Source organism: Thermobia domestica, chromosome 7 (genome assembly GCF_964235325.1).
Source record: "Thermobia domestica chromosome 7, izTheDome1.hap1.1, whole genome shotgun sequence".
In the NCBI taxonomy this organism is placed as follows: Eukaryota; Metazoa; Arthropoda; class Insecta; order Zygentoma; family Lepismatidae; genus Thermobia; species Thermobia domestica.
In genome coordinates, this window is record NC_137460.1 from 97937129 (window position 1) to 98009217 (window position 72089).

A 72089-nucleotide genomic window follows, 5' to 3' on the forward strand; every position below is an offset into this window, starting at 1 on the left:
AAAAATGAGTTTAATTATTTTCCGAACGCGTTTGCGTCTTATTATTAACAGAACCGGTGAATTACTCAGGTATACGACACCACACATATTCGCATCCTTGATCATGATAAAATAGAAACAAACTCATACTTCATAATATTCACAGCCGGCACGATAAAACACTAAACCTATTGAAAGCTCACTGGTTATTAGTTACTGAGTGATTGCACTTTTTGTTTTAAAGCTTTTAGTATTAATTGCTATCCATGTAGTGTTGCTAATGTTTAGAAAAATCGATTTCTTAAAACAAATGTTGAAAGGATTACGGTGGACTCGAAATGCCGTGTAGGAGACACGTAATTTATTAACCTGCCTCCCAATTAAGATTTTTCTAAGGTTAACTGATGTACCGAACGTGCCTCATTAACTTGCTTATGTACAGGTAGTTATTACTACGTTTCTACTTAATTTTACTCCCTTTTACTTCTTTATCTCGACTTTCCAGTAACCTGGAACGACAGGGACACACACACAGAAACATCAAGGACAGTTAAATTTCAAAAGCTCTCCCACAGGAAATCGAACACGGGACTCCGTATACCCAAGTCACAGGTGATGGCCACAGGACCATCGGGGAAGACGCCAGCTCGACCACAAACTTAGCTTATGTTGTTTACGTTTTTCATGCCATCTAAAGTATAGGCTAATCTTCAATTTACATTGCCGGTTCGGATTTTCTAACGAGAATTATTATATTGCAACTTAATTTGGATTTTGAATTCAGTGGTAGAACGTACACCTCTGATGCATGTGGTCCTTGGTTCGATCCCAGTTCGCGCCAATTGAAATTTTCGGTGGACAAACACTGTATATGTGGGTTTTCTGTTTCCTCCTACATTCTCCATACCTCCATTTTTCATCATTACCGTCTCCTTTGGACAAGATGTTTTTGGGAAACAGAAAGAAACTTCTTTCCTCTTATGTCTATTTCTTACCATTCATCTTGTTTGAACTGCTTAAGTAACATAATTTTGTAACTTTTATGTCATCCATTGCCCTCACGATAATAAATTGGTAATTCTTAACAATTTATTTCATTCTCTTATTTGCAGTTTACCGCACTGATATATTTGTAACAAAATTGAGGTTTCCTTCAAGGCCTTTCTAGCTCTCAACCACCCATACGAGCTTGTTATTTGTGTTACCTACTATTGCAAATAATGTTGTGATCTACTTAGGAATCGAAACGACTTTCCTAACTGATCATCCCTATTAGCTAGAACTAACTCCTTTTCGAAATTGCATATTAATGCTCTTTTAAAATCACTATAAGTTCGTCAGTTACTCTGTATAGCTTGAAAGGAAAGAGAACACGATGATAACCAAATATGAGGTAAAATTATAAGAATACCTACCAATCGACATCTTTTAAATAGCTATCAGCTCCCAATATAACAGGAAATCTACTAGCTGGAATATCATTAGACCGGCAACTAAATTTGTGCATAGATCGTATTACACCAAATTTGAAATGTTTTATAGTTACTTTATTTACGAAAATTTACTTGCACGTGACCATTCTGGGGCACAAAATTTTTTCCTTCCCCGTTCTGCTGTTCTTCACTAATCTTGACTTTTGGAAGGTGTAACCATATCGTTCCGGCGAAGAAAAAGAAATGAGAAAAATTGGATATTAAGAAAAGCTTGTTGGACTAAGTTGAATGAAAGCAAATTTCTCTGTTAAAAAAGAAAAAAGAAGAGATGTACAATAATGTGAAAAGAATTACTCAGGCTCTAGCTTCTGCGTTTCTCGCTTGCTCGTTTAAGCCTGAAGCCTTATTGTTAGCTACGTGCCACGTTACGTTGACTACATGGGTAACGAACAGCTGAAACGGAGCTCCGGAGTTGGGGTTTCAATTCGAGTCCGTGCCACTTGGGTTCTGTGTTCAGTCAATTGTTGTTCCTTCGATTCTTTGCTTTTGATGGTGTGTGATGTTGTTGGAAAGGGCAGTGAAAATACCGAGGTAATAATAAACAGTATTAGTGAGGAATATGCTAAAATTTAATTATTTAATTAAATTTACTAGCTATGGCTTGATTTTACCGCCAATTTTGCATCTCTGTGGATCAAAGTTGGTGCGAATAAAGTGAAAAGAGGTTTGATGTAGACATTTCTATGATATTGAACGTAGTAGAACGAGAGTTATTCAAAATAATTTTCATTCTTTGCGTATGTTGGACTCTGAGCTACATTTCAATGAATTATTACTTGGTTTGAAGTTACATGCTAATAAATTTGCTTATTCTTGCTTTCGGACAAGATTAGAGTACATCCAGCGAGGAACAAGGAGATTAATGGAGGTAACAATCTAAGCGTCAAGAATACAGATGGGTCTGTGTTCAATTTTATGTTGATAGTTTGTTCAACGTATGTGTTAATTGCAAATATGGGTCGTCCTTTTTTACACGTTATTCGTTCTTAAAAAGCATTTCGATTAAGAATTTATATTATTTGCGTTGGTAATCCACTGAACGAAAGTTGCTAATCTTAAACTTAATACCTCTAAATTACTACAAATAAATCTTTTCCCTACATTACTTAAATTGGTGACTTGCCCATTTTTATATATTGGAGAATTTGTTTCGGATTTTGATTTAAGGATTTAGCTTAAAATGTATACTCGACTCCAAAAGTGCATTACCACCTGCAATTCTCCTTTTCCTGCAATAGCAGGCAACCCAAAAAGATCGGCGCTTCGGTTGGTTCCGAATTGAAAAGGCGTTGGACCAAATCTCAATTTTGTAACATATATATCAGTGTGGCAAACTGCAAATAAGAGAATAAAACAAATTGTTAAGAATGACAATTTTATTATCGTGATGGAGTTGGGTGACATCAAAAGATAAAAAATGTTCTTACTTAAGCAGTTCAAACAAGATGAATGGCAAGAAACAGATATCAGAGGAAATCATTTCTCTCCTTCGCCACCAAAAAATAATCTCATTAAAAAAGAGTTATATGATGCAAAGGTTTAATATAAAAGCCCAAATCAAAATTTTAAAAGCTGACCTCGAAAGGCAAGAACAACTGAAATGAGTGCAATTTTGCAGAGATATTGCAGACGTAAAATGAAGGAATACCGGTTTCGTATTTTAATGAAAAAACGGTTGGGTGCGGCATGGGCCCCTCCAAACATTTGATCACGAAACATCAAATGTGTTGGTAATGGACAATACGAAACAACAAACGAATACGTTTTTTTTATTTTCTGCGGAAAACGGTTTTAGAGTGCAAAAGCCCCAACCCAAAATTTTGAAATTTGACTCCCAAAAGGCAAAAAGAAGTGAACCAAAGTAAACGATATTGTAGACAGATATTGTAGACGTAAAATGACAAAGAAAGGGTTTCGTATTTTCCTTAAAAAACGGTTAGTTGAGTGACGAACCCTTCCAAACTTTGATCACAAAAAACCAAAAGTGATAGTAACAGTATGTCTGATGTTTGTAAAGGACATGGAGAATTGCGACATAATTTTGTGTATGGACAATACGCAAAAATAAACGAACACGGGTTTTTTATGTTCTGCGGAAAAAAAAATTAGAGGGCAAAATCCCCAACAACAAATTTTGAAATTTGACACCCGAAAGGCAAAAACAAGTTAACCAAAAGTGAATTAAATTGTGCAGAGATATTGTAGATGTAAAATGATGAAAAACGGGTTCAGTATACTTCTGCAAAAAAGGGCTGGGTAAGGCAAAGACCCCTCCAAACCTTTGAGCACGAAATATCGAAAGCGCTAGTAACAGTATGTGAGATGTGTGTAAAGCACTTGAAGACTTACAACGAAACTTTGTGTATGGACAATACGCAAAATATAATCATATACTGTGTTTTATTTTCTAAGGAAATAACGGTTTTAGGGGTGAAAAGCCCCTACCCAAAATTTTGAGTGTTGACGCCCGAAAGGCAGGAAGAAATGAACCAAAGTGAATGAAGTTGTGCACAGATATTGTAGACATAAAATGAGGTAATACGGGTTTAGTATATTCCTAAAAAAAAAAAAAAAAACGTTGTTTGAGGCACCGACCCCTCCAAACCTTTGATCACGAAATATCGAAAGTACTAGTAACAGCATGTCAGATGTGTGTGTAAAGGTCATGAAAAATTGCAGCATAACTCTGTGTATGGACAAAACGCCAAATACAAACGCATACAGTTATTTTATTTTCTGGGGAGAAACGGTTTTTAGGTTGCAGAAAAACTCACCAGAAAATTTTGAAAGTTGATGCTGAATGCTAAGAAGAAGTGAACCAAAGTGAATGTAATTTTGCACAGACATTGTAGACGTGAAATTATTATACGGGTTTTGCATTTTCCTTCAGAAAACGGCTGAGTGGGGCACCGAACCATCCAAACCTTTGATCACGAAATATCGAAAGTGCTAGTAACAGTATGTCAGATGTGTGTAAAGGACATGAAAAATTGCAACATAACTTTGTGTATGGACAATACGCTAAAAATAAACGAATACTGTTTTTTTATTTTCTGCGGAAAAACGGTTTTAGGGGGCTAAAGAGCCCACCTCAAAATTTTTAAACTTGACTCCCGAAAGGTAAGAAGAAGTGAACCAAAGTGAATGAAATTTTGCACAGATATTGCAGATATAAACTGAGTGAATACGAGTTTCGTATCTTGTTGTAAGAAAAGGTTAGGTGGGCCACGGACCCCTCCAAACCTTTGATCACGAAATATCAAAAGTGTTAGTAACAGTATGTCAGATGTTTGTAAAGGACATTAAAAATTTGAACGAAACTTTTTGTATGAACAATACGCAAAAAATAAACGAATACGCGTTTTTTTTTATTTTCTGTGGATAAATGGTTTTAGGGGGCGAAAGCTTCCACTCAAAAATTTGAAAGTTGACGCAAGAAAGACAAGAAGAAGTGGACCGAAATGAATCAAATGTGCAGAAGTATTGCAGAGGTAAGATGAGGGAATATGTGTTTCGTATTCTTCCTGAAAGAAAAAAACTGTTGAGTGGACCGAGGCTTTTAGGGGCGAGAGGGGTGGAACAAAGCAAATGAAATTGTATGTAGATATTGGGTGTTTCACATGTGTCGTGTCTCCATCCGATTTCTTTAAATGTTTGTGATCAAGTACAAGCACAAACAGTATAGCGTTTTTAATAGTATTTCAGGAGGCACTTTTAACCCTTAAAATGGTTTTGCGCATAAACAAAAATACGTGTCGATTTATTTCCAGTTTGCTCTTGATCTGCCAAATTTGAAGCAAAACGGATTTGAAGCAAGCGAAACTTGAGAAACACGAAAGGGCTTATGTCACATAGGGTGCATATAAAATCTACACACAATTTCATTTGCATCGGTCTTCTCCTTCCTGTGATATTACCGAAATATTTACTCCTTTTCGGAGGGGCCCTAGGCCCGAACAGTGTTTTTCCGCAAAAATTAAAACACGATTCATTTATTGTTTGGGAATATACGAAGTTTCGTTGCAATTCGAAATATTCTTTAGGAACGTCTGACATATGCTTATTTGCAATTTTGATATTTTGTAATCAACGGTTTACAAGGTCCGTGCCTCACTCAACCGCTTTTATCCAGGATAATACGAAACCCAATTATTTCATATTACGTCTACAATATCTGTGCACAATGTAATTCAATTCGGTGCAGTTCTTCTTACCTTTTGGGCCTCAAATTTAAAAATTTTGGGTGTAGCTTTTGCCCCCTTAAAATCATTTTCCGCAGAATAAGAAACCGTATTCGCTTTTTTTGGGGGGTATTGTCCCTACACAATGTGTTGTTCCAATTCTTCATGTCCTTCAAGCACTTGTGACATACTGTTATTAGCATTTTTGATATTTTACGATCAAAGTTTTGGAGGGGTCTGTGTATCATCTAAACTGTTTTTTTTTTTTCAGGACAATAAGAAGCATGTATTCCCTAATTTTATGTCTACAGTATCTATGCACAATTTCGTTCACTTCAGTTCACATCCTCTGGCCATTCGGCATCAATTTTCAAAATTTTGGGTGCGAGCCTTTGCTACTAAAACCGTTTTTCCGCAGAAAATAGAAATCCCGTATTCGTATATTTTTTCCAAAGTGTCCCTACACAATGTGTTGTTCCAATATTTCATGTCCTTCAAGCACTTCTGACATACTGTTATTAGCACTTTTGATATTTCACGATCAAAGTTTTGGAGGGGTCTGTGTCCCACCAAAACGGTTTTCTTTTTTTCAAGAAAATAAAGAACCGTATTCCCTCATTTTATATCTACAATATCTGTGCACAATTTCATTGACTTCGGTTAACTTCCTCTGGCCTTTCGGCCCTCTATTTAAAAAAGTGGGTGAGGCTTTTGCACCCTAAAACCGTTTTTCCGCAGAATATAAAAAACCGCATTCCTTTACTTTTTGCGTATTCTTCTTACACAAAGTTTCGTTGCAATTCTGCATGTCCTTTACACACATCTGATATACTGCCCCACCTAACCGTTTTTTGTTAAGGAAAATACGAAGCACGTATTCCCTAATTTTGTCTGCAATATGTGTGTAAAATTTCGTTTACTTCTGTTCAATTTCTTTGCCTTGCGGCGTCAACTTTCAAAATTTTGCGTGGGGGCGTTTGTCCCCTAAAACTGTTTTTTCGCAGAAAATAGGAACACGTATTCGTTTACTTCATGTGTAATATCTACCTCCCAAATTTTATCAAAATCGTAGTGTTACCCATCGGAAGTGTTACTTGTTAGTAACTAATATTTCTTTAAAATTTTGGAGCCGCTGTGGCTCAGTGGTAGAGAGTTCACCTCCGGTGCTTGGGGTCCCCTGTTCGATCCCAGCTCGCGCTGTGTGGACTTTGTGGTGTACAAACACCGTGCTCGTGTTTTATCTGGGTTCTTCCGTGTCCTTTCACATTTTTCATTCCACCATTTCACTCATCTCTCATCATCACCGTCTCCTCTAGCCTAACTGCCATAAACGTGGGATGTAAAACTTATAGATTTCATTTGATTTTTTTTCTTTAAAATTTTATGAACAAATAATGGGAATTAAAGATTATATAAGCGAAAAAGTGAGATCTTTTGCAAGTTTCGGCTCCTTTTAACATTGAAGGAAATGACGGCAAAGGTATTTAGATTCAAGGTAGACATGAAATTTGGAACTGAGATTTCACTATATTTCTGTCATCATTTTAATGCACACTGTAAAGTTCTTAAATGCTAATTAAGTCAGGATTTTGCATCCAAATTAAGTTGCAACAGATTAATTGTTAGAAAACCCGAATTGGTAATGCGAATTTAAGATTAGTCGATACTTTAGATAACATGGAAAAAAGTTGAAGAGTGTAACGTAAGTGTGTGGCCAATTAGGTTGCCAGGCGATGTAATAAATTGCATGTCTTCTACTCGCCAGAGTTCACCTCAACCGTTTCATTTTGTTTTATAACAAAACACTTTTATCATGAGTTACATTAGCATACAGTACATGAGTGACAATTTATATTATGATAGAATATAATGTGAATCTTAATAGAAAAAGTGCACACACTCGATAATTATTACGTAGTAAGATTTCAATAGATTCAGTGCTTGATCGTGCCGTGTATGAAGTTATGAAATAACTATCGCCCTACCCTTGACGCTCTGGTATACACTGGATAAAATGGGTTTCAATCCTACTTTATTTACACTGGATAAAGTTGGCAACTATGCTTTAGTCCCTACCTTGATCATATCCTGGTTCGGCGGCTAGGTTCCGAGACGAGACGAGACCTCTCTTGAAATGCCTCGTCTCGTCTCATATCTCAAAAATGCAAACACAGTTTTTGAAACTGTTTAAAAATTTATTAACTCGAAATAAAATATTGCCTTCGAAAGTGTACCAGCGTTTATTATTTCAAATGAGGACTATCCTAAAAACAAGGAGTACCTAAAGTTATTTTTTTAAATGATTCTTACAAACAGCTTTCATTTCCATTTTCCAATCGATTCAAGTTTTAAATATTTTATGATAGTGTTCCAGGTTCAAGTAAAATGTTAAACCATGCATCGATATCAGTGTTTCATAAGATTTCATTCCGAGGGCTGGTGGTCATATGTATGTATAAATATCCTTTATAGAAATACAAGTTATCTTAATGCCAGTTTCAACAATGACTAACCATTGTTTCATAAGTTTTCTCGTTCTGAACAAAGACACAAATGTGTCAGCCTTTTTCTGTCTGAGTTTGTAAGGATGCTGGTTTGACAATAAAATTTAATCTCTTTTTATTGTTTTATGATGTTATTCGTACTAAAGCCATTTTTGGAATCGGAAAGCCACATAGGTTGAATTTCTTAATAATTTATTTCATACACACTACACATAGAACCACTCATAGCATTTTAATTACACAGCACATAGTTCTTTGACATAGAGGGAAATCTTTTGTTATAGCAACATCCAGTATTACCAATGGGGATTTCCCTCATCCCTCTTGTAATTCGCACACCGTCAACAGATATAGAACATTGTTGAACATTTCTCGAACCACTTCATCATACTCCTGGCCTTGTGACATGGTGCATTTTCTTGTCGAAAAATGCCAGTACCGTTGAGAAAAATGGTTGTCATGAAGGGATGTACGTAGTCTGCAAGCAGTGCGCGATACGCCTCGCCCCTCATTGTGCCTTGCTCGCGCTCCACTAGACACATGGATGCTCACGTGAATGTTCCCCAGAGCATTATTATTATTATTATTATTATTATTATTATTATTATTATTATTATTAAAATCAAATATCAAGACATTAATTATTAGTTTTAATTAACTGAATTGAGCTGAAAATTAAATCTTGATTTCGAAAAATTAACTATTACGTTTATCCGTTCTGTACCTTTCTAAAGTAATAAATGCTGGAATTGGTTTCAAGGCTGTTCCTGACTGAATACTTTCTTCAAAATAATATTAAAAATTATAGAAAGATTTTCGAGACATTCGAGTGGAGTCGAGATTTTTACGAACAGTCTCGACTCGACTCGTGGCTGGACTCGAAAATTAGAGTCGAGAAGTACGTTTGTCTCGACACGTCTCGAATTTTACAAAGTGTGTCTCGACTCGAATTCCAGTCGAGGTTCGAGACATGTCGACTCGTGCGCATCCCTAAATATTCATATTTTAAATGTGCAATACTACCTCGCGAAAAATGACACCGAAGTTAATTTACCAAAGTCTACTTTCTTCTTGTTAGATTAGTGATCGTGGTTTAGGATAGATTATGCAAAGTCAGATATGGTTATGTATGTTTACAGTTTCGTTTCTTTCTCTCAAAATGTATTCCTATCTGTTCCCATTTATTATTAATAATTTATTTCTTTCATTTATTAACAACTATCTCAAAAACCCATTATTCGCATGGTGGCTGTATTTGGTAGTCAACGCCTGTAGTAGTATCACCGTTGATTTCAGCGAGTGGGAAAACTATGGATTTGACATTAATATCGGTAATTTTGGATTATTTTTACATGTCAGGGTATCCCCTCTGGTACCCCGACCCGCTAGCAAATGGGGTGAATTATGAAGTTAATGCAATCGGAGATTCACCATTGGTCTCAGAGACCGCCAAAACAAAGAATTTGACACTAATATCGGTCATTTTCTACTACTTTTGATATCCCTGTAAACGTCTCCTGGTTCGATTTAAAAGAAAAGAACGCTTTATATTGATCTGGGGCCTGGACCAAGGTATCCAAGATCAAAATTTGTTAACTCTCGGTCCTCTCGTCTGGTCTCAGGCAGCACACAGATACATATAGAGATGCGCATGAGACCAGTCGAGACAGGATTTCCCTGAAAAATTCAAGTCGAGACACGGCTCTTCCAATAGTGAAATATACATTTTTCGAGTCGAGACATCACTTTTACAGCACATTTTCGAGACCAGACAGCCACAAATCTTGTCTCGTGTGCATCCCTAGATACATAGAGACAGACAGGCACATAAACCAACTTTTTATTTTATTTATATTAGATTAGGTGTATTTCAAACAGTGTTTTTTTAGAAGTGTTTTCAGGGGGCACTGCCCGCCCGGAGTTGTGAGAGTACCCCCGGAAGAGACCAAAATAATACGTGTATAATATAATAATAAATAGATTAATATCAACAGTGTCCCCCGGAATATGAAATGTGCTCCACGGGATCATAGTTTCAGAAAGAAACACTGATTTTAAACACAACAGATAGAATCAACGGCGCCGACTTTCCAAAATGTATGTAGATGCATATCAATGGGGGGTTTTATATGTTTTCAGGGGAGTCTCGATATTTTTTTCATTGATTTCTTTTCAGTTAAATCTTTTACCAACACTGTCATAAAGGGCTGTGCTGTCATAAAGTAAAATATACAGGTAATATAAGGATAAGTTGGGGCTGTCCTAGCTCAGTCGGTAACACGGCTGACTTAAATGTAAAGAAACAGATTTAAACCCGTGATCAAGTTTAATTACTGTAATGCATATTCCCAACATATACAATCGTGATATTTAGTGTATATTTTCAAGAACTTACATGATGCACAATGAGTGCAAGAAGCAATGATATTATTAACATTTCACTAAAAAGAAAATACTACATTCATACAAATTAAAATGAAAAAAATCATCATAAAAAAAATACTTTAACCTTCCTACTACCGTGGGGTCCTATAAGACCCCAAGCTAAGTTTAACAGTGTGTAACTCGCGTAATATATTACATTAAAAATTGAAAAACATTGGATTTTCATGTTTGCTTTGGAACTTCACTTTGGTACATTGTGATATTTTTTGTGTGTATGTGAGCGCAAGTCTCTCTACTTCCTGCAACGAGTACCATTGGGGTCATATAGGACCCCAGCAATTATTAATAACTTTTGTATTTTTCGATACATGTCACTGCTTATTTGGATTGAAATTTGACACAAATCACTCTTCAATTGTTTTCTCGAATGTATGAGAAACACCATGCCATCAAAAAATCTATCTTGCGAAGACGTAGAAAAAATTTGCATGAAGAATTTTTTTTCGCCAGAAGATCCTGCCAGTGATGATATTTCATCTAGTGACGATTGTGAAATAGATGAAATTTTGAACTATAATGATATAAATGAATATCATTCAGATTCATATCTAGATTCTGAAGATGACTCTATGCTTGAAAGAAGCAAAAATTGTATCTCAACATCTTCACTTACAAGTAGGTATATTCTAATGGACTTCTACTTTGGTGCATTTGTATTTTTCTCAATCATTGTTGTCAATTGATTTTATTATTTTATGGAAATGGCAAACTATAGTGCGATATACTTTCATGTAGTATAAAAATCTAAAATAATGATTTGCTTTGTTTTGAGTTTGACGTCACTCGTTTATGCTATGTAGACTAAAGGTGACGTAGGCTAACTGAGTGTAGGGAAATCCGAACCAATATCTCCCTTCAACTATACTCCTACCGGAAATAGAACCCGGCCCTGGGTCGAAGGTAAGTGTGCTAGCCTCTCGATCCAGCGGGGTCCTGAAAATAATGAGAAATAGCTCCTAGTTGAAATCGTACCCTTGCATTATCTGCTGTATTTCTTATCCTGATCTATTAGTTTCTGAACTTTCATGAAAGACACATTTCAGAGTTGTTCTTTCATTTGATAATATGATTCCCCTTTTCGTTATTTCCTTTTTCCCATCCTTATTCAATATTGTAGAAAAAGGAATTGGAAAAGAGTCCACTGTTATTCCACCTAGACTAAAGGTGACTACGATAATGAGAATAAATGAAATGGTTGATAAAAGAAAGTGGGAGGAAACGGGGAACCCCAAGAAAACCCATGCACACTTTTTATTCACGACAAATTACACTTGGCGCGAGCTGGGATTGAACCAGGAATCTCAGGCACAAGAGATGAAGGCGCTATCATTCAGCCACCGCGGCATATTATTCAATGTTATGTTTCTGAATAATCCACTAAAATTGTTCCTCATGAGCACGATCAACTACGATGATAAACATATTTCTATCCTTGTTCTGAATTTGATCCTGATTCCTGTTAGTCATCTTATGTTATTGCAATGTTGATTTTCCCTTTCTTTTATCTTATGAATCCGCATTTTCTTTTTAAAGTCGGAGAATGGACAATAAATCTACAGTGGTAATCTACTAAGGACTTCTCAGGACTCAGTTTCCGTCTCTAAGACTCCGTTTCGCAATATTATCAACACTGGAAACAGGGCTTACACGTCATAGTATCAGGAATGTGGATACGGTTTAATCTCCTTTCGAACACTTTATGGAACCCAATATTCTTGAAACTATTTTGAACTTGACAAACAAGGAATGCTCTATTACATATGGATATAAATGAGCGTATGTTGATAAGTTGAACTTTAGTGTTTCATATTACTTCTTATACTGGATGAAGTATAAAAAGCACACAACGAATGTATTATACATTTGTGGAATAAAGAATATGACAGGCCTATTTCTAACAAATCAGTGTGGGAAAATAGATTTACACAGATATCTCGATGTTTCCGGTTCAATAACACTCAACTACGAGGGAAAAATCAGTTCGGAAAAATTATTTCCAATTAGAGACGTTTATGATGCATGTGGAAGTACGTTACAGGACGCATATATAGCGGGTAACTTACTATTGATGAACAATTAGTGTCATTTTGAGGACGCTGACTATTCCGTCATTAGCTTCAGTGCTCTCAACGTTTTCATCATTTGGTTTTCACTCAATCCTGAATGGAACAGCAGAAGTAATTGCAGATGGAGAATATTTCTTCTTGAACTAGTTAAGTCTCTAACTACACAAAACCAATTTCGGCGTTCAGAGCTCCCGTGTATATCTTCAGAAGCCAATAAATATCGAAAAGGTGGTCGTTGTCATTTCTATGAGCGTTATGTTATGCAAGACATGCAAAGATGTGAAACATATGTGTATCAGCAACACTCAGCTATTCCTTGTGTAAAATGTGATAACGACTAAAACGACAGTGTAATTTTGTACAAGTTCATTTGTGAGCAGTTTGTTTCTTGGAGATCAAAATTTCCTGAACGAAAAAAAAAACTTCGCAGGTAAACAAAAATTTAGAGAACTGTTTTAGAATCGAATTGTATGTCTAAAATAGGCAATTAGACTGGAAAATTCAGCAATACTACTAATCATCATCCAAATTATTAAGTTTCCCTATGTGCATATCTGTACTTAATTTATATAATTGCACTATGTTATCAATTTATCAACACATTATGCATATTACGTGACTAAAAAAGCTAAGTTAATAACAATGTATAAACAATCACGATAGAATGTAAAAGTGGACACAATTAAATGTTTTTATAAACAAAGAAGGAGGTGTTTCTTCAATAAATGAAATGGGGTCACCAATGACCCCAACGGTATTCAGTGTAACGAAAAAATTCCGGTAGTAGCTGGGTTAAGCTTATTGCAGAAAGAAATTGCAAGGATTTTGTTGTGGACATAAATTATAAAGTGACTAACTTAGTGTGTTCCTTGGTTGCCTTTGCACAAACAAACTTGAAACAAACAATTATGCTTTAGAGGTTAGAAATTTTAACTTTGATCTCGATGTTTTGTTTATTTTTTGATAGTGGCAAGTAAGAAATATTTATTTTATTATGTTTCTATGAACCTAAAAATCTTGCCCAGGCAAGATTATTTGTGTGAATGCTGGAGCCAGGCAGCACCTACATAGTCGGCTCGCATGAACAGAACAACCCCTAGCAAATTCTTACACAGCACATGGTTGTTTGGCATAGAACGTTGCTACTATACTAGCGAGTTACAGCTAGTTAAGCCTTTTATTAACAGCCGGAGGCAGCATTCTGTTATATCGTTGTAGTGAGTCGCGTGTTAAAATACTCCTAGTATCGCGTGTTAAAATACTCCTCGCCTTTCGAGGAATACAAGTTCCTTTAATTCATGAAGTTGATATAAAAATGTCCTTCCAAACTATGCTGCGCATAAATACTGGAAGTCTTTCTAAAACGAGCGGAACGAGCGAGCCATTTATCAAACGACTCGACTCGAAACTCGACGTCAAAAACAGTGACTCGTCTCGGAACTCGATTCGAGAAAATTACCTTTGATTCGACTCGAAACTCGACTTGAATTCGAGTAGTGTTTCAGCTCGACTCGTGCCCATCCCAAGGCATTAGAAAAAATGGCATCTTTTATTATTCTATTATAATTGCGATTTGTCCCCCTCAATCACATTTTGTTTCCCCCAAGATATCAACCGAAGTATCCCCACCGGAGATCCTCACTTTCCCCTAAAAAACCATGCTTAGTATAACGCCAAATTTCACTGATTTTGGTCAGTTCTTGTAAGTTTAATCTGCTAGCCGTATTTCAAAATGAGCGATGTAAACTGTTCAGTATTGGTCATTCTAATTCCCCACTATTTTCACCGTTGCTTAGTTTAACTATAATATTATGACTACAGTTGTTACTTGCAGCGGTATCCTCATACCCTTCAGTTTATCGTCGTACGTGAATATTTAATGTACTAATTGCGCAAAACAAATTGGGATATGGATTTATAAATGCTCTTAGGGGTCGGCCAAGAAGTAAACAAATAGCTTCTTCCATCATACTCGGACATGTCATATCCATCCTCTACGTTTCTATCGATTACCATCTTGTTTTAATTTTTGTTATATTTCATTTTAGTTTGCAAGTTTGCATAATATTTGTAATATCCAACAAATAGAACAAGTGGATATAATTGAACATAAGTAGACTATTATTGCTTGAGCATCACTGCCTTTTACAGTTTACGGAAATGAACTTTTGACACTGTACACAAAATCTGTGTTCTCTCGTGGCTACATGTTAGTGTATATACTTACGATGCGTCCGTAGTGAGCAGACACGTTAGTGAAAGTGAGTAAGAACATAAGATACGTTTTAGCATTTGCTAATACGACTGATTCTCCGTGTCATTCATTGTCTGTCTGTGTCTGTATAAGCACTTCAACTGGAGCAGGCCGTTTAAAGTTAACCCCTCACTTTCTATCTTTCTTTTCGGTATACAGTTTGATGTCCATGCCAATAATCTTGTCTGGAAAACTTCAATGTAATATTTATACTTCATTTGATAGCATAGAACATAACGAATCAAATCAGCTGTATCCTAACAGTAAAGTAATTATAAGTTCTGATTTCCTGAGCTCTATCATAGACTTGACTTAGGGATGCGCACGAGACAAGACTTGAGGCTGTCTCGTCTCGAAAATGTGCTGTAAAAGGAATATCTCGACTGGAAAAATCTATAATTCTCTATTGGAAAAGCTGTGTCTGGACTCGAATTTTGTCAAGAAAACTCTGGCTCGACCCGTCTCGTGAGTTTAACGTTCCGTTTAGCAGCGAGGTTATATAAGACGTGGACCTACTGATTAACGTGCAATCCGAATTACATGAGCTCCCGCCGGGAATCGAACCCGGGCCTCCCACGCCAAAGCTCCATCATAGAATCGATATTTGCACAAAAAATGGAGAGCGCAGCATTAGCGAGAAGTAGAAGCGCAAGCTCGAAATTTGAATTTCGAGTTTTTAAATATTGGGCTTTCGATTTAATCTTGATGCCAGAAATTTGGACCAGCAAAAATCCATTCCTCGTATGATAGGCTAATATGTAGATATTTTGAAGTAAGTCCGGTCTAACTGATAATTTTAGGGTTTTCATAACTAGAGATGCAAAAAAGCCGTCTTTTTTAATCAATGTTTTTTTCACATAAAAAGCCGGCTTTTTAGGGGAAAAAACGAGAATTTTGGAAATTTTGGCTTTTTTCATTTTCATGAGTTTTCTATCTAAATAGCTTTCTTATAGTATATTCTATAATTAGAGGTGAATTCCATGACCTAAATGCCATATTTCGCTCTAAAATTCACCATCAAGATGGATGGAACACACGTTTTACGAATTAAAGCTAACATGAAGAATGTAGTATTTGAAGGCAATTTTAGTGGCTATTTAACTTTAACTTTTGAGTTATTGACATTTTTTCTCTTGAACATTTTAGTTTGTCATCCGTGTTTCATCTCTAAGAGCTTAGAAATCTAGCTTCTAGCGCAAAAGTTTAACTTCCGTCAAATAGTACGTTTTTCAATAAATCCGTCAAACCCTACTTCCACATTTCTGTTATACTGTAGCTGTACAACGATTTAACAATAATTTTCCGTTTACAGCCTAGAATACCAATTTATACAAATAATCGATAGCGGATTTAGAAAAGTACCTTAGGAGGGAATCTCTGATTGTTTCGTTTTCTAAAATGTCCTAATTTTATTTGGGAGGAACTTGAAGTTTATGAGTACAGCCATAACTAATATTTCGTTTCGTTTATATATTTAGCGATAATCTTTCGGATACAACCTTGAAGATCATTTTATACTGAGAGTCAGTGGCGGATTTAGAAAAGTGTTCTGGGAGGGGTTTTTCTTACTAATGCTTAGTTTATCTAAATATTCGTAACTTTCATTTGACGGAACCTTAAAGTTTATGAGTAAAGGCATAACTAATAGCTATTTCGTTTGGTTTAGACATTCTGTAATTTGGGCTGAACAGGCTTCAGTCTGAAAGACCGCCCCCCTAACCTTCGCAAAACCGTCACTGCTGATAATTAGTAATAATAACGATTTAAAAACAATAAAAATGGAAGTCTGCCAACTCACAGTACACGCACTATTTCTACTTTACAGATGGAATGAAGAAAAGCTTTGTCAGAATGGTCGAATGCTGAGTTGAATCCCGGAATTCGCGATAGAAGCGCAAAAGCTCCCAGTCATGTTTGTTGTGCAGTTATATTTATCTTAACAAATATATTCCGTAGACCATTTTTTGTGGTGGTGGTGGGGTTGGGAGAGTTCCGTAATGATATGAAGGGTGTGAGCCTGGAACATGGTAACTAACAAATTTTCAATTGCCGAGTTATGCAGCACCAGATCGACAGCAGCGCGTACCGTTTCGTTTAATCCTTCATGTATAGTCTTATGTGAAAATTCAGCTTTCTGACTTTCAAATGGGTTGTGGAGCAGAAAATCTCTAATTTCTTAAAATAGTAAAATTGTGGGTCACCATGTTCTTGCCTCACACCCTTCATATGTTGAATCCTTCTTGTTAAAAATTCAGAAAACTTGAGGACTGAGTAAACCGTGATGTTGGTTATATAAAACTGTAGAATTTCAAGAATATACAAAACCAAAAGCTCTAGATGTCCAGCCTTTAAGTGTATCATATAAATCTAAGTATTTCTCTTATGTTTTATTTTAATTTTATTTTGTTCCAAAAAGAGGGTATGGAATATTTTGAAGTAAAAATACTACATAGAATTTTGCTAGCTGTTTGTATATTTTTGAAAGAAGTATTTACTTTTAGTGTTGGCTGGTTCACACTAGCTGTTTTTCTTCTTTTTTAAAAAAATATACAACTGGTTTAAACCAAAAAATAAAAAGAACGAAAATTGCGAATCGGGTTAACTTCATGGTGACGTTTGAACATACCAAACCATCTGCATTAGTTTTATTTCCTTTTTACCTTTTAATCAAGGTGTCCCATGTTCAATTCTCGGTCGAACCACATGCGTAAACCTCATGCGTAAACAAAGTAGCGGTTCGGATGTAACTTTAAGCGAAAGTCTTCTCCTTGATAGCCTCGGTATTACGTAAGGATGTTAAGCCTGAACATACGAAACCAAACCAAATTGTATATTTCTGCATGCCTGAATGTCTGTTTTATAAAGAAGCCAATGTTGCTTAAATATATTGATAGAAATTGGCAAAATTTATCGATTGCTTACCTAGCATCCAACATTAGCTTGGATTGAACTTTCAATGATATGTACGTACAAAATTTGTAATTTAATACCTCAGTTTTAGCGTTCTGAGTATGATACGTTGACCTTTAAATTTTACATAAAGCAATAACAAGATTTTTCCGTTATTTCTGTCAGTATGTAATAGAAATAAATAAAGCAAAATATCTAAACCGAAATAAACCTGGTTTAAACAAAAGAACTAGTTTAAACACCCCCCAAAACGGGTTCTTGGCATTTTCAAAAACAACCATGGTTCTTGCCAACCCTGTTTACTTTTGTATATAGGAGGTTAAACAAATCTAATTATATACACTGGTTAATCCTTTGAAATTCAGAATGTAAATATGTTGAGAAGTAAAACTGTTTGAAATTCATGGTTTATTTAATTAATTCAACAACTAATTAAATGACTTACATGCAGATAACAAATGCTTATATGTAGGACAGTGCAAGCACAGATAACAAATAGACGGACAGAATAGGGACATAGAAAAAACCTTGGGCAACCTTTCACATGATTTTCCTATTCGAGAAGGACAAATAGACATTGCAATATTATGACGACACATTTCTCATTTCCCATTGCATATTGAAGGATTGATTTGACTTTTGATTTGATTTGGCCAGTTTAGTGTCCGGCCCGTTGGTGTCCGGCTCGAGATTCGGGCCGGGCCGTATCGGGTCTAGCCGGGCACTGAATACAGATCCATCCAGGCCGGGCCGGGCCGGTCTTTGGGCCTGGGTTTGCTGGGCTCTGGAACTTTTCCTACTTTTATGCACAGCATAGTTTGGAAGTTTAAAATCTATCCTTGGTCCCATAAATATTATTAACATTAACATATCAATGATACTCTTGTGTATAATTCAAAAAGTTATCCGTGAAATTTAATCCAGATTGGAAGTAGTTGTGGAAAGGCCTCTTGCTATAACAGATTTGTGGGTGTTCAGATAAAACCAACATAATCTTTCAATTTCACAACAGGTGAGTAATGCATAGGTCATTTCTACGGTATATCAACTTCACGGATCAAAGCGGCTTGTGACTTCATGAAAAACCATTTGTTGGTTCTTCAAGGTCAATAACAGCAAAATAGCTAATACTAAGAGTACACGCGACCCATTACTTCGATAGAACAGGCAAATTCAACAGAGGTGTTTACGTATAAAAGACTAATACCCTCCGGCACTTAGTAGAATGCTTAACTGGGTGGAAGCAACACAGCAACGTTCTATGCGAAAGAACGCTGTTTGTTCCATCTGTTGTGTGTATGAAGCACGAGTTTGCTTGTGTGTGTGTCTGTGAGCGTCCTGGGATCAGACAAGATGACATAAAGTTACTAAATTTTGATCACGGATACTTTTGTCCATTCCCAAGACTAGGAAGAAGCGTTTTTTTTTTTTTAAATTCGAACGAGGGTTCTCAGGGAATGGGTACATTTACCGGGACATGTAATGATATTAGTGACACTTCCATTGGCAATGATTCAAAATCGGATACCATTGTATGCGGGCCGGGGTCACCGGGGGATGGGGGTACCGAAACACGTAAAAATAATCCAAAATGACCTATATTAGTGTCAAATCACTAGTTTTCGCGGTCGCTGAGATGAATTGTGATTCTTTCGAAGGTGTTGGCCTCTAAATACAGCTGGAGCAGCGGTGGCTCAGTGGTAGAGCGTTCACCTCTGTCGCTTGGGGTCCCGGGTTCGATCCCAGCCCCCTCGAAGTGAACTTTGTTGTGGACAAACAGCGTGTATCATAGCTCACCGACTCACTGATAATGACTGATTTAACACGTTTGATAACAGTGCGTGTTATAGCTTATTTATAAACGCAGTTGATATAGCGTGTATACCTGTAGATAAGTGGGTAGCGTGTGTAACAGTTTTTCTAAAAATTCTGTGTTCGAGTCGCACCCTAAATTGAATACATTTTCTTTCAAGGAATTAAACACTATAAATGATGTTCGCGTTCGATGCTGAAAGAGATTTATCCTATAAAGGAAGAAAAACCAAGACAGGTACAGGGGGCAGGGGTGAAAGACGCAGACTGCGTGTTAAAATTTAATTTATTCCCATGTCTTTTGCTCTTTCCTTTCCCTCTTTCCTTTTTCCCATTTTGTTTAGCTTTCTATAATTTTTCGGTTTCTGCATGATGCGTATTATCATTTTCGTTTTCTTTGCATTAATTTCTCTCTCTTAGAACTTAACGTGAATGGGATTTCTGCACATTTATCTCGTGGTTGTTTCTCTAAGTGATGCTCTCAGATAGCGATACTTTTCCCTCCAAATGGAGGAATATGCAAGGCTAGTGTTACATACGCGCACAACCCCTATGGGATTATGGTAGTGAGTAGCGCAGTTTGAGCAATACGCACGGATAAACCACGCTTACATTTATATTTATTAAAATCTCATATTAGGACTTACTCCGCAATACAAACTTTTAACAAAAGCGCCTTTTAAAATCCTCTTCTTCTTCTTCTTCTTCTTATTATTATTATTATTATTATTATTATTATTATTATTATTATTATTATTATTATTATTATTATTATTATTATTATTATTATTATAGCAATAGCTATATGAAGCAATTATCTCGGCCAACTTGGTTAATACACGCCATTCATCAACGGGTAGTTGTAGAAATGAGTCCTTTAAACAGGAGTTGTTAGCTCAATCGGTAGAGCGCTGACTCATGAATTCAAGGGTTGTGAGTTCGAAACTGGTCCGAGTCAAAATATTTCTTTCTGGTTTAATCCTTCAGATGGAAACGTTTCTCTTTTCACTTTTATCTCGTAATTCTGGATAGAGATGTTTGGATGTGAAAAAAGACTAGAATATAAGGAAAGAAAGATATATTACGTGATATCTTTTGCAATTTTCAACTATATTTTCACCTATCTAGGACGTTTCTGTAAGTTCAGAATTCTATATTTCCTATTCGCTCTCTTACATGTCATTTAACTACGTAATTCCTACACTTATTTCATAAGTCACATATACATATATTACAGATGTATCTCTTTCTCTTCTGTCTACATCATGTCTGGAGACAAATGTTTTGACAACACGTTACAGACACGATATTGTTCATGTACAAAGTTTTGTTGCAATTCTACATGTCCTTTACCCACATCTGATATACTGTTACTAGCACTTTTGATTTTTCGTGATCAAAGGTTTGGAGGGGTCGGTGCCTCACCCAACCGTTTTCTCCAGGAATACATCAATCAGGTATCCTTATTTTACGTCTGCAGTATTTGTGGAAAATTTCATCCACTTGGGTTCATTTCTTTACTGTTGCCACGAGACGAGACGGGACGAGACTCCAGGCTGTCCCGTCTCGTCTCGTGCAAATCATGTCTCGTCTCGAAGGGTGCTGTCTCGTCTCGAAGGGTGCTGTCTCGTCTCGTTTCGTCTTGTCTCGTAAAATATTGTGGCATATCATACGAACGAGAGTAAAATGTAGCAGACTGTATCATGCTTATCAAGATACAACAAAATTATTACCCAGAACCAGAGATGGAGTGGACCAGTGGGTTGGTGGGTCAGTGGGTCAAGTTTTCTCAGTGGGGCAGTGGATCGTGAGTCAACAGCATGTGAATCACTGTGACCCACCACCCACCGTGACCCACTGCGACCCACCACCCACCATGACCTACTGTGACTCACCAACCACCGTGATCCACTGCGACCCACCACCCACCATGACCCACTGTGACCCACCACCCACCGTGATCCACTGCGACCCACCACCCACCATGACCCACTGCGACCCACCACCCACCATGACCCACTGCGACCCATCGACTCAGTATGATCTACCAAACCACTCTGCTCACTGCATTACAGACAGTGTCTTCTGATGACTGGCAAATTTGTTTTCGTTTTACTTTCAAGACCTTCATTTCCGTTTTCCATTTGTTTCTGTCTATTTGCCTGAGGTAAGTATATCTAACCAAGTGAAAAAAGAACTTTAGGCACTTTTGGATATTGATATTTTTAATTGTAATAATAGCAATAGCACTTATACTACTACTTAGCTTTCGACGCGGGTTTTAGAGGAGCTAACTACTGGAAAAAATACATTTTTGTAACACTGTAATATATAAATTATTATTTAAAAAATTGAATGTAACTATGTGTGTCTGATCATCACGGTCAATTGCAATGTCAAATGAAATGACTTTTGGTATATACTTAGGTCTTAATCCAAACTGGGATGTTATATTGCTTTCATTATAATGCATAATATCCTAAGGAGATAGTGGGGATCCAAATTTTTGCGTGGAAAAAATGAGTATCTCGCACGCCGTTAAACTTACGGAGCTGAAATTCAGTGTATTGCTCTTTATTGAAAATAAACAGAATACGTCCTAGCATTTTTTTTAAATTCTCTTTTATGGAGGGGGGCACTTTCTATATTTGGAAAATTGGTAGTGAGCTGCTTTGCAGAAATGATCGAAAACGATCGATGTTATTTAACAAAAAAATCAGAAACAAAAAATACAGTGCTTGGCTACATATATCCATTGCTTTATACTATAATAATTGCTGAAGCTTATGTGTATTATATTGAGCGCTTACAGCACAGGGCAATCAACCCATAAAGTTGTGAGAAAAATAGGCATAAAATTTGTACTGTAAGCTTAATTACACGGAAATTTAAAGTTTGGACCGTACGCATAATTATATGAAAAATTTTACATTTTTTCCCCTTTACGTTGGTCTACTTACCTTGATTTGGAATTATACTATGATAATTTAATTGAAATTTATCGTAATTTGGCAGATGGGAAACATGAGTGTGGTAATTGAAGGGGAAGAAGGAGAGAAATTTCCATTCACCTCTTTCCAGGAACCTCGTTCCCTTTCGGTTTCTAGACGGGGGAGGGAACTTGGTAATGACATCAAACCTTCATGTGTAATTACAAAAATTAAATTTATAAACAAATAAGAAATCATCAGTTTATTAGGCTTTAATTGATAATTTATTCACAATATTCCCTATCGAAGTTATGAGTCGACATTGCCAACTGACATGGTCGATATGGAAAAAATGTTGTATGGTGATAGAGAGATGATACTTCTTGCTGAGTATTTCAAAACTGACGGAGAAAAATCGTTATCAGACTTAAGTCTAACAAGCAGATTGTCGATGAGGAGTTGCAGAAATCGGGTAGAAGTATTATCAATCTCCACGACAGAGTGCGAACGAGGATTTCCCCTAGTGAATTTACAGATGACTGATATTAAAAATAGACTAAGTGCTCAAACATTGTCTAACTTGTTGTTCATCAATGTTAATGGCCCACTACTAGACAAGCTGAAAGTAGACGAGTTAGTTATTTCTTGGCTGAAGGATGGACATCATTCCGCCTCGGATGATTTACCACGAAAAAGTTACCGACAGGAAATAAACCCTATTTCAGATTTATTTTCAGGTGGAAAATTACGAGTTATGGAAAATGTATACTTGTATTACTAATGGCTTATTTTAGTTACTCAACTTTGTACCTAATTTTTAGTAAGTCTCTTCTTTGCTTTAGGTAAACTACTTTGAATAAATATTCATAATAATTGTAATTATTTATATCTGTAACTTAAATTTAACGTGGTGTTTTAGTGATTACACAAATTACAATTCTGAGCATACTTTATGGAGATGCTCTTACATAGGGTACCCAAGCACCTTTATACACTATGAAAAACTTTTGTGAGAAAAATACTGTGAACTGAGAAACTATAATCTTTTCCATATTGTACAGAGGTATTTTCCTGCGAATAGAAGTTTCTTTTGGAAGGCGTTCAGAAATTGACACTTGCAAGAATACTCTCTTAGTACAAGTATATGTTAGGCACACACTAATTCCCCCCCCCCCTCCTTACCACGGACTGTTTCAATGTCCTCACTGACAAACACTTTACCATATTATATCGTAAAGGTCAGATCCACCGTTATTGTAACAGAGTGGTGCTTGAGCGATTGACTAGAAATCCAGACTCCAATTAGTAACAATTTTACAGTGTTGCTTTATTACAAGTGTAAACTTTTTAGTCAGTACAGAAGAGACCGTGCATCGTGTTCAGAGTTGATGACGATGAATTTTGGTGAGTCAGAGTAGGTTACAGTGGATAAGATTGGTTCATGGTGGGTGGTGGGTCACAGTGGGTGATGGTAGTGGCAAGTCAGAGTGGGTCACAGTGGGTCATAGTAGGTGGTGGCTCAGAGTAGGTCACAGTGGGCCATGGGTCACGGTGGGTGCTGGGCCAGTGGGTCGCGGGTCAAGTTTTCATTGACCCATGCCAACTCTGGCCAGAACACACAAGACAAGAAATGTCACGGTAGCTAAAGAAAAGAACGCCGTGAGGCATTCGCCTCTGATGCGTGTGGTAGTCGGTTCGATCTCGGTTAGTGGCATGTGAGCTTTGTGGTGAAAAAACGAGTGTGTCTGTTTTCTAGGAGTTGCCTCGTATCCTACCAATTTCTTCATTCTACTAATTTTCCCATTATCATCCATTCAGCGTGAGCTAAAGTTGCCTAAACGTCTTAAAAATAAATTGAAAAAAGCTCACAAGGCAAGGACAAATATTTTACAAGATATTTTTCTGCTGTTAGTTGTCTGATTCTCCTCGGCATTGATTTCTTTTTTTACATTCTGAAACATTGAAATTTATTTCACGAGTTTCAGTACACAAATATACAGTAAATTGCTCATAGGTACATTGAAGACGAAGATACTTGATTTAATATATTCAAGAAAGATATACCTAGATATATACTTTGATTTCATACATTCCAGCCTTTAGGTTTTGCAGTGTTAAACCAGACCAATCCAAAGACTACTTTCCAATTTAGCATGTTTAGATTTGTTGCAATTATTAAAAATAACTTGGAACAAAATAATTTTATTGAGTAATAAAAGTACGATCAGTATTAACAGAGGAAAATCACATTCACGAAGAAATTAAATGTCGACTAAAAGCAGGGAATTCGTGTTACTATTCGGTTCAAAATCTTGTGGCGAATTCTGTCGAGGAATCTGAAGCTTAAAATATAAAAACGATAATCATGCATGTTGTTCTGTATGGTTGCGAAACATGGTCGCTTACTCTGTGGAAAGAACATAGACTGAAAGTATTTGAGAACAAAATCCTGAGACGAATATTCGGACCCAAGAGGGACGGGAATAGGGAATGGCGGAAACTTCATAACGAGGAACTACATAATTTATACGGTTTATTCAACATTGTTAGGGTCGACAAGTCTAGGAGGCTTAGGTGGGCGGGTCATGTAGCTAGAATGGAAGAAAGTAGAAACGCTTTCAAAGTCTTGACTGGAAGACCAAACGACCATTAGGAAGACCTATGCGCAGATGGGAGGACAATATTAAGATGGATCTCGCAGACATTGGAATACAAAGTAGAAACTGGATGCAGTTAGCTAAGGATAGAAGTCAGTGAAGAGCTTTTGTGAACGCGGCATTGAACCTCCCTGTTCGATAGGCCATAGAGTTAGTAAGTTTTTAATAAAAGTATTTATTTGAAACTTTATGGGTTACTGCACAATAACCTCTACTTAAATTTCCATAGTACTGGAAGCTGAATGATACATCGGAGGAAAGAATGCTTGGGGGACATTCTACACCCCCATTTTACAAATCTGTCCCCATACCCGCGGGGTCTGTGCCCCAATATGGTGTTCGCACCGATTGTGTAACATACTCTTGATGGTACACCCAGATCGGAAAAAAATGATTTTTGGGTCGCCATTTTCGATTAAAGATGGCGACTTTTTAAAAAACATTTTCTTATATCGTCGTTGTCTATTCGTGATCTACAACGTACACTTTCATACCAAGCCGAGCGATCTGCGGCGATATACTATTGGCTCGAAGACCCCGGGTTGAGTCCCGGAAGAGTCATGTGTATGGATTTTAAGAGCACTTGTCTTTTCGTAGCAGTGTCAGGGGGCGAAATCGTGCGGGATAAGATTATTTCAGTCTGTAAAATTTGGGGACAATATGGTTTGGTTTCCTGTTTCTTTTTTGTTAATTATGTTCTTCAGTGTTCGAATTTTGCCCTTTCTCATGATATTTTCTGCTTTCAACAGAGTTCCATGAAAATTATACCAAATGTTTTTCACACTTATCACGTTCGAAAGGTATAATGTGCCTGTAGGAAACCGTTTTGAAGATAATTCAGGTTCTAATTAATATTATTCACTAGGAAAGGGAAATATTCCCCTCCTCTCAACATGTAAGCAGAGGGCAATTTCACACTCTGGTCAGATCCAGCATTTCCGCGGAACAAAACAAAGACCCCCTGTAAAACCTCTTCACCTTTAGTTTTATCTCTAGTAGGATACGTTTACTGAATGCAAACAACAATTTGAAGGTTTTGTTGCAAACATCTTGGCTTTCTTTGTCCTTCGCCCGGCTTCCAAACGAAGAGCTCAATTTTACAACACGACTGCTGTATATTGGAGATGCTCCTAAGCTAGCGATTGGTAAGATGGTAAAAATATGTGTGTATGTGTGTGTGTGTGCACGCGAGGAGAGAGAGAGAGAGAGAGAGAGAGAGAGAGAGGAGAAAAAATGTAGTTGTAATATGACGTGCCTTAATTGCCATTTTCGGTGCATTTAGCAAAAAGAATAAAGATCACTGTGAAGAGTGTACCCAGTTTTCAAATTGAATGGATGGTGGTGGTAGTTCGGTTTCTTGAGCTTGTAAAAATCTTCCCTGTCTTTGTTTTGTTTTCATCATTCCAGCCAGAAATGGAAAAAATAGAGAATTCCTCAGTTTACAGCAAGGGGAATTTTGACAAGACATTAAGGATGATATTTCTGGAAGCTCATGTATCACGATTGTTTCATTCAATAGAGAGAAGCACTTTTCTATGAAGGCCTTTCAAAATCTTTTCTCACAAATGGGATTTTCCTTTTGCAATCTATATGACCACTGGCAACTTCAATCTTGGCCTTTTCAGCCAGCGTTTGCATTTTCGAGACAAGAGACGAGACGAGACATTTCACGAAACGTCTCGTCTCGCCTTGTGTCTCGTCAAAAAGGGTTCCGTCTCGTCTCGTGGCAACACTACATTTCTTATTGCCTTTCGGGCGTCAATTTTTTATAAAAAAACGTATTCGTTTATTTCTTTTCTTATTGTCCATACGCAAAGTTATGTTGCAATTCTTCATGTCCTTTACACACATCTGACAACTGTTACTAGCACTTTTGATATTTTCTGATCAAATGTTTGGAGCTATCCGTGCCCACCCAACCCTTTTTTCTCGGAAAATATGAAACCCGTATCTACATTTTACGTCTGCAATATCTGCGGACAATTTCATCCACTTGATTCACTTCTTCCTTGCTTGCCGGACGTCAAAGTTAAAAATTTTGGATGTCGTATTTTGCAACCTAAAACCGCTTTTACGCAGAACATAAAAATCCGTATTCGTTTATTCTTTGCGTATTTTCCATACACAAAGTGTCCTTACAATTCTTCATATCCTTTACACACATCTGACATACTGTTACAAGCACTTTTGATTTTTCGTGATCAAAGTTTTGGAGGGGTCCGCGCCCCACCGAACCGTTTTTCCAGAAACATAGGAAACCCGTATCCTCATTTTACGTCTGCAATATCTGTGCACACTTTCATTCACTGCGGTTCACTTCTTGCCTTTCGGACGTCAACATTCAAAATTTCGGGTACGGGCTTTTTCCCCCTAAAACCGTTTCTCCGTAGAACAAAAATCCCGTATTCGTTTTTTTTTGCGTATTGTCCATATACAAAGATATGTTGCAATTCTTCATGTCTTTACACACATCTGACATACTGTTACTAGCACTTTAGGCATTTCGTGATCAAAGCTCTCGAGTGGTGCGAGGCCCACCCAACCCTTTTTCCCAGGAAAATACGAAACCCGTATTTCCTCATTTTATCTCTACAATATCTGCGCTGAATTTCATTCACTTCGGTTCACTTCATTTTGTTTTTCGGGCGTCAATTTTCAAAATTTTGGGCAGGAGCTTTTGCCCCTAAACCGTTTTTTCCACACAAAATAAAAAAAACAGTATTAGTTATTTTTTTGCGTATTTTCCATACTCAAAGTTTCGTTGCAATTCTACATGTCCTTTACACTCATGTGACATACTGTTACCAGCACTTTTGATTTTTCGTAATCAAAGGTTTTGAGGGGTCGGTGCACCACCTAACTGTTTTTGCATGAAAATACGAAACCTGCATTCCCTCATTTTATGTCTACAGTATATGTGCACAATTTCATTCATTTCGGTTCACTTCTTTTTGCCTTTTGGTCATCAATTTTCAAAATTTTGGGAGTGGGATTTTGACCACTAAAACCGTTGTTCTGCAGAACATAAAAGACCAGTATTCGTTTATTTTTTTGGCGTATTGTCCATACACAAAGCTATGTTGCAACTCTTCATGTGCTTTACACACATCGCACATAATGTTACTAGCAGTTTTGATATTCCTTGATCAAAGGTTTGGAGGGGTTCGTGCCCCACCCAACCCTTTTTTCAGGAAAATATGAAACCCGTATCCTCATTTTGTCTACAATATCTGTGCACAATTTCATTACTTCGGTTCACTTCTTGCCTTTCGAGCGTCAACTTTCGAAATTTTGGTTTGAGGATTTTGTCCCCTAAAACCAGTTTTCCGCAAAACATAGAAAACCCGTATTCTTTTATTTTTTGCGTATTGTCCATACACAAAGTCATGTTGCAATGTTTATGTCCTTTAGACGCATCTGATATACTGCGTTACTAGCACTTTTTATATTTCGTGATCAAAGTTTTGGACGGGTCATTTCCCCACCCAACCGTTTTTTTAGAAATATACAAAACCCGTATTGCCTCATTTTACGTCGACAATATGTGTGCACAATTTTATTGACTTCGATTCACTTGTATTCCCCTTTCGGGCGTCAACTTTCAAAATTTTTGGTTGGGCCTTTTGCTCCTAAAACTGTTTTCCCGGAGAAAATAAAAAACGCATTCGTTTATTTTTTCCGTATTGTCCATACATAAAGTTTCGTTGCAATTTTTCATGTCCTTTACACACATCTGACATACTGTTACTAGCACGTTTGATATTTCGTGATCAAATGTTTGAAGGGGTCCATGACCCACGCAACCGTTTTCTACGTTAAAATTCGGAACCCGTATTCCTTCGTTTTACGTCTGCAATATATCTGGAGAGTTTCATTCACTTTCGTTCAGTTGTTCCTGCCTTTCGGGTGTTAGCTTTGAAAATTTTGGGATTGGCTTTTATATTATACCTTTACATTATGTAGTTTTTCTTTTTTATAAAATTCTTCTTCCGGGATGGAAGGAGAGAAATGCTTTCCTCTGATATCTGTTTCTTGCCATTCATCTTGTTTGAACTGCTTAAGTAAGATCATTTTGTAACTTTTGATGTCATCCAATCCGTCACAATAATAAAGTTGTCATTCTTAAAAATGTGTTTTATTCTCTTATTTGCAGTTTGCCACATTGATATATTTGTTACAAAATTGAGGTTTGGTCCAACGCCTTTCGAAAAGGAGAAATGCAGGTGTTAATGCACTTTTGAAGTCGTGTATACAAATGTTTCACAATGCGTAGCACGCGAACAACAACTTATGCTAGGTTTCTCCCTTGTCATATATATGTTGAATATTAGTAGCTTAAAGAATTCCTAGTTTGTTAATTTTTGAAAAGTAAAAAACTTTATGCCCCACAATTGCTTCCACGTTTAAGGGACGAGGATATTTATTTAACCCGGGAACGGTCGACAGGTGGGCGCAGCGCTCACCCTGGTATATGTTTTCGTTTCAAAGCCGCCCTAGTGGGGTCCCAGACTTGAGGCGCCGTCTAGCTGTCTCTTGATGTGTCTTGTATCTGAGAGTCAAGTGTAACCTTTTCATTCTCTTCTGTTGGAATAGCACTCACTTTATAAATGTGACTATGCGTAACTTGTGAGCGCCACGCTCAATTGTTTACCGACGGCGTGAGTGATTTTTCCGAGACACGGACAAAACAAGGAGCAGATTCAACTACGGCTTGCGAAAACAGAAGGAAAAGGTACGATATGCTGCCTGTTAATTTGCTAATCTGTGGGAAACACTGTCAGCATAATGGGTGACATCAGTACAGTGATGAGACATGCAATAGAACAGCGTCTTATTGAAATGCCTACTCTATGTATCAAGATACATAAGTACAGGGTTTACACTAAGATATTTATATCTTTAATTTCATTAGAAATTTCCAACTCAAAATACGAATAGCATGACCATATGAAGAGCATGTACTGAAAACTCGCGCTAATTATGTAAACATTTTTTAAAGAAAATGTAATCCTTATGTTATATATGTGTTAATGATAATAATAATATAATTTTATTCAACAATGATAATCAACAAATTGTATTGTTTATGGGATAACAGAAATTGATTTCATAAAAGAAACCTTTGATAATAAAAATATATATAACTTTCAGGATAAGTGGTAATAAGAAATGGTTTTATATAATCGCATCAGAATTTGATTTGCGATTTTATTTTAATAATAATAATAATAATAATAATAATAATAATAATAATAATAATAAATCACAAAATGTCAACATTTAGAAATGTGTTGAAAATAAATCCCGTATTCAGTTATAAACAGCTTCAGAAAGGATTTTATTGTAAGTGAGCGCCGCGCCCACCTGTCGACCGCTCGCGTCACAAATCAATACTCGACCGTTCCGGGGCTGAAAATTACAAATCTTGGCTTCACTTTTCCTTTTACGATTTTTCGAGTACAGAGTGATAACTTTGACTCTCAAAGCGATGGAATTATTCTTTGAGACCAGAAATTATTACGGAAGCCTATAGGACTTGAGTCTTATTTAAATTACAGAGTTCGAAGGTAAGATTAGTTCAGAAGATTAAGGTATAATTGTATGTAGAAAATTTCATTGTAAATTTGAAAGTATTTGTTGACTGTGGAATTATTAAATAAATTACCTCACGACTGAATTTATTAATATTTCATCATTTCTCGGAGCGATTCGAAATTCGTCAGCAGAAGAAGTTCATAAATTGTAATTTTTGTAATAAAGATACTGATTGGATTTGTGTGTTATAATTTATTACATCGTTATGTTAAATTTTTGAACTTTTGCTTTCCACTGCCTTATCAATCGGTTAATTCGAAATCTCATCTCCCTTGTGGTTCTGTATGCGTAACTCCTTCTAAGGCTAGATTAGACTAATGATTTGTTCACTTTCTCAGGTTTATACGGGCGTTACAAATTGATTATCTGTGAAGTCCGCTACGTTTTCCATTACTTGAATATGCAGTCAGTTACTTATTTAATTTTTATTTAACTTGATTTTTACGTTTTTAAATTTTGATATTAACTTTGTGCATATTTCTTGGCATCAATATTACTTGTTATGAGATCAGTTTTGGGAGTACCTAATTAAAATAATTAGATTAATGAAATTAATGAAAAACTTTTAAGTTTGTGTCTACTGGTACATATTGTATATAATTTAAGGGTATTATTTGTTTGTAGTATTTGGGACGGGACCTATATTTGGGCTTTATTAGGGTAGTAGTAGTGTCCGTAGTTTGCTTGATTCTTATATTTACATTTAGAGTGTATCTTATTTATTTATGTTGTCATTTTTCTGGGCCATTTTATTATCTTTTTCGTTAGCAGTCAAAATCAGTGATCCGATTGAGTATGTGAGGATTAATATGCCATCTGATTTTTCAGAGTTGATTACGTTAGATCGAACTGGGAATTTTGAAACGGATTTTCCATCCGATTTCGGACAATCAATTATGCCATTCGCTCTGCCTATTCAAAGACGTATCTGGGTTTGCCACTTCACAATACGGAATGATAGTCTGGAGAGTCTAGGTATTTTGAATTTTCGTTCAAGTAGTTATAACGTCATTAGATTTTAATGTCAATTTTAAGACATATCGGCATTACTACCAAGAGTTTTTAAGATTAGAAATTAAACTCCAGAGGCTATTATGAATCGGAATTATCCTCCAACAGTTTAAGAAATTAATTTCAGATTTATGTAGTAGCAAAGTTTGCAACTTTGAACCTTCTAATACGGAGCATAATCTGTTGGAGAAATATAGCTTTCAAAGAACAAACAAATCTCTTGAATCTAAATTCAGAAAAGTTAAACCAACATATGGAAGTAATAATTTACTGGTGTTTGAATTATCAGTTATATTTGAAGAAACCTTGATGGATATTAGCTATTCTTTGGTAATGATTTTAATTGTGTTCATTGTGAAATGTGGAGATACTTTACTTAGAGAATTATTATTTGCCATAAATCTTTATGTTTCATGGAAAGAGTTAAAATCAAAATTGTCAAATAATTACATTACGCCATCTAATTTGCACTCATTTATTTCCGAAACAATTTATAAAAGGCAAAGGTTGTCGGCGCCAATTAATCATTACGTGAAATATATAATAATAATATTTATTAACGTTTATGTTTTGTAGGTCAGTAATCAGGCAGAATTTTTTACACTCAATGGAATGACTACAAGATCTCTTGGATATAGCAGAAACGCAGGAATTAAATTTGAGAATTCAACTCGAAAAATAAGGAAATGGATTCTGCTCGGAAGAATACAAATTTTGTTACGTCTAGTTATAATCAGAATGTATCAGATCCAGGTTTCTCTCTTGATAATCAAAATTCAAGGTTACAAATAAAATGTCTATCCACCAGTATGCATCAAAATCGCCAATTGGGCCTATTCCCTGTGAAATGGATAATACCGTTCTATCCAACCTGCTTGGTATAATTAATAATTATTTAACCGATGTTAGTGTAGACTGTAGTTTTAGTTTCAACATTGTGCGACTGGATTTAATTAAACTTTGTGGGTTAGAGAAATTTATTCGAATGAGTCAAGAAACAACCGTGAATGTGCGAATCTGATTGATTTTTTCTAAAAAAGAAAAAATAGTGTTAACCCTTAACCTCTCAGGTCACTTCGAGGGAGTAACATTCAAAATTGTTGAGCAGTTATTATGCATGTGTTTGTACGGAACTCCGTATTTGAGCTTCACAAACTCTGATATTGATTAAGCAAGGAATTGTTTATTTCTACGTGATGGAAAGACGGGAGTTAATCTGAATTATACAAAGATGGTTCAATACAGTTATCAAGTTGAGGGATTGAGGTCAAGAACTTGTGCTGGCCATAATGATGAAAGTGTAACGATTGTCATCCGAAACAACAACATAATAACTACGCTTCAGATTTTATGTCATATTTCTTCATTTATGAAAGAATGTTTCATTGTTGATGCCAAAAACAAAATTTAATCCAGATTTTGCATTCTATATTCTTATATTATTATGTGTGAGTGATTGCTGTTGATGACGAAAAATTCTTGGGTCGACATTTTTTTAAGGGCGGCAAATGTTAAACGGTATCGTTACGTCGAATGAGAAAAAGAAACAATGAAGCGAAAAATTGAATACTAATAAGCCTGTTGTAATAAGCTGTTTGAAAGCGAATCTGTCTGCAAAAAACAGAAAGAAGAATTATAATACATCTAAATATCAGAATAATTCCTTTATATGTGTGACCATAAATAAAAGGTTGATACTGCTTCTGCGTTTCTTGCTTGCGCGTTTACGAGAAGACTTGCTCGCTAACTGTGTGCTTCATCGTGCTGACTTCACGGATAAAGAGGAGTCAGAAAGGGGCTGAGGAAGTAGGCTTTCCGAATGGAGATCACGACAAATGGATTGTGTGTTAAATCAATTTTTTGTTACTGCGATCTCTTCCTTTTAGTAGTGATATGTAGTTTGCAAGTGCAGTGAAAATGAGAATAAACAGTATCACTTAGCAATATGTTAATATTTAATTATTTGATTAAACTTCCAAATTATTGTTTCTTTGAAGCAATTTAGACTTCTATGTGGATTAAAGTAGGGTAAAAGAAAGTAAAAACAGGCTTGGTGTAGTCAATTCTGTAATATTTATCATAATAGAACAATATGTAGTCAAACTATTATCTATTCTTTCATTTTTTGATTAGGAAACAAGTTTTTTTTGGAAAATATACGGATTTTGGCTTTGCTTTTCTGTTTATGATCTTTGGTGTATTTTGTGATAAGTTTGATCATGATAGCGAAGGAACTCTTCTTTGAGATGAGAAATTAATGCGGAACTTTATAGGACATGAGTTTTGCTTATATTACAGACGCCACAGGAGTTATTAAGTTGATGAGATTAATGTTTAGATCTATTTAAAGATTGTCGTTATAAATTTGAAAATATTTATTATCAGTGGAATTATTAAGCAAATTCTTCACGACGGAATGTATTTATCTTCGACCATTTGCTGGAGCTATTCGGAATTCATCAGCGCAAGAAATAATAAGTTGCAATTATTTAAATAAAGATGTTTATTAGAGAGGCTCTTAAATAGCAGAAGTACTTGTCTTATCGTGGTGGAATTTTTTATGCATTTCATTGATGGAATCTGGCCGAATATCCGCACTAGCCGCAACCGGATTACACCCTACTGAGCAGATGTTAAAGACAATCTCTATTTTTTTGATAAAGGGGATTTTCATAGAACCTAAAGCAGAAACTATACACTGTAGTGTCTGAAAATTGATTTTGCCACTCCACCGAGGGAATATGTGAATCTTTAGTCTGGGACCATGTTTCTAAATGTAACAACCTAACTTTTAAAAGCAACTCATATGGACATTTAGGTAGTGGATTTTATCATTTCTCCGTATAGTAGCGTTAAGCCTTACATTAAATGATGTTGAACAGTATGTCACACACGATGAAAGAAAACATGCTACTGATGGTACTATGCATCACGTTACCTTTTCCAATGCTCTAGATTTCGAACGCAATGACTCATATTCAGTTTTACTTCTACACTTGTATAATTATTGAACTATCCCATACTCTAGTGCACCTATTTCGAGATTCAAAAGGTGACACTTTTCAATAATTCATTTCTTTCACGAACTTAGGCGTAAATGAATCATATTAAGGATTTCAGTACCGCTTATTGTTAACCTGCATCCGTAGTCAAATTATTCTTCAGGATTACACATGAATTCTTATTGAAATTCCACATTTTTAAAAATTATAAGATGCCTTTCGTTTAAAACTCTGGGTTTCGAGAGAAGCGAAGTACTTCGTCTTGGTATTTCAATTTTTTCATGTATAGATTCACTTGTATATATTTACTAAGTTATCATCTCTCAGTATTTATAACATTAATTATTCTCTATGACTTAATTTTGCTTCATTAATTTTTCAAATGTGTATCGTTTTCCACACAGATACATGGAAACCTTATGTTCCATATCAGCTCCTCAGGGCCATGGGACAAAGCTTTTCTCACTTAAATGTATTTATCTTTATTTTGGAGTCCAAATACACGTGTAGGAAATTAGCTGGGTTACATCTGACGACAAACTGAATTCATCCACCTCTGAGGTCTTTACAGGAAATTATTTGTTAGCCAAGTCTCTCTATGTGTTTGTAAATAAGTTATTGGAAGAATTTAATCAATTATAAATTATAGTAGTAAACCTTGGCTAGGAACCATACTCACCTTCACCTTTCTTATTATTTTGCAACTACTGTTTGCAACTTTAATTTTAATTCAGCCCCTTGCAATTTAGCTTAGTTGCCTTCAGTTACTTTTAAAATTTCTTTCTGTTCATTGGTATGGTCTTTGCTCGTGTGTTACAAAATCATGCTACTTAGTGCTTCTGTAATATTAACCTATTCATTTATACATGATGTTCTGAAAACAAGCTTGGAAGATCTGCAAAACTTGAAAATCTTTCCATGTGACTGTGAGGTAAATTTCCTGTGATAACCAGAAGATTGTCGTGACATGTCATCTTGATTTAGGACATTAGTACTTGGCCATCAGGACAATTAGGATAAGCTGGTTTGGTATATGGGCATATTCCATGGTGACTTTGGGCACACGTAGCATAATCATCCGACGTTTCTATCTTACATCACACACCAGTCGGGGGACATCACTTAGATGGATTCGGATTCTTTTGGCATTCTGTGTTTCTTGCGACATATGTCGATTATAGTTGATGTTGAAAGCAGATGGAGCAAGTGTTTTTTTCCTAATAACTATGACGGAACTTGAATTCTGTGGGTCAGATAGTATTAGCAATACTCTTTTCTAGCCTGATAGTTGCGACATAACTCCCTTTGGAAAAATAAATTATTTGTTTAAAGTTATTTATGACTTTCTATATTTACATATTTTCCTTGTCTAAATTTTATTACGGTTTTAGTCACCATAACATAATGGTGGAATCCTCCCGTTTCCATCGATCGTTAACTTTCAGATTTTAACACAAAGTTCTGGCGTATTACACTTGTGTACCTTTATATAAAAAGTATTAATTTGAGTCTTTACATCTGAATAAAATCGTAATTCAAATTAAGGTAATATCACTTAACTTGAGAGTGCACACTCTGAAATAAAGAGCTTAAGGGTTGTTAAAAAGTGAATTTTACTTTTCTTTTTTTAGTTGTAACTACAAGTTCTTGTGTGCTTTTATAAGGTACGACACTATGTGAGCATTTCTGATTATACGCAGCGACTGAATTTCATGCTGTTCAGAAAATGAGTATAAGTTAGCAAGTTTATTTTCGCGAACAGTGATTAAAGGATGCAATTTATTTTTAAACAATGATTACAGGGTAAAATATAATTCAAAATCCAGTATTTATTTCTTTTGTTTGCAATAACTTACACTTATTTCTTTGTACGTAACGTATCGCGATATGATCAGGGTGGCTAATTTTTAGTCTATGCTGTAAGAAACAAAGTTTATTTGATGAGCTCCCAAGCTCAACTCTAATAAAACATTAAATTATAACATACTTATATGCGATTCGATTAGGTCAAAGGAATAATATAAGTATAAGAACAGTTTCATAATATTATTAATAAAACTTACCATGAACTTGGAATATTACTGGCGAACACTGGCATATCTCCATACTTCGTTCGTATGTACACTGAAGTGTGCACTGGTATGTCGTGTAAATAGGGCTAACGGTCAATTTTTTCTCTTCCCTGAAGTAACATTTTCTTTGCTGAGGAGTTAAGCCTCGGACATCCGGAGAACTTATAGTAGCAAGTATTTCTGTAGTATACACTCTGAAGTACCCTGCTTTATTGTAAACTATCTTTTGAAGGATGCTTTGAGGAGAATCGTATGGAGAAAGCACGAATACCTGTTAAAGGAGTCAAGTTACAGAGATATTAATAAATCGGAATTCAAAAACTTATTCTCATTTCCTTTTTCTCACAGTCTCTTTTCTCTCACACACACAAACCCACATACAACAATATAAACGTTCAATGTCAAATTAGGTGTTAAATATGGTAAATGATAATGAGGTAAAGACATTCATTTCTAGGTACCCAACCTACATACTGGTTGTTTGTAGATATCGTAGTAATTTGACTACATTACAAAACACTTACAAAGAAACTAATAATAAAGTGTTACTATAGTATTTTGTTGCGTAGGTATATAATAAGTAAACTTTTTTACTTCATCCACAGGTGAATTTCTAGTAGACAAAAATAGGAAATAGATCTATCATGCACGTTCCATCCAAATAAACCCAACGTCACTGCAAAAGACATACAGTATCATTGCATAAGTGACCAAAAGCTACTAATGACTTGTTCATTTTTAGCTCACAAGATGTTAGGGAGAGTGGCCTTCTAAGCCGTTCTAACAAGTGGATCCTTCTATTAAAACATTCAATAGGGATCCGGTATTTTCGACAGTGTTGTGCTTCATCCGTCTTCAAGATGTTAGGCTCTTTTGGGACTAAAGCTAATCCTAAGACACGTAAGTAGAGCTGTTTGCAATGATGTTTTGAAGAGGAAGGTACTTGCACGTTAATATTGTAAAAGTCTCTGGGAGTACGTAAGCTTCATGAATGCTGCGGCTGACATGTTCAAACACAAACATCACCCTGTAATACAACAGTTGTCAAATAATGCATAGCTCACAATTGACGTGAATAACTTGAGAAGAGCCGAAATTCAATGTTTCAGAACAACCAAAACTGCACAATTATAACCCCAAAGAATACTTCTCGAGTTGTATAAAATTGCAATCATGGACATCCTTTTACAGTGACGTGTCTCGGGTAATTTTGGCAACCACGTCTGACTGGATTTAAAACTGTACCTAACTCAATGTTTCCTCCAGGTAAATATTTTATTAAGTACTACCGCCGTATATTTGAACGTTTCTTTGGTTGAAATATAAAATTAGACTCTTTAGATTTTCTTGATTACCAAAGGTAGATTAGTTATGCCCTTTAATTATGAAGCTTCATTATACAGGAATAGCAACTGCATCTCGATTCTCCTCCTGGGATTCTTTTATAATACGGCTACATATTATTAGGCTCCAAAAAAGCACTGCATTAACCACTCATTATTTATGAGCAAACTCCATGGATACTTAATGTGTCAAAATCCTGAATTACTCCAGTTAAACATATTTGGTTTTTATAATTCAAGTTAATCTGTCAACAACTCGAAAACCATTGATGAAAGATAGTTATATATAATAAAATCTTTTCGGACCCCAGGGCTTTGCTGGATAAATTGTTAGGGTGTCCTCAGTGATATCTGTCATTTCCTTATTGATTATACTAACTAACTAACTAACTAACTCTATGGCCTATGGAACCCGGAGGTTCAATGCCGCGTTCACAAAAGCTGTTCACTGACTTCTATCCTTAGATATCTGCATCCAGTTTCTACTTTGTATTCCAATGTCTGCGAGATCCATCTTAATATTGTCCTCTCATCTGCGCCTAGGTCTTCCTAATGGTCGTTTTCCGATTGGTTTTCCAGTCAAGATTTTGAAAGCGTTTCTACTTTCTTACATTCTAGCTACATGACCCGCCCATCTAAGCCTAACAGTCTTGACGACTCTAACAATGTTGGGTAAACCAAATAAATTATGTAGTTCCTCGTTATGAAGTTTCCGCCATTCCCCATCCCCGTTCCTATTGGGTCCGAATATTCGTCTCAGGATCTTGTACTCAAATACTTTCAGTCTATATTCTTCCCTCAGAGTAAGCGACCATGTGTCGCAGCCATACAAAACAACATGCATTATTATCGTTTTATATATTTTAAGTTTCAAATTAATGGACAGAATTCGCGACGACAAGAGATTTTGAACCGAATAGTAACATGAATTCCCTGCTTTTAGTCGACATTTAATTTAATATGATTTTCCTCTGTTAATTAGAAATTTCAAACTATCCACTTTATCAAAAGTACAAGTGGATAGTTTAATGTTTTAACTATCCACTTGTACTATGTAACTATCCACTTTATGTACTATTTAGTGTTTTAACGCATCCATAATTTGCTGTATTCCGGTCCCGACGCACTTTCATGTATTTAGTTTTCTCTGCATTTACTTCTAAACCCATGTCCCTGCAAGTGTTTAATAAGATCTCTGCATTTCTTTCTGTTGTTCTCCTATTATCACCTATTAAATTTACATCAATAGCATAACCTGGTGAATACCGTTCAACTGTAGGCCCTGGTAGCTATCTTTGATTTTCCTTATAGCGTATTCCAGAACGAAGTTAAATAATAATGGCGACAACGCATCTCCTTGTTTCAGGACAAAAATGTTCCTACCCGGACATTACTTTGGGATTTATTTAAACATATCTTAGTTAATCTAACTAGCTTTCTCGGTATTCCAAGTTCAGTAAGAACGTTGTATAATGTTTCTCTCCTAGCCGAGTCGTACGCCTTTCTAAAATCAATAAATAGTTGATGTACCGGGGTATTGTATTCCCACTTTTTTCGAGTATTCGGGGAATGGTAAATATTTTGTCGATAGTTGATCGAATTCGTCTAAATCCGCTCTGATAATGATTTTATCTGAGTATGGGGTCAGTCTTGCTAATAAAATATTTGAAAGGATTTTATAGGATGTTGAGAGAAGAGAAATGCCTCGATAATTATTACAGTCAGTTTTGTCGTCTTTCTTGTGAATTGGAACAATGGTTGAGTCTTTCCGCTCTTGTGGCAATTCTTCCTTGTTCCAGATAAGGAGAATGAGTTTGTGTATCTTGTTCCACAATTTTTTGCTTCCAACTAACATTAACTCAGCCGGAATTTAATCTACACCCGGAGATTTGTGTTTCTTTAATTTCTTTATAGCGGTTTCTACTTCTATTTGGTTGGGTTCTGGAATATACGGTTCTGCGGTTTGTATCTCCTTTTCTCCACGCACACTAGTTTTTGGTTGCGTGTTAAGCAAATCGTCAAAGAAATCTTTCCATTTATTTAAGATACTGTCTGTGTCAGTGAGAACTGTACAGTCTGATTTCTTTAATATATAAGCACGAGGTTGGTAGCCTTTCTTAAACTTCATTATACATGTCCCGGACGATTTAATTTTTATCTTCAACGTCCATATTTCTTATCTTCAGGTTCCATATTTTTACCTTTCAGAAAATTGAGTTTCTTTGTTCTAAAAGTTTTGGAAATTTCGCGTCTGATATCTGCGAAATTTTGTTTAATTATTTCATTCGGATTTTGTAGCCAGCGTAATTTCGCCTGTTTTGTCTTCTCTGATAGTTTTATACATTCCTGGTCGAACCATGGTTTGTTCCTGCGTATTGCCGCTTGTTCCAGTTTTTCTTTCGGTGAAATGTTAATGCTATCTCTAATTTCAATCCAGGTATCCTCAACACTAGTGAACTCCATATCTTCTAAAGCCGAGAATCTATTCGAAACTTCAGTTTAGTATTTCTCTCTTACCTGGCTCTCTTCTAATTTCTTTAAATTGAATCTCTCCGTTTTTGAACAATGAATATTACCTTTATTCAACGATAACTTCTGCTGTATTATCGCTGCTACCAGATAGTGGTCAGTGTCACAATGAGCCCCTCTAAACAACCGGACATGAATTATGCTATGTTGCCTTCTTCTATCTACTATAACGTGATCTGCATTGACAAAACAATTGTTTCCTTATGCTTTGGAACGTCGTGATAAGTATTCGAGGAAATGAGGTCAACATACTAGCTTTGTTGAGTACTAATTTGTCGCAACCCTACCCCCGTGACTGTATTATACGCTCACGATAGTATAATTTTTTAATGAACTGGAATTAGTCCATTTCCAATTTTTTACTTTATTTCCCTTGACCATAGCTATAAGTTGTATTACCCAAATCTAGTCCACATTCATGTAAGGAAAGAAGCAGTGGTATGTGGCTTAAATAAGAAAGTTTGTAAGATGGCACATCTTATGAGCATTGCACGTATCATTTCCAATCATTCTATGTACACGAGCAAAAGTGCATACACACACTTACAATTTTCATATCCATCAACGTTAAACACCCAACAATACTATTAGGGTTCTTTGTTTGAGAATTACGCAATTACTTCTACATGTGCTCCTCTTTGCTTGAAATATGTCAGTGTTGCAAACAGCTAAAAATAGAAAAATATCCATACATCTGCAATGAATAAAAATCAGGTGGAACATGCCGCTTAGTATCTGCAGAGCGATTAATATCATGAGGAAGTTACAAGGAAATCTTCTCTAACATTAGATATCAATGTTGGTCAAACATTAATTTTACTTTACAGGTTACGGTATTTTGTAAAACTCTGGATGTTTTACATTATTCGTTTCCACGTTACCTTCGCTTCCGTTATTTATCAGTTTTAATATTACTACTAAACCTTTATAAAAAAAATATCAGGTTGAAGTGATTTGACTGCCATCTTAGTTTTGCGAGAATATTTTTATCAGCAAAACTATCGCAGTTTTTATCTTCTTAAACGTATTACTTTATTATGATTATTATTATTATTATTATTATTATTATTATTTCTAATTGACACATTAAAGGTAGAAATAATATTTTCTGAAGTTATATTTCTGATTTCCAGTGTGTTCGGAAAATGAAAGAGAAAAAGAAAAATGAAAAAGAATATCAGAAAAGAAAGTCACTGTAATAAAGTAAAAACATGATATGCAGTGTGTATCAGTTCAATTTGTGAAAACCATGGCATCAGTAAAAACATGTCATATATTTGAAATATGACAAATAGTCATATTTTGTGTGCATATAACATGAGTTAGTGCAATTTAATCGCCGATTAATTAACTAAGCATGTTTTATTAGAAACATTTAAGATATCAAAATAATACGAGTTCCTTCTTCAAATACGATGTAACATATCATTCACTTTCCCTTGGTATATTTTAAGTAAAGGTGAACTGTAATTTCGTAAAGAAGAATAAACAAAAATGAACTAAAACATAATCGAAATATGAATATTGATGAATGTTTCGGATAATGTTTCAATTAGAGACAACTGCACTCTCTCTTTCCTCACGGTTAACATGTGCATGATTCTTGCATCTCATTTGTAGATGGAAACCTTTGAGTAAAGAGAATACCATATATCTTGCAAGAAGAAAAAAATAAAAGTTTTAATTTATTTACACGGGATTTGAACCCACAACCCCATGATTCTAACCTAGTTCCTATAATACCTCGACTATTCTTTCACTATTTCAAGTATCTCCAAACTTGAGAGTTGTGTCATGAAATGATGGTTGCTGGGAGAAAGAATGCATTCAAAAGTATGAATTTTTAGAAAAAAGTAAATAAACACAGTTACATGTCTAACAAAGGTTTATGTGTCCAAGCCTCGATTAGGACGACCATTTTAAACAAATCTTGAGTGTGACATAATATTTCTCTTCTACGATACAAATATGTGTGTCTTTGTATGTATTCAATTAATTAAACTGAAATGTGAAAGGGGCGTCTTGTGAGGTAAAATAATACAGTTCTAACTGTCAACATGTTTTTTTGTGTGTGTGTGTGTTTAAAACTGTTCTTAAAATTGATATTATGAAAGATAGCGGACAAAAATCCTTAACCATGTAATGCAGATAGCTTAATTGCTTAGTAGTATGAGAATTAAATTTGTCATGTATGAAATTCGGTGTGGAGGAGAAACTAAATTGTGAAAAAGGGCTTAATAACAACTCAAGTTACTAATATAAACGTTGCTAAAGATTACTACCTTATATCATAATAAAATATACATAAGACGAAATATAACGTATGACTTTGTAACTATAGTCAAAGAAACCTAACGTAAACACACTAAAGAAACACAACTCATCGCGTAGTGATCGCGGTTCAGTAGTCAGGGAAGTTAACCATTAAACTGAAATTACTCGAGTCGTATCCCCAGCTGGTATTTTTTTTTAATTTAGAATTTTCTTGGCAATTTATCGGCGATAACACACATTTTTTTTTATTATCTTAACATATTTGAATACTTTGATGTTTCAATACTTAAACTATCAAATTTTCAGCAATAATAATACTTTTCCCGTAGAAAATTAAAAGCTAAGAGTTTATTATCCCTCAACTCATACGATTACAAACAGAAACATTAAATTTGGCAAGAATATTGCGTTTTTGTTTAGTGTTCTCCAGGAGAAGAAGTATTTCTCTTCTATGAAGTAAAATAATAAACAAAATCGAGACGAAAATGAATATTTTAGATTCGGGACGGCACAAGGCTAATTCAAATTATCGTCTCGCTTTCAAGATGAGAATCGAGACGAAAACAAAAGTAACTTAAATATGTCTCGTCTTGTGTCCATGCTCGAAACAGTGTATTTACATGCTTTAAGTAACAATTGCTCTGTAGACTGAATTTTTTATCTATTTTTTTACTCTGTACCTTTGAGCTTATCGAATTATGGTCTGTGCATAATTTTTGTAGTAAAGCTTTTATAATTACTTCTGCATATCCTAAAACTTAGATTAGTATATGCCTTACTGTTGAGTGATATCCAGTTATTTTTATCACATATATTTTCCTTGAAACGTACAGCTGAATACTTTCTACATGAAACTTAAGTGCATCGTCTTCGTTTAAAGTTTCGGTAGTTGCCGAGGTGCGTTCTGGAGGTCCGAACCCAATACATGAGATCGCGACTTCTCTGTTAGTTTTCCTTAATGGTAGGGAAACTTTAAAAATGGTAATACTTATGATTATTAATATTATTATTAGTAGTACTAGTATTATTAGTGTCAGCATTATTAGTATTACTAGTACTGAAGTTTGTGAATTTAATGGTTCATTTTGTACCAGAAAGGTTATGCGCCTTCTCTATGGTTACTGAGTCATAACCCACTCAGCTCTCGACTTTGTGTCTCTCGATCTATGCCAGCTTCCCACAAATGTGCATCTGTGTTGAAGTATTCTCGGGGTTCTGGTTCTTCCTACTTTCTTCATTCAACAATTGATTTCATTCGCAGCAACGAAATCTTCTTTAACTTAGCAGTCTTAATCATGAAACGTAAATCTTAAAACATAAATTTGCGTATGGCCCTTGTGAGTTCAGTAGCTATACATTCCACATAAATGTTTACCGTAAAACTTCTGTTCAACATTTAGCTACTTAAAGAAACGTAGGAATGTTTCCTGCTGGTACGGACACTTCTCTTCAATCCCGATTATATTGTAACTTTTACCTAATGTTAGGGGCGATTATACCACTTTTAATACAATCTATCTTCACACGGAATATGTATTTTTTATAGATCATCGCGTTCTTGTTTTTCTTCTTCTTCTTATTCTTCTTCTTCTTCTTCTTCTTATCATTACTGAAGATTTGAGTCCTGAATATTACATGTATTTTTCATAAGATTGAGGACATTTTTGGGCTGTTTCAATGATACAGTCCTGTTCACATAAACTTGGAAACTTGTTCAGACACTAAGACCAAACAAGTAAGCCTAGATCAGTCACAATTCCGCAGATATATAAAAAGGAAATTGCATTTTCTCTTTGTTCGTTTTATAAGCACTAGCTGCAAGAAGCACATATATTGCCAGTAGCCCTCACAGCTGGTCTGGTGGCCAGGACGTCCGACTTTCGTGAATGGGTTCACGAGTTCCTTTAACATAGGAGAACCTTTTGAATTTTAACTGACCTGGATATATATGTGTTTTTCTCCCGGACGAATTTAGCAAAGGTCAAAGAGGCCTTGTATGTGACCAAACTGAGGTTGATCAGGAACCTGAGGTATAACGTATGATCGGTTTATCTTTTTAAAAAAGAGGTAGGCAAGAGTGTTAAGCCGCTCTGTCTTCGTAAAGAAATTGTGAAATTTGAATCACTCTAGTTCAAAACTAGGTCTGAGATGTTTTATTTATTTTTTAACATGAAGATGTGATCAAGTACTTAAGGTATAATACTTTTTAGATATGTAAAGTAATGAATTTGTATTAAAATTTGTGTTTACTGTACACGTTGCCTGTTTGTTTACATTTAGTTCTAAAGAAATATTTATAAGTTTTCTCGATTTAAAATTTATAGAATAATCAGTGACACTTGGATGGGAAAAATTAGACTAAAATAGGTTCAAATAAGCATACTGAAATTACAGAAGATAGGAAAAGAGGTTTTTTCTTACACTGTCTAAGGGTGAATTGCCTTATAAGAGATACTTTTGTAGAATTAGTGCCTAAGGCATAGGCCCTATATATTCCCTTATATATTCAAGAATTGTTTGTTAAACACCTTTCGTTCTCAGACAGTACGAATCAAGTTTGTAGAAATTTGACGACATATTGTTAGTATTTGTACTGTGAACAAAACCGTTTCAAATCTAAGACGGAGAGAAATGGAATATTTTTCATATTATACATGAGAAGTATCAATAGTGTAAATTATAAGACTCACAATTACCTAAACGGGAATCTAACTAAGGAATGTTTAATTACGAAACTAATCCTCGCACCCCTAGTCTAAGACGGCTCTGTTAAGTAAGAGTAAAATAGACTCTTGTAAGTAGAAATTTACACACGTTTACGATTCAAAGGTTTTAATAAGGACTAAACTCTCTGAGTTCAGTCATGAAAAGATACTATAGTGGATAAAATTTAAAGAGACTCAAAAGAGCATACAAACACGGAAGGACGTGAAGGAGAAAGTGGTCTTGAGAGTTATTTTACATTAAACAGAAGCTGGTGCTTCAGACCAATTTTTATTTTTCTCATTTACCGAAAATATCTCCGTAACTTGCGTCTATTTTCTACTAGGTTAAACTCGTTTCACATTTCGCTTAATCTTGAAAGACAGGGGCAGGAACACAAACATTAAAAAACATTTAAAATTTCAAAGGCTCTCCCACGAAGACATAACACGAGAACCCGACTAGTGAAGTATCATATCGGTGGGGTATCTGGTTCGTTCCCAAGGCAAGAAAGCTTGAAGTGCACAACATCGTGCACGTTGGTTTTCTCGAGATACTTCCGTTACCTTCCATGTTCTCATTAAACCAATTTCTCCTTCACAATTCACTTGTTTTAACATTGTTTCGCTTAACCTGGCAGGCATAATCGTGGGAAATTAAATGCGAATAATGCATTATATTTCATTTTCTAACGGTTAACCGAAACCAAACCGAACCACTTTTCTGCTTCTCATTACCGCGTTCTCGCAAAAATATGTATATAGAAATCATAAGTGTAAATTGATATTATCTGTCCTATACCTAGTTTAATCCTATTTTTAAGTTTTAGCGATAATTGAGCGACACACTGTTGTTTTCAAGAAGTACTAATTTTGAAGAAATGATTCATATAACTCGCGTGGCATTTCAGGCATTTGATTGTACTACAAAAGGTGGTCCATTGTATACGACTTTTTGATGCATTTACGTGTACAGTATATACGAGTAGGTTATTATCTGGAAAGTAGGAAGTAGAGTTATTGTGTAACAAGTATGAAAAACATACGCACGTTTTAAAAAATAAAGAAAAGAATATTGAAATGTAAATGTAACCTACTGAACATGTGACTTTTAAAATGTTACTTTCTTCAAGATTTTCTGTGGTTTGCGCGACATTTTCCATTGTCACTTTATGTTCTTTTTCTAGCTCCTTTTGATTAAGTGTACAATATATATGTTGCTGACTTGTGCGTTTCATCTTGTACTATAACAAGAGTCCCAATTGATTTTCAACAATTGTAAATTCTTTTCTTATCTTCCAGTAGCACCACCACAAGAAAGCTATATGAATAGCCTGTTACAGTGATAGAAGATAATTATTTACACTTGATTTGAGATTTTAAAAAAACTCAATTTTTCTGCAATAATGATAAAATACATACGATATTCACTTTGTTCCCGTATATCCACGCTAAGGATATTTATCGTGCATTTTGATATTCCTTTTGGAAAAAGGGAGCGTTGACCCATATGCACATGCAATGATCATCAAAATATTCAAGCTGTGACTTTTTAAACTAATCTGATGCTCATTTTATTTCTAGAGAAAGTTGGCAATTCTTATTTAAAAAAATCATATCCTTTGCTTCCTGTGTCCCCCTAATGTGGTGCGTTACTTAAATACCATCCAAATTTGCAACTCTCATGCCTTCTTAGAAGAACAGCAAAAAATTTCACATGAATTCATCGAAAATATACATTCTTCCGGTATGTTCCTGCTAACAATGTTTATCGTAAATTTTTCATGTGATTTTTATAAAAAATGCTGCACCCTTAGATTAGTGACTGGCGCATCGAAAGAGCATGAGAGTATTAATTCCTTTGACTTTTGTGATTAATCTGGCACTCACTCTCATTCCCCCCCCCCCCCCCAAATGGAGTTTTTACAAAGATTAAAATAATGTGCTCCGTTAGAACGAATAATAAAACTATTTACTCTTAATCGATATTCTATAACCCTGATCCTTAGATTTATTTTGAGCCACAGAAATAAACAAAATTAATATGCTACCAAAATGTCGTTTATTATAACTTTTATGTTCGTCGAGATCTCTCTGATGTTATTTAAGTTATATTATGGCTTATAGTAGCTCTGTTTCTAAGTCGACGTTCAACCTGTCGTCATGGTTGCCAAAACAAACAAAATAGATACACGAAAACCTTGGTTCTTATAATATGATTGTTTTTGGTATTCTTCTTTTTCTATCATAGAAATAACTGACTAGAACATTTTAAAGAAATATCACATATTGCCCAGAAAAAGTTTAAAAGAATACAACATATCGGAAGAATACGACTTACGGATTTTTTTTATTTGTCTTACAATTAAAACAAAAGGATCCTGGCCCGTTAGTATTTACATATTAATTATTTGTAATCTCCGGACATCCCTCGTATATAAAAACATTTCATAATTCAATTCATATATCATATTTATTTTAAATATCAATATTAAAAAGTAAATTTTATAATTAACTATATATATTTTCATATATTATAATGTCGATAAGGAATGTCAGAAGTCCGATCTATAAACTTATTTTAAGTCCGTTCCGGGCCATAAAATATTTGTTAACTAAATTTAAATAACTACATTGGGCATGATGAAGAAGATTTTGAAAAAGATGTGTGAGATATTCATATAATTGTTCTTCGAACTTAAAAGGATCGGAAAAAGATATAGTTAAACAAAATATAGATTAAGATTGAAATATCGATAATAATCAGAACATAACACAATAATTAACCTCCCATTAAAATCACAAAAGTACGAACTGATCAATTTGTCGATTCATTAAATTATCTTTACAAAACATCAACAAGACACTAATAACAAACGAAATCATAACGATATTTCAAGCGAAACAAAGCAAAATAAATCGAGTATCGTTTTCTCGGACGCCGTAACTTTAGCTTCAATTACATGACCAACGAATTCATTCAAATTACATTGAAAGTCATAAACAGGAATACAGTATTCCGTGTTATTTACTTCTACAATTCTTCGTTTATTTACTTTGAGAATTTTTGCCATCTATGAGATTTCTACGAATTCCAATTCGAACGAAATTAGATCTAATGCTTACATGCTTCTTAAGTGTACTTAATCGTACTACACTAGGATTAGGTTTAGTTACACGATCACTATTACTGTTTCTACTAATGTTAGGTTCGGTTATCTTACCGGTAAAATTAAGTTCAGTTCTCATTCGTTTTACTAGTGACGAGATGTCGTGTCTGTACCTATTCTTTCTACAATATTCACAGTAATTTTCCCTACCACAGTTTCCGTTTCTACTGAAATTAGGTTCGGTTACATTTACCGCTACACGTGAATTTAACATAACCTTGTACAATGGGATCACACTTTAATCTCACATGAATATGGAATTTGGTTTCGATTAAGGTTGGTTTGGTTCAGGTCATTATTGTATTTCACCATTGATGCAGTTTCAAAATTTTGCAATGTCCCATTGGATGATTGAAATCAACACACTTCATCACGTTCTCTATAAGCATCATTTGATTGTCTACTAACATAATTTTGGTATTTTCGTTGAACGAACAATTACACAGATTGAACTCAATCGGCCAATCACTACAAACATTGATGGGAACACACGTTTTCTTTCTGAATTTCACGAATATTGGATTCTACTTTTTTCCTGCTACATGAACCTATTACGTATCATTAAACGATTCTATTACTATTACTTCATCTTCAGTATTAATATCATGTTGAATATATCATGAATATAAGCAGTCAATGCGCTCACGAGACGAAAATGATCATAACTTTTCGCACATTGATATAGACCAAAATATTCGTTACACACAGCATCAGCAAGACAATTAAAATCATTTGAACGAAGAGAGAAGTTGGGATAATCTAAATTAACCAATACCGTTTCTATAGAAGGTTCAGTTTCACTTAAAGCATTCATGTTGACTTAAGATGTAACTTCTTCGGGAACTGACATATCTTCCGTAACTCCTTACTTTGGCTATTATGTTCATATATTACAGTTTCGATAGTTTCAACTGAATCCTGTATTATAGTAAACCTCTTTAACATTTCTTCCACCTTATGATCATACTGTTCAAATTTCCACTAATTTGCCGATTCATCTGATAAAATTGCTGCTGTACTTGATCCAATTTACTGTAATTTCGCTGTTGTAATTGCTCCAATTTGCTGTCAAGTTGCTGTGATAGTTTGTCGTCAATTTTCTGCTGAAGTTGATCCAATTTATCATCATTTCGCTGTTCTAACTGCTCCAATTTTTCATCATTTCGCTGTTGTAATTCTTCTAGCTTATTATCAATTTGCTTCGACAATTGTTTGGAAGATCAACTATATTTTCCGCTGAATTTATTCCGGTTTCTCTGTTATTGATTACTTCATTTTCGGTACCACTCATCATAATATTTCAATTTATTGTCGTGCCACTTCTTAAAACGGTATAATTAACGTTAGGCTCAATGATGTAATCGGTTTACTTAACTTCTAAACAATACACAATTTCCTGGCGTTTCGGCACCTTTTATAGAACGAATAAGAAAACCATTTTCTCTTAATCGATGTTCTATAGCCATGATCCTTATTTTGAGCCATACAAATAAGCAAAATTAATATGTTACCAAAATGTCGTTTCTTATACTTTTATGTTCGTCGAGATCTCCATGATGTTATTTATATTATGGATTACAGTAACTCTGTTTCTATGTCGACATTCAACCTATCGTCATGGTTACCAAAACAAACAAAATACTTACACAAAAACCTTGGTTTTTAAAATATAATTAGTTTTTGTCTTCCTCTTCTTCTACCATAGAAATAGCTGACTAGTACATATCTAAAGAAATACCACATATTGCCCACAAAAAGTTTAAAAGAATACAACATACTTTGTAACGACCCCTGTGCCCCCTAAGCCGCTGCCGTACTAAAACGACAATCCAGAATTCAAAAAAAGCACACCTTTTTATACTACAAGAACGCCAATTTTAACATTAATTGATCATTTCTTCCCATATGTCCCTGACAAGGATATTTATGACGAATTTTTATGTGAATTTTAGAAAGGAGTTTTGGCCCCATACCAGTCTGAGGCACATTCAAGAATATTAATTCTGTGAGGTTTATGATTAATCAGAAGCTCACTGGCATTTCAGAATAACATTTTGAATTCATATAAAGATTAACAATCATATGTTTATACCCCTGTGCACCCATGAGGCTGTTCCTTATCAAATAATATCCTGTATTAAAATACGCGTACCTTTCTACTACAATAACACCAAATCTCATATTAATTGATTTAGAGAAAATACCCTCTTATGATTGCCCTACTAAGGATATTTATAGTGACTTTTACGTGAGTTTCAGAAGTTTGTTTGTAGCCTCATATCAATCACTGGTGCATGCAAGGTGCATCGGGCCATTAATTATGTAACATTTATGATTAAGCTGACGCTTACTGGCGTTCCCAAAATACAATTTGGTGCTTTTGGTGACTTTCCACCCACCATTGTTTTAATCATTGCCACCCAAAAGAGGAGCCAATAAAAAAATAATGTTCCAGACGAATATACTATCACTTCGGATGAGTGTTATTGTATTTTGTAACAAATAATACTGCTGTGCTCCAAAATCATTACCAATAATCATATTAATAAAGGAGCAAACTGCTTCAAAAATTAGCATTGAATTCGTCATAAAAATGTAGTTTCGTGTTTACGTTCCCAGAACAGCGGCTAAACAATGACTTTCTCCTGTCAAATTTACTGTTAAAATTTATAAAGTTCAGAAATTTTTGAATAAGAATGCCAAATTTTACATTAATAGTGTGAAAATTTTATACTTTTTCATTCCTGTAGAAAATTATACGAATTGTGGAATAACCTATATATATATGTACACACACACACACACACACACACACATATATATATATATATATATCTATATATATATATATATATATATATATATATATATATATATATATATATATATATATATATATATATATATATATATATATATATATATATATGGGAGGGACAAAAATCTAAAAACACTTCATACAGGACACGTAAGATTGACCCTCCACTGTACAACACGTTATTCGTTATTTGTTTTCAATCTGTCGTGTGGACCTCCTCTTCTGTCAGCAGTAACCAGCTAAACTGTGAGAGTTGTGGTGTGAAAGTGGTGCGGTAAAATGGACGACCTGACAGACCTACAAAGAGGCACGATCGTAGGTGCCCGTCTGATTGGAACTTCAGTGGCAACAGTGGCAAACATTGAGTGGGTATTGAAAGGCACTGTGTGCAAAGTCACGAGGGCATACACAATGCATGGGCAAATGACGTCTGGAAACCACAGAAGTGGTGGAGAGACAATCCTGTAAGAGGGACCGGAGGGCATTAAAATGGATTGTGGCAGCTAAAGAGACCACTGCATTGGAAATTACGTCGGAACTCAACTTCGGCATATAGAATTCGGTTTCATCACAAACAACACGACCGGATCTTCATAAAATAAAAATTCATGGCAGGGCCGCTATCACCGAACCCAGGTCACAGCAGTAAATGCTAAGAGGCGTATCCACTGGTGCAAGGACCACAAGGCCTGGACTCATGAGCAGTGGATCGAACCTCGTAATGTGGTTCAATCAATCGACCTTCAACTTGTTTCCAACAACCGGTCGTGTTTAAGTATGGAGAACACCGTCGCAAGCCTATGATACAGACTGTATACTGACAAGTGTAAAGCATGGGGGAGGTTCTGTTACAGTATGGGCAGTAATATCGTGGTTTTCTGCCTTTCCAATCATAGCCCTTCATGTGATGATGAATGCTAAGACGTATGAGGCCATTTTGGGGGACCAGGTTCTACCCGTGGCCCAAATATTGCTCCCTGATGGTGATGGTGTCTACCAAGATGATTTGGCACCCTGTCTCGCTGCAAAAAAAGATGAAATCATGGTGTGAGGAGCATTCCCAGGAGCTATCGCACCTCCCTTGAGTCCCACAATCACCAGATCTGAATATCATTTTGCCATTGTGGTTTGAGTACAGGGTTTTCATAAAGTATGGACGGATTAAATTCGCTTATAATTTACATAAAAATGCTCATATTGAAATCAAATAAAGTGCAAACGGTAGTGGAAGGATTAAATTTTTACCTGTAATCTGCACCAGCTCAGTTTATTTAACGCCACACCTCCAACTGGGCGCCATTTTTGTCTACACATTCGCGTAGGTGGCGCTGGAATCCACTCACAGCGTTCCGCCGTGTTTGATCTGGAATGCCAGCCACAGACGCCATGATTTTGTCCTTTAAGTTCTCCAAACCACTTGGCTTCTATGCATAAACTTCCGTTTTCACATGACCCCAAAGCCAGAAGTCGCATTGGGTAAGGTCGGGTGATCTTGGCGGCCAAGCGGTCGGGCCACCGCGGCCAATCCATCGGTTAGGAAATTTCTCGTCAAGGAACTGTCTCACCTTGATTGCATAGTGAGGTGGAGCCCCGTCCTGTTGGAACATGATGTCGTTCTGGATTCCACGTGCCTCCAGTTCCGGAATGAGGCATTTCTGCAACATATCCAGGTACGAATCTCCATTCACGATCTCCTCTTCAAAACAGAACGGTCCAATGAGATGATCATAGGACACAGCGCACCAAATGTTCACTTTAGGGCTATCTTTCTCATGTGCCTCAAATTCCTTTGGGTTTTCCGTGCCCCAAACGCGACAGTTGTGTCGGTTAACCTTCCCAGAGACATGGAAGGTTGCCTCATCTGAGAACATGATGGCTGAAAGGAGAATGTCGCCATGTTCCAACTGCTTGAGCATGGCGTCACAGAAGATGAACCGGATGTCCAAATCTTCATCATGCAGATACTGGACTATCTTGATTTTGTAACCTTTGGCCTTGATCGTCTTCTTGACTATCTTAAACACGGTTGTCTGTGGAATTCCGAGTTCCATGGACCGTCTAGGAATCGACTTCTGTGGGCTGTTAATGATGCTTTCCCTTACCCTGCTCACTGTTGCAGGCGATGTTGGCGGCCCCCCACTTCGAGGACGGTCCAGGACGCTTCCTGTCTCCAAGAACTTAGCATGCAACTTTCGGATTGCACTCTCAGTCGGTGCCGGCTTTTTGAACTCTTTGGTGAACTTTCGACACACCAGAATTGGTGATCTTAGATCTGAGTATCACAGAACACATTGCACTTTCTCTTTCACCGACGCCATCTTTGATACGGTAAAAAAAATAGTCTTCTCAGAGTACTTTTCCATTTATTTATTTAAGACACACACACCAATACAGCTTACAACTTACTTTTAACAGTCAACATTGAAACAACAATGAAAACAACAACGGATGGAATTTGGTAAGAAACTGACCCTTGCCTTCCCTCTCCCTTTCTCAACGTGTTCAGAGTTGCCGCTTATCTAACAGTGTTGCCAACTAAAAATTTAATGCTTTCGCTATCGTTTGCACTTTATTTGATTTCATTATGAGCATTTTTATGAAAATTATAAGCAAATTAAATCCGTCCAGACATATAAAGGCGTCTTCGGTCTCTTTACCGTCTATAACATCCCTGGAGCATGTTTTGGAGGAACAATGGTACAAAATTCCACCCAAAACGATTCAGGAACTGTACGACCATTTCACGTCGAATCCAAACTGTATTGGACGCAAAAAATGGCCCCCACCATAATAGATAAAATTTTCACACTTTTGCAAACGTTTTAGATTGTTTGTCTAACCTCTGTATATATATCAGAGTTATTTTGGTGTATTCAGTGTTCATTTGGGTGTATTCATTTTAATATTTCGTAAATATATGCTTTAATTACCCTTACAAGCTTTGCTACTCAAGTAGTCATTCGAGAAGACATTTAGTGTACTCTAGGCCCACCAGTGGGCAGCATTGAGCATACAGTGTAAGATTTAGAAGACATACTGAAGGAGGAGAGAATAGAATCCATTGTCCTGGCAAACAACGTGAGTATATTATTTTATTTACTTTCGGTATGGTTTAAATAATTTTTCTTGTATTTTAATAGCAACATCTTGACATAAAAATATTACATGTGGTTCGGAAGTTGTGAACATTTCAGAACTAAGTAAAAATTACCATGCACTCATATGAGAACTTCGGGAATTATGTATACATATTATTTCCTTGTACTCACTTGAGTAGGCTACTATTCATATTGCTATATATTTTTTTATCTCTCAAAATGAATTTTATGTTTTGTTTTGTTTTAGTTTAAATTTAGAAATAAATATGCATTAGATGCTGGATTAAGAAGGTGTGTATAAAGTAAATGAGATATAAATAATGTAGTAAAATAGACTTGTAATGTAGGATCATAGTCTCTTTATAATAGTATTATATCTATTTATGCTACAAGCGTAGGCTGTAGTTGCAGTTACCAACCATTACATCCATTTTATCCTTTCTCCATCTATGCATTTAACTTGTGTTTCGATTAAGTAATGTTAATAAATGTTTTAGCTGTTGGAATATCTTGAAAGGTAATCGCAATTACAATTTTTAAATAATTCTATATTAAACTGTGCTCTTTCTTTCCTTTAATTTTAACAACATTTCCTCTGCTTACGACTAAATTCAAGTAACTTTCTTTATGGATTCATGTTCAGCAGAAAATGCTTAAATTCTAAGAAGTTGTTCTTAATTTATTCCGGACTTTACTGTAAGGAAAGTAGAAAGACAGTGCTGCATGATCCTTATCACATCCAAAGAAGTTTGAAAATGTCCTAACGTTATGATCTATCTTTTCTCGGCACAAAAAAATTTATATTGGACCTTATGGGGAGAACATGGTTACCGAATTTTCTAATTTTCTAAGGAACTAGGTATCTCTAATGGGAAAGAAAAAATTTGCAGCAATCTACAGAAGTTTATTAACGGGTTGGAATACTTAAATTGTATATTTGTCTGCTAGTTTAGCAGAAATAAATTATTAAAGAATAGATAAATTAGTTTCTTTTTATACAAATTATAATATGTCTTACTTTGGAACCAATTATTTTAGAAAGATCAACTGTTTTTGTTTTATTCCTTGAGAAGAAACGATTCTAATAGTTTTAATCACAACCATATCTCGCCAATTAAAAAATAGTATGTTAATATAAGTATTAAAGTGCACCTGTCAAGAAGTTTGACGAGGGTAAGGAATCGGCGCCCACCCTTTTCTTCTGTTTTCGTCCCGAGAGATATGAAGGGAAGGATCTTCACAAATCTCTTTCAGCTATGTACACAGACCGTTTTCATAGCATGCGTCAATGCGAATGTAAACATCCTGTCCTCACGTTCAATAGCCCAAGTTCGGCCACTTTCTCTCTCATTCTTTTTTTTCTCTCTCTCTTGCGAGGAGGTGTTTCTACCCTATAACAAAATTATAGACATGTAGAGAAAATAGTGATCAATTATTTCTCATAGCCAGATGATAGACAAGCATTCGAAAATGCCTTCGAATTCCAAAAATGTATCGACCATAACCTTACTATCTGGTTATTTTTAGGAGTCAAAAGTTATTATTATTATTATTATTATTATTATTATTATTATTATTATTATTATTATTATTATTATTATTATTATTATTACTATTTGGAGTTAGAGTGCAAAGCCACGAAGATACAAATGGTTTCATTTGCTAAACATACACAAAACTGCCCCCATTCAGAACATCCCTTCCCAAGAGCTACGAAATTCACCCTCGGGTGCTTGAGATAATCGCAGAAATTTCTGTGGAGCACGCAATTTTTAGTCGCTTTCCCCCTCTGTGAGTGGTGCCTCCGGAGGAAATGATCTGAAATTAACACTGCTATACGATAATTAGAAATTGGCTTACAGTGCTTAGTCTTAGCGATGTAAGAACGAGAAATCAGAAATATCACAAAAAACAGTGCTTTTGCTCCGCTGTTCCCCCTTGAAAATGCAGGGTTTACACACAATACAGATTGGATCTAACAGGGCTGTTTAGAGAACGTCTTATAGAGCACTTGGTGTGCAGTGCTGTCTGCGGACAAGGAGGCAAAACCGTGTTTTTCATTAAAAAATGGAATATTTGAAATTTCCCTGGCCGCCTCAGAAGACGCTTCTTCAATGAGACCGTATCCTGCCTCTTTCTCCCATTCTCTAGGCTCTAGGCCAATTAGGACTGAGAGCCTTTTGAATAACTCCATTACTTGGTTGCCTAGTAATTACCCATCATATTGGCTGCCATATTGGATTTAGACAAATGTTCTCTCATGTTATCATGTAAAATATGTCTTGTCGTGATGAAACTTACAAGAAAAAGTACTCCTGAAGAGTACGCTACATCCTAGAGTAACGCGTACATATATGCATTTGTAACTTTGTATAGTTAATCGCTAGACAACAGTGTTGTTAGGTTGTAAGGTTTCTAAGTGGCAATAAACAATGTCATATTTAAATTCATCGGCCTCAAAAACCTATACTTTGACACCAAAATTATCTTTCTAAGTGTCTTGGTTCACGATCTCTCTCTTTATATATATATGGAAAATGACGGCTACCAGAAAAACACCTCAAATTTGAAATATATTCCCAAGACATCATAAAAAAAACTTAGGGGACATTTTTTACGGACACCTATGTATGGGGGCCAGGACTTTACATTGTCGGAATCCTGTGGGGGCACCCCTTTGTCCCCTTCCCTTCGCCACTACTGTATGCTATAATATTTGTCCCGAAGTGGAAAAATCCCAATATAACTGCGGTTTCTGATATATACTGTTCTTCGCGCGCACTATAGAATGCATCTTGATGAAATTCCAGAGGTAACGGGGAAAAGAGGGTACTTCACACTACATCGTCCAGTCTCTTAGTATGGAATCATTGAGGGAGACAAACTCTATAAAGCTAAAAGTATTTTGCAGCTGACAGGTAATCTCAGGAACTGGTCGAGAACCTGTTTCATTCAGACATCCACCCCCTTCTCCCTCCATTTCACCAACCCCCGCCCTATCCGCGGTCAAGCTTAGAGTGGGGCGTGACTTACCCTCGTCAAACTTTGACAGGGTGACTTGAACACTTATATTAAAATACTATTTTTTAATTGGCATATCAGATATGGTTGTGATTGAAACTATTCGAGTCGTTTCTTCTCAAGAAATAAACCAAAGAAAGTTGATCTTTCTACCATAATTGGTTCCAAAGTTACACATATTATAATTTGTATAAAAAACTAATTTATTTATTTTTTAATAATTTATTTCTGCTAAACTAGTAGACAAATATACAATTTAAGTATTTCAGCCCGTTAATAAACTTCTGTAGAATGATGCAAATTTTTTCTTCCCCATTAGAGATACCTAGTTCCTTGGAAAATGAGAAAATTCGGTAGCCATGTTCTCCCCATAATGTCCAATATAATTTTTTTTGTGCCGAAAAAAGGTAGATCATCCCGTTAATGAAATTTCAACATCAGACGACAATGAGGCCAGAAATAGAGATACACATTGAGTGACACCGGCACCAGTATTTTATCATAATATGATGCTCAGCTTACTAACGTGGAATTAGATTAGCAAATGAAGCACCAGCAAGAGATATGATATGGAAACACAGCACGTATGAATTAGATCAATGTGATTGTTAACTGGAAAGACAATAATAATGTCCTCTTGTTATCTACTGCTTTTGGTAGATTACCACAAGATCAAATCCTAAGATACAGCAAACAAGTGCCATATGTATGTTCCTTCTGAAAGTAAAACATTATAATCAGGAAATGGGGGCAAAGTAGATTTGCAAGATAGTTTGATTCCATACTAGAAAATCTCCACTAAGACTAAGAAATGCACTCGTAAGGTATACACTCATTTTAGATTTTGCTGTTGTAACTAGTTGGATTGTATATAAAAGAGAAGCTTGATTTTCTTGATTTGTTACAGCTTAGATCAAAGACTGGTAATGTACTATTAGCGGCTGACCCAGAAAGCGTGATACTAAGTCCCAAAGTTGGAAGGCCAAGTAATAGTATGAGTAATGTTGTTTCTATAAAAAAAAGAAAATGAAAAAGAAAAAAAAATATTATGCCTATGCCTCAAGAGCATGTAAGGTATGATTCAGTAAATCACTGGCCAGAGACTGTTACTGGTAAATCACAATATCGAAATAGGTTTGAAAAATGCAAAGAAAGAACAAGAATTTGATACATGAAGTGCAAAGTTTTCGCTTGCTTGCAAAATACAAATTATTTTCTTGCATTCCATAGCAAGTAAATCCATTCACAGTTTTTACAAGGTTATATGTTATGCAAACATACCAGTGCATGATAGATTATGCAAATGACAAATGTAAAATTATTCTTCTGAAGTCAAATGCATGATTGTCGTAATGAAACACCGAAGGTACTGATTATGTCAGCATCTTATCTTATAAGGTACTTAAGGTAAATATACAACTAATATATTATCCTTTGTTTCTTATTTTGTTAAGATACATCACAACAATATAGCCTTTGTTCTAAATTTGGTGAAAGCACTACAACAATATTTTTGCCATTAACATTCCAGTTTTCACTTAACAATTACAGAACGTTATGGTATGGTGTGAATTCAAGAAAATTCTCATAAATAATTTTACTCACACTAAATGGATTGTAAATGATGTTAAAGAAAACAAAATTGCTTGAAAACAAAAAGAAATACATCTTTATTGATGGGTAGCTGCTAGTATTGGCTTCGTTCCTAGCAAAAAACATCATTTACTTACTTTTATATTTAGGATAAATATATGTAGTATGTCCCAAAAGTACTCATATAAGCACATATCCTACCTGTGCCCCTATGGTACAGTGCGTTCCACTAGCTTTCGAACTCGAAAAAAAGTTATAATTTCTGTACAAATATACATAAGAAAATGAAATTCACAATACCCGTACCTTGTTTCATTCTAAACACAAGAAAGGGTTGAACGGAATCGCACACGTCGAAACAAAGATGATAGGTGGCGCCAGGGGAAGCGCTGCTTGGCGTGGTGCGCGGTTGTTAGTGTGACTCGAGTCGCTGCATCGCGAGAATGGTTCTGTACACCGTATACGAACGCGTGTTCATTGTTAAAAAATGTTGGATATCGGGATCGTATCAGACCGTTCAACGTGAATTTTGCCGTAAATTTGGATGCCTTAAAGGACCATCGAAATCATTAATACATCATTTGCTGAACAAGTTCGAAACAACATGAACGTTGCTTACGGGACATTTAGGCGCGCGTCCACGGATATCCGAGGAGACAGTGCAGAATGTGCGGCAACGTCTTTTGCAGTCCCCTAAGAACAGTCTGCATCAATTATCACAAGAGGTATGGATATCAAAGTCAACTGTGCAAAGAGCCGCCAAAAGAGCCAAGCTGTTTCCGTATCGCGTTACAGTCATCCAGGAGTTGAAAACTACAGATTGGGAGAAGCGCGTGATGTATTGTCTTTGTTTGCAAGCTTTGTTGCATGACAATCCAGGAATCCTAGACTATACTTGGTTCACAGATGAAGTTTGGTTCCATCTCTCTTGCTATGTGAACTCGCAGAATACTCGGGTGTGGGCAACCCCTACCTCCCTTTTATGAGCATATTTTCCCAACCCCTATTTTAACATAGCAGAGCGTTCCACCCTAATTTAACATAGCATAGATTACATAAGACTACGTAACATACCAGTGGTGTATTCGTTCTCTTTTATGAGCATATTTTCCAACACTCATTTTAACATAGCAAAGAATACATAGCAGTTGGCCTATTTTTCCACCCCTATTTGAACATAGTCCATTTTAGGAGCACATTTTAGGGTTGGAATCGTTCTCTTTTATGAGCATATTTTTCATCTCCTATTTTAACATACCGAACATAGCATCGTTTCCTTCTATAAGCTTATTTTCCAACCCATATTCAAACTTAGCAGAGAATACATAAGTCTACGAACACATAATTATATAACATAGCAAAAACTACTCCAACCCTTATTTTAACATAGAAGAAAAGACTACGAACAAGGCAGAAACCCTATTTTAACATAGCAGAAATTACACTGAGACTACGAGCATACCGGAGAATACATAAGATTCGTTCCACCCTACTTAAACATAGCAGAACTTATAAAAGAGTATGAGTTATATTCCAACCCCTATTCTAACATAGCAGAAATTACATAAGACTACGAAACATAGAACGGGTGTATTCATTCCCTTTTACGAGCATTTTTTCATCCCCAATTTTTAACTATAAGCATAGCAGACAATAAATACCTATGTAACATAGCAAAGGGGGTGTACATAAGATTACGAACACACAACTATTTAACATAGCAGGGGTGTATTCGTTCCACCCAATTTAAACATAGCAGAAATTACACGAAGACTACGATCACACAGCTATGTAACATAGCAAAGACTACTAAGACAATAATGAGGGTGTACTCGTTACCTTTAGTGACCCTATTTTAACTTAGCACATAGAAGGTGTGAATTCGTTCCACCCCTATTTAACGTAGCACTGTTTTCGTTCCCAACCCCTAATTTTACATAGCGGAAGTGACACAAGCATGTCCCCAAACTACTGACCATCGAGAACAGAGGTCAAACTCAAAAACGGAGCCACATTTAGTAATAGGTCATCAAAGACCACATGTCCCAAAAGGGTTGACCATCGAGGTCAAAGGTTAAAATAGTTAAAACCTAATAACTCGAAAATGGAGCCACATATTGAGGTGCTGTTTCCACATTTAGTAATTGGTCATCAACTACTGCAAGTTCCAAAAATACTGACCATCGAGGTCAAATCTCAAAATACTTAAAACCTAATAACTCGAAAACGGAGCCAAATATTGAGGTGCTGTTTCCACATTTAGTAATAGGTCATCATCTACCATTTGACCCAAAAGTACTGACCTTCGAGGTCAGAGGTCAAAATACTTAAAACCCAATAACTCGAAAACGGAGCCACATATTGAGGTGGTGTTCCCACATTTAGTAATTGGTCACCAACAACTACATGTTCCAAAAATACCGATCATCGAGGTCAAAGGTCAAAATACTTAAAACCCATTAACTCGAAAACGTAGCCACATATTGAGGTGGTGTTTCTACATTTAGTAATTGGTGATCAACTACCGACCATCGAGGTGAAAAATAAAAGAATTAAAACCTAATAACTGAAAAACAGAGCCACATTTTCAGGTGTTATTTCCACATTTAGTAATTGCTCATCAAGTACTACATGTCCCAAAAAGTGCTGACCATCGAGGCCAAAGGTCAAATACTTAAAACCTAATTACTCGAAAACGGAACCACGTATTGAGGTGGTGTTTCCACATTTAGTCATTGACAATAGAAAAGTCATGCACAATAGAAATACGTATACGTTTTGAACGTTTTCTTTGTAGAATAGCTTCTTTTGTTTTTATACTAAGAAATTCACACCTAATAGGTCGATGACTACTTCCCGCTCTCTTTTGCCCAATTCGGAAAACATTTTCTGTCACTTGGGTTTGTTTCAATAATTACATTTCCAATGGTTCTTCTGGTACACTATAAATGATTATATAACGTTTCCGTAAACGATTTTTAAATAGTTCATCAAAAGTTAAATACTTAAACCCTAACAACTCATAAAGGAAGCAATATGTTGAGATGTTGTTCTACATTTACTATCAGGCCATCAACTAGTGCATGTTAAAAACGAACTAACCATCGAGGTCAAAGGTCAAATACTTAAACGCTAATAACTCGTAAACGAAGCAACATATTGAGGTATTGTTTCCACATTTGGTAACAGGTCACCAGCTACTACACGCTCAAAGACTACAAACCATCGAAGTCAAAGAACAAATATTTAAACCCTAATAATTCGTCAACGAAGCAACATATTCATGTGTTTGTTTCCACAATTACGAACAAGTCACCAACATGTGTATGTTCGAAAAGCACGTTGACGTTCATAAAGGAGTTTTTATCTCATATGTAACATAGCGGAAATTACAAACGGGATACCTCCTCCTCTGTGCATCATAAAAGAAATTCCACAAATACTCACCCAGCATTCCATGGCCAAAAGCATTACACATCGAGGTTAAAGATCAAATACTTAAACCCTAACAACTCATCAACGAAGCAATATAGTGAGATGCTGTTTCCATAATTAGTAAAAGGTCAACCACCCCTAAATATTCCAAAAGTATCAACCATCGACTTAAAAGGTCAAATACTTAAACCCTAATAACTCGTAAACGAAGCAACATATTTAATTTCGGTTACGTTAAAACAGAGTTTGAAAATGTGGATATAAAAGAAAACGAATACACTCCCATTACGTTCGTTACCTTAGTAACTTTTGTTGTTACATAGGTGATGAAAAATGTATTCATTTCCTTTTTTAACTAACATTTGAAATGTAATATAGGGGTTGAACAATTGTTCCAAAAGGGAACGAGAACACGTCCGAAATGTTACTAAATTTGGTTACAAATATTTCTGGTGAAAAAAGTATATGGCATGTATTCGTTCACGTTTGCGATCCCTACCACATCGTGGAAGATTTGTATGCAGATACCTGATTTATGTAACCAGATTTAGTAAGTAACTTTTTGGAGCTTTGCTCTTTTTCTCGTTGATATAAATATTACAAGACATATAAAATTCTAGGCTAAGTTAAATGGTCTCTCTTCGCTTTTTTTGTTCATTTGTAGAGCACACAAATGATATAAAATGGCATTTCTCGTTGGTACAAAATTGAATAGGTCAGTCAAACTTATTCCTTCGTTTATTTGAACAGCACCTTCTTTGCGTTTTTAGTTTTTAATACAAAAGTAAAAAAGCCAACAAATTTTCTGCTTTGTACAAAACTGAATATTTTGCAAAAATGTATTCCTTGGTATATTTGAGTGCTACAAAATTAAATAAGATGATCCTTCTCCGTTTTCTTCTGATTAGAACAAAAAGTATAACATCCATATTTATTCCTTCTTTTATTTTAGTAGTACAAAATGTACATAAATACTTAGCTATTTAAAATTTACCTTCATCGCTTTTTTAGTCGTTAATACAAAAGTAAAGAAGCCAACAAATTTTATTGATTCTTCAATTTTTATCTGCTTAGTACAAAACTGAACAGGTCACTCAGATTTAACACTTCGTTCTATTTGAATAGCACAAACAGGTACGAAATGCTGAGCTGGTTGAAATGGACCTTCTTTGCCTTTTTTGTGATTCATATAAAAGTAAATGGGCCACCCAAATTAATTCCCTTGTTTACTCAAATAGTGCAAAATGGTACAGATATTCTGAGTTAGTTAAAATGGCATTTCTTTGCTTAGTCCACATAAATTTATTCCTACATTTATTTGGGTAATACAAAAGGTACGTAATTCACGGTTTGTTTACAAAATATTGAGCTAGTCAAAAATGATCCTTCTCGTTGGTGTAAAAAATAGGACATCAAACCTAATTGTTTTGTTTATTTGAGTAGTACAAAATGGTACCAAAATACTGACCCACTTAAAATGAATCTTCTTTGGTTGATATAAAAATTTGAGTAGCACAAATGTACATAAATTCTGAGCTACTAAAATGGTCCATTTTAGTTTGTTTAAAAATCCTAAGCTAGTTAAAGTGGCTCTTCTTCACTTTTTGTAGTTGGTACAAGAGAAAATAATCCAGCCATACTACCTCAGATTTCCATACTAGCTCTTCTATGTTACATAGTTGTGTGTTTGTATCTTATGTAATTTCTGCTATCTTAAAGTTGGAAAATATGCTCGTAAAAGAGAACGAATACACAACCCCCCTAAAAAGTGTTCATAAAAGACCTCTAAAATGAAGGTCGTAAAAGACCATTAGTGGACGGTTCAGGGTGTTCCATTTTCCATGGGCTGCAGAAGTGTGCTCCGGGTGGGCCAGATCGATCCTTTTTTCCACTACTTACAATAAATCCAGCAAATCAATTTAAGCTACTTTCTTACATAAACCGATAATTTCAAGGTTGTGAGGTGGCCAGGACGACGTTTTCCTAGCCCCACCACATTTTTTATTTTCTAAAACAGTTAGAGCATGAACTCTGACACTGTTGAACAAATTAGAACAAATCGAGTTCAAACGACTTAAGCTACCTTCTTGGATTAACCGATGATTTCAAGGTTGTGTGGTGGACTCGTGATATGAAGTGGAAAATTTTCCGCTATATTTTTCCGGACAATTTTCCGTTCTAAAAAATATCAGTAAGACAATAAAACAGTAGCCCACATTCAGCAGTCCCCATATGTTAAAATGAAGAACGACTTGAAAGTTATACCTCACATAATTAGCTCTGGCTCTGTGGTATTTTTAGGTGGAGACAATAATGCTCCCAATGAAAGATGATCCTGTAATATAATCGGACCACCGGTAAATTCTAGTTCAGGGAAATACTGCTTAATAGTCATTCATTCCTACACTAAGACGACTTAGAACATTTTACGACTTTATCGAGCCAAACAATAATGAATAAGTGATATAAGCTAATGTGTCTGCACGGATATATACATGCATTATGTGATGATTGACCTTGAATTATGCGTCTTTAGGATGAATATTTAGAATGTTGTTTAAAAGTCTAGAATCATATGAGTAAGATGTTTGTATTTTAGTATATATATTTACATAATTATAGAGTTATAATGAATTGCTAAGATATATCTATTATAGTTATTTTGAAGGTGTATCTTGTCTATATTATGTATTTTTCTCTGGAAATCAATTCCTAGTTATGAGAAGAATTCACCATAAATAATTGCTATTACATACGGAGTTAGTGTTTCTTTAAAATGAACCTCTAATCGTACACTTCCTTGAAAATCCATTTCTCTGCGATAATGTCCGCTGCAGATGCATGATGGTGACATGTGAATGGTACCGTTTGAAAGGCAGTTCTACTCTGAAGAAAACGTTGGGCGAACCATTATTATATCATGAATATGGATGTCTCAGGAAATTTTAGCGGAGATCCTGAAAAAAGTTGTTTCTGCTTAGGCATATTTTTAATATTTAGTAGCAGGCTTACTTTTGCACCTAGAAGACTGAAATTTTGCACAAACATTCACTCCACCGAGTAGTATTTATCAGATTCTTTTCACATCTCTGCGTTAACCCAGGGAAGGTCAAGAGGGGCAAAATTTTTAATAAAGGGATATTTTAACCGAAAAATACCATTCTTCGCGATTTTCCCGCCTCAGGTACACGATGGAGACATGTGAATGGTACCATTTGAAGGGCAGTTCTATTCTGAAGAGACTAATAGACGAACCATAACTCTAGGACGAATATGGATCTCAAGAATTTTTTTTACATGAGATCAGGGTCTTTTGCGGTAATTTGGGGCATTGTGGGTATTACTGATAAATATTTTGACTACCTCCTAAAGTATTGAATTAGCGCATGATTCTCTCCACCTAAAAATACCAGAGAGCCAGAGCTAATTATTTATTTATTTATTTATTTATTTACCTTCAACAGAGAAAAAATCTCCATTTACAGAAGGCTCTTACAATCTATTACATACATTAAAGGAACAATTACTAGATTAGTAAGCGATAAAAATTAAAAAAGAAAAAAGATAGCATTAAAAAGAAAAATGAAAATAAAAATACAAAAAAAAAAACACAAAAACACAAAAATGGCAAGAAACATTGTTCTCAGATACACAAAATTAGATAATAGATATCCCTATAAACAACAGTTATGGTTTATGCTTCTGAATATTTCCAGGTACACATATTGAAGTACATACCCTACAGGTATATAGGTTTTATATGAATACATACACATATAAGTACACGCACATATACTTAAAAGCAAGAAGACATCAATACATATATAAAGTACATAATTACACCTATATTATTTTATCCTGAACTATTATTCAGTAAAAATTAATTTTTGATTAATTTTACACTTGCTTTTTTGATTAATTTTTGATTAATTTTGATAAATACTTGCTGGTTAAGATTAAGGTCAAATTCTTCTACACTTTGTGCTATATTATTATACAGCTTACCCATTCTGACCAATGGTGAATTTTTGTATGTATTTGTTTTGGATGTTTTATACCACAACAGATTTCTTGTTCTTAACGTTCTGTCACTGATATTAAATTTAATATATTGTAAAAATTCACTATTATCAAATATGCCATTTACTATTTTGTGTAGACATATTTCTTGTGCAATGATACATCTAGCAGAAAGTTTAATATAATTAAATTTACTTAACAAATTAGAGTAAGATATTTTATTTACCAGAGCAGACTGTCCTGTTTTCTTATAATATAAGTACCTTAGGAATCTTTTTTGTATTGCTTCTATCTGATTTTCTTGAGTCTTACATTTAGCTGCCCAGATCACTGACGCATATTCCAATTTTGGCAGTACTAGAGTTTTAAAAAGAGTTCCAATGACATTTACGTTTGTAAACAGTTTAGTGCTTCTGATTACAAACCCCAATTGCTTGAAGGCATCTTGTGTGATCAATGAAATGTGTTTATTAAAAGACATTTCGCTGCTAAATGTAACTCCCAAGTCCTTATATGTAAATATACGCTCCAGATATTGATTTCCTATTGAATATGGCAGAATTTCAGTTACAGTTCTTTGTTTTGCAAATATCATAAACTTACATTTTTTAATGTTAAAATTTAATTTATTTTTTATACTCCATGTGTATATGTTATTTAAATCTTCTAGCAGTTTTAATATATCAGAATTCGTTTGTATTTCTTTATACAACTTAACATCATCTGCATACAATATGCATTTTGAGTTCTTAACATACCTTGGCAGATCATTTATAAAGAGTAGGAATAATAAGGGCCCCAGGTTTGAGCCTTGTGGTACCCCGGAATTCATATTATAGCAAAATGATTTTGATTGTTGAAAACTTACATATTGTTTTCTTTGACTCAAGTATGATATAAATAATTTGAGTAACTCTGATGAAAATCCTAAGATTGAAAGTTTTGTAAGAAGTATGTCATGGTTAATCATGTCAAAGGCCTTTGCAAAATCAATATATATTACATCTACACGATTACGATTATGAATAACCTCGTGAACAAATTGGGTAAAATTAAGTAAATTTGTTACTGTTGAGCGACCAGGATAGAATCCATGTTGATTTTCACAAATGTAGCTTTTTATGTGATTGAAAATACGATCATATAATATTTGTTCAAGAAGTTTCACCGGTGCACAAACTATGGCTATTGGTCGATAATTTTCTACTTTGCTATTATCCCCACTTTTAAAAATTGGCGATACCCTAGTTGTTTTCCAAATATTGGGAAATGTTTGTGTTTTAAGCACTAAGTTAAATAATGTAATCAATGGCTCATGTAAAATTTCTGAACATGCTTTTATCAGATATGGAGGAATTCCGTCCGGTCCACATGCTTTCTTGGGTTTTAATTTTTTAGTGGCTCTTTTATATTCCTCATCCGAGATTTTATTCATTATCAAAGTATTACTTACTTCCATTTGCATTGGGTCAGAGCAGGTATATAATGCTACATTTTTATCATATACCGATCGGAAATAATTTGCGAAACCGTCAGCTACTTGCTTGTTTGTATCCAATACAGTACCATTCAACGTCATAACATTATTACTAGAATTACTGCTATTTCTTTTACCTTTTATAAAAGACCAAAATGACCTTATATTTTCTTTAATTCCCTTCTCACTTTCTTTAACATAGTATTCATACGCTTTACGTATCATTTTCTTTGAATCGCTTCTCATTATTTTATACATATCACTATTATATGCAGAACCATTCATATGTTTTCTATAATACTCCTTTAATTTTAACATACCAATTATCTCTTTAGTAAACCAACATGGATACTTTTTTACACTATATTCTCGTTTCTTAGGTACTGTATTAGTAATTATTTCACGCATTATCGTATAAAAAGTTTCTGTTGCATCTTCGATGTTGTCAAATTGTCTTAAGATAGTCCAATCTTTATCTCGAATTAATTGATACATTCTTAAAAAATCAGCTTTATGAAAATTGAAAATAAAGTTTACTTCATTTTTTAGCATACGGTCATGATCCCTGAATGGAATAATTATTTCAAGTGCAGGATGATGCAAATCTTCTTTTATAAGTGGTAATTCGCATCTTTGTACGAAAACATCATTTCCAATATTACTAATGACTAAATCTAATGTTCTAGAATTACAGTTTTTTATATTATTTAAAGATAACATATTATGTAAACTTATAAAATTAGCAAAAGATCTACAGTACATATCCCCATTCAAAAGATCATAATCCGTACCACTAATTAATGGCATATTAAAGTCACCAGCTACCAAGATATTATTTTCCATTAAAGAACAATTTTCTTCAAATATTTTATAAAAATCTGAATAATGGCTTAAAAGTGAACCAGGCGTAATATATATAGTTACTATATAAAGAGTTTTGCCATATGCATTGACCTTAACACATAAGTTCTCAAGATCATTTTCTATTTTTATATTGGTTGTAATGAAATGATTTTTAACTGCTATAAGTACTCCACCACCTCTTTTGCCTACCCTATCTTTTCTAAATATTTTATAATTACTGTGAAATATTTCAGAATCAATAATATCACTTTGAAGCCAAGTTTCTGTCATAATAATTACATCAAAGTCACACTCTATAGTACTTAAATATAAATCATAAGTTTTCGTTCTTAAACCCCTAACATTTTGATAATATATATTTAATTTATTTATCTTATGCGTATACATGACTTTAACATATGTTCAAAGATTTTCTCAGTTCCATGGCTTACGACAATGCTACAACATCTTCCATAGTTTTTAATTGAATTACAGGACCCCCTTGATTTTTTCTCAGAAGAATTCGCCCAATATTGTCAACCCATAAATAAGCATAATTCTTTTCCTGTTTCGCTTTCCTAGCATGTCCAAAAATCTTTTTACGATAGGTAGTTAGACTTTGATTAATATAAACTATACCTTCGCTCATATAACCCAGTTGATTTATATTCAAGTTACGTTTTACTTTTCTCCTCGCAAGGAATTTATCTTTATCTTCCCTTCTTATAAACTTGACAATAATACCTCCAGCTGTTTGATGAGGGAGTTTTTTAAGCCTATGACATACATCAATTGATTCACGCTTAATATCTACATCTAATACCCTACCAATATGCTTTACAATTTCATACGTGTCTTCATTCTGCTTTACCGGTATACCGTATATTTCAATTACATTTCGTCTACCGTATTGTTCAAGTTCTTCTACTTCACTTTGAGTATCTTTTAGTTGTTTTTTAAATGCAAATTTTCATCTTTCAACTGTTCTATTACTTTAGTACACTCACTTATTTTCTCGCATTGCTTTTTGATTGTCACCATGGTCTCATCAAGTTTTTCGTGCGCGAGATCCAAAGATTTCCCTAGCTCTTTTACCCTTTCACTATCATTTTTCTTTAATTCCCCGATTTCAGTTTTCAAACTTTGAAGAAGTGAATAGATTTCAGCGAGAGATGGAGACACTGACTCGCATGTATCACCATGCATACTAGAACGCCTTTTCTTTTGACAAACTTGACAAAACCATAACTGTTTTTCATTTTTAAAATACTCAACATCCGTTTCCTTTAAATGAACACATTTAGCGTGCCAGAAGTTAAAGCATATTCCGCACTGAATTTTACTTAAAATTTCTTGCCGAGGGACAGGTTTCTGACATTCTCCACAACTCATGTCGAAACTTCGATATCTCGAAAGTGCTCAGAAGATTAAAGTAGGTTGGTAACACTTGCACGCAGAACTTGGTTTGTTTAAATTGAACACAGCACACTATTTTTATGTATATAGCGGATAATTCTACCTATATAATAATAGTTAAATGATTAACGTATTCTCAGTTACTTACTGCACAGTTTCTGTTCCTTTAAATAACAGCCAACACCATAATAACTACACAATTTTGTATTTCTGAAGCACTCGATCAAGGTAACTTCTATCTATCCATTCAGAGTTGCCAGTATTATGTGAGGTATAATTTTCAGGTCGTTCTCCATTTTAAAATATGCGGACTGCAGAATGTGGGCTACCGTTTTATTGTCTTACTGATATTTTTAGAACAAAAAATTTTCCGGAAAAATGTAGCAGAAAATTTTCCACTTAATATCACTAGTCCACCACACAACCTTGAAATCATCGGTTTATCCAAGAAAGTTGCATAAATCGTTCGTGCTCGATTTGTTCTAATTTGTTCAACAGTGTCAGAGTTTATGCTGTGTTTTAGAAAATAAAAAAATGTGGTGGGGCTAGGAAGACGTTGTCCTGCCCACCCCACAACCTTGAAATTATCGGTTTATGTAAGAAAGTAGCTAAATCGATTGTGCTGGATTTGTTGTAAGTAGTGGAAAAAGGATCGATCTGGCCCACCTGAAGCACACTTCAGCAGCCCATGGAAAATGGAACACCCTGAACGGTCCACTAATGGTCTTTTACGACCTTCATTTTAGGGGTGTATTTGTTTTGTTTTATGAACACTTTTTAGAGGGGTTGTGTATTCGTTCTCTTTTATGAGCATATTTTCCAATCCGTATTTTAACATCGCAGAAATTAAATAAGATACAAACACACACAAGTATGTAACATAGAAGAGCTTGTACGGCAATCCTAAGCTAGTATTGTACTAAGCAGATAAAAATTGAAGAATCAATAAAATTTGTTGGGTTCTTTACTTTTGTATTAACGAATAAAATAAGCGATGAAGGTAAATTTTAAATAGCTAAGTATTTATGTACATTTTGTACTAATAAAATAAACGAAGGAATAAATATGGATGTTATACTTTTTGTTCTAATCAGAAGAAAACGGGGAAGGGTCATTTTATTTAATTTTGTAGTACTCAAATATACCAAGGAATACATTTGTGTAACCTATTCAGTTTTGTACTATGCAGAAAGTTTGTTGGCTCTTTTACTTTTGTATTAACAACTAAAAACGCAAAGAAGGTGCTGTTCAAATAAACGAAGGAATAAGTTTGACTGACCTATTCAATTTTGTACCAACGAGAAATGCCATTTTATATCATTTTTGTGCTCTACAAATGAACGAAAGGAAAAGCGAAGAGAGACCATTTTACTTAGCCTAAAATTTTATATGTCTTGTAATATTTTTGTCAACGAGAAAAAGAGCAAAGCTCCAAAAAG